The sequence below is a fragment of the Spermophilus citellus genome, assembly GCF_964194105.1.
Source record: "Spermophilus citellus genome assembly, chromosome: 2".
Lineage (NCBI taxonomy): Eukaryota > Metazoa > Chordata > Mammalia > Rodentia > Sciuridae > Spermophilus > Spermophilus citellus.
The window spans coordinates 198,353,720-198,418,535 of NC_138183.1; the positions used below are offsets into that span (position 1 = coordinate 198,353,720).

The window sequence follows — 64,816 nt, forward strand, 5'->3', positions numbered from 1 at the left end:
GAGGAAATGGGTGAAAGAATGATCAGTAGAAGAGAGGAAGGAAAATAAGAGGAGGAAGGTAGTTCTGGGGGAACTAGGGTTGAAATCAATTTCCTTGTATGATGGTTTTGTCAAAATGAACCCCAACTACTATATATGACTATAATGTTCCAATACAGAAAGAAAGGGAAAACTCCTGTCATCTCTGTTCTATTTCATTGAGGTCCCTGCTTATATGAAAAGAATAAACACATATTTTATTCAATTACCATAATATCATGAAATATATTGTCATTAAATAAATGAATTCCTAAATCAATCAAACATTGTTTCCTCTATTAGTCTTTGCATAAAAACTATTCAAGTCTAACAAAAACATCAATTCAGATTAACAAAAAAGGCAGTTCAAATTATTTTCTTTATATCTGAGACCTCAATAGAACCATCCTTTTAATCTAACCAAAAGGAGATTGACAGTACACAAGGTGTGATAGAGTTTCTGGCATTGGTAGACCTGAACACCAAATTATTATTCATATTTCAAGACATATCTTATAAAATATCCCAGCTATGTTATGATATACTCTGAGACTGAATCTAGAAGAAAGCAGCTAAGATTAAAGTATAAGGTAAAGCATCATGGACCAGATTGAAATGAAAGACAAATTATATTGTTCTTTATTTCTTCTCTTGTTTGAAGATTATGTAAAAGAGGTACTGATAATATTCTGAGAATATGATGTGAATCATACCACAGTAGTTTATATCCTAGTCACTTATTTCCTAGGTTGAGTGTGTGAATATATATTTGTGATTGTGTTTATTTTTATTTGTGGAATGAATATGAATAACCACTTAGGGATTTTATTAAATGCATTTGATTGGTTTAGCAGATGGCTCTTCCATATTCTTACATACAATTACCTTTTGTCAATTTTAGAATGATTGTAACAGTTTTCCTTGCCCTTTAGTAAACAATTGTGTTCACAATTATTTAAACAGATAAAAAAGGGATCTGAAAGACATTCATTCACTCCTCCTTTCTCTTTGGAAGTCTAATATACAGTATAGAAGAAGCTAAAGTTTATGTGCACCAAGGAGAAGGTTTCTAGTGTCTTACTTCTTTCTTAAACGTAAGCAAAACACCTTCTGGAAGCCTTCTCTGAGTTCTCTGTTTCTAAGTGCATAAACAACAGGGTTGAGGGAAGGAGGGATGGTGTTGTGCAGCACGTTGAGTAGAACTGGAATCAAAGCATTCTTAGTCTCTGCCAGGTGAGTTACTGAAACCACTACAACAGCTGTGTAGAAGAAGAAGATGAGGATGAGATGGGAGCTGCAAGTGCTCAGAGCCTTGGAGACAGCTTCCGCAGAGTTCAGCCTATGGACGGAGCGCAGAAACAGGGCATAAGACAATACAATAAGACTTAGATCACTCCCCATTCCAAGCCATGCCAGAACCAATTGACAAATACTATTGGGCCTCCTATCATCACAAGCCAGGCTTGTGACCCCAAGATTAGAGCACAGACAATGTTCAATTTCATTCCTGGAACAATAATGACGCTGGGCTGCAAGTACAGGCACTGGAATGACAAACAAGCCATTTCTAAGCAGCATGAACAGGGTAGATTTGGTGATGAAGGAATTGGTGACAATCAATGGGTAGCGAAGAGGATGACAAATAGCTACGTATCTATCAAAAGCCATGCACAGGAAGACACCAGACTCCATTCCAACAAAGCAGTGAATGGCATAAATCTGAGCAAAGCACTCTGGGAGGCTAATGGCCTTGGCATCAAACCAGAAGATGGCCAGGATCTTTGGCATGATGGTGGTGGACAGGCCCATGTCCACCACAGAGAGGATGCCTAAGAAAAGGTACATAGGCTGCTTCAGAGAAGAGTCCTGGTAGATGGTGGTGAGGATGAGGATGTTTGCACCAATTGTAGAGAGATAGAGCAGTGCCAAAGGCAAGGAGAGCCAGTGCTGCCAGCTGTGAATGCCTGGGAATCCCATGAGAATGAACTCGGAGACCTGGAATTTGGAGCTATTGGAGCCCTTGAGAGATGCAGACATATTTTCCTAGGAGAAAAAAAAATAGTGTTGCTATCTCTGGGCATAGTTATTACTAAACATTATTTTTTAACTTTCTTCATACAGATTGGGTTCATAACAAAATTAATTTTGTAGTTCATCTTATTGTAATTTAAGATGAATCACAAGAAAGTTCCAGGATTTTATCCAAAGAAGGAAAGTTTAAAAGTCACAATTGTTTTAACTGAGATGTGGGTAAGTTTCAAAGCTCTTCCCTAGCATGCATGAGGCCCTGGGTTCTGTTCACATTACTGCCCCCGCCCCCAACAATTATAATGTTAAACTATATAGGGAAAATTCAACATGAATCTCAAATCTTCATTTGTATTATACTCAATTACCCCAAGCTGGAACCACCACATAAACAAGATTCTAGCTTTTCTCAAACTTCTTTCCTTTTTTTCAAAAAATTTTGGAAGCAAGTAGATGTGCTCATTCTCTTCATATTTTCCCAATGTTCCTGACTGAAATGATTACCAACTAACAATAACTAGACTTGTTATTATGGAATTATGAGTGATTGAAGTTTTTAGTCACTCTATTCATTCCAAGTTGATATAGATATCCACTGATGTTTTATTATAGCCTACCAAAATTTGTTATAATAAACTTCAAAGGATTTGCAGAAATAAAATGTGTTGCAGAGTGGGGATAGAAATATTTAGTTTTATACTATTTTGTACTTCTTTGTATTTCTGAGGATGTTGCAAAAGAATACCTTGACAGGAAATTAAGTCATGGTAGCTAAATATTTCACCTTAAGAGTCATCTGATGGACCCCTACCTTAGCACTTTTTCCCCTAGTTGAGTCCTAAACAGCTATAAAAGTTAGTATTTGACATTAGAATTACATTTTTTTCTAAACTGTTGTGTTAAGAAAACTGAATATGATATTTACCCTACTAAAATTTTAAGCACATGGTACAGTATTGTGAACAGTAGGAACAAAGTTGTACAGAATGTCTCTAGAACTCATTCTGTATAATGGAAACTTCATGATTACTTTATTGAAACTTTATCCTGTCGAGCAAGCAAGAATGACTTCTCCAGCATATTGAGGAAATGGTTAGAGGATGCTCAGAATCATGCTCCAAATTAGACTCATTATCTTTCCTCAAAATCTCTTGTTTTTCCTTTTTGTTTTATCCTGTATGGTCACAAAACCAGTCAAGTCTGAATCCTGCACACCAGCTGCACTTTCCCCATTCAACTGCCTCTCACCTCGGGGTTTCTTCCTTCATGTCACTCATTTGCACCTTTCTCTACAGGTCTACTGCTTCTGGAACCTGCCTCATCACAATTGCTTCTCATTTCTTCACAGTTCTCCCTGCAATCTGCTCTTTGTTAAACTGATATTTCCCTGCTTAAAATAATTTATACCTATACTCTTTCATTAAAATAAAACCCAAGCACTTTCACTGGGCACTCTCAGGTGTGATTCTAACCCAACTGAGTATTATATCTTGGTTTTCACTTCCTTGTATGCTGACTTCAGAGGCACATAATATCCGAATGTATCCTGAATATTTGATCTTTACAAAGCTATTGATTTTACAGAGCACTTCATTCCCAATATTTTTGTCATGTTGATTGCTATTACATGTTGGTTGCAAAGAAAAAACCTGGAATAATATGTAACAATGTTTCAAAATGCCATCTTTAAAGAAAAATGTTAACTCTTTGATTTTGTGATTCATGGATTTATTTTTGACACAATTAACTTTACATGCAGAATTGTCACCTACAAGAGAACATCACTTACAACTAGATGAAATTCCTTTCAGATATTACACCCAGGGCTGGGGATGTGGCTCAAGCGGTAGCGCGCTCGCCTCGCATGCGTGCGGCCCGGGTTCGATCCTCAGCACCACATACAAACAAAGATGTTGTGTCCGCCGAGAACTAAAAAATAAATATTTAAAAAACTCTCTCTCTCTCTCTCTCTCTCTCTCTCTCTCTCTCTCTCTCTCCTCTCTCACTCTCTCTTAAAAAAAAAAAGATATTACACCCAGCTTCTGTGTTTGGAAAAACAGTTATCCCTTAATGATGGAATAAGCCATCTTTTATTTTATATGACTGCAATTTGATAAGAAATGAAATAATTGAAACATATCCATAGCATAACTTAATGAGCAAGAGGCAAAAACAGGTTGGAAATAAAGCTAAATTTTGATCTCTCAGATCAAAGTTCCAAAAGAGAACTGGCATGGAATCATTTGTGCAAGACCTGGTACTTTTGTGAAATCTTCATTTGTACCTTACAGCCTAATATTGCATAACATTTTACCTTTAATTTATTTTCATTTTCTTTCTTTTGAGGTACTTTTGTTTACTTCTTTTACTACATATTGACAAATTATAGTTGTACATATTTAAGGGGCACAAACTGTGTTATAATATTTAATACAATATGGAATTCTTAAATGAATTAATGTGCCCATCACAAGTATTTAATATTTTCATTAGAATATTATACATTTATTCTCAGTGATATTGAAATGTATTCAATCGTTAGCTATATTCAGGACTCCGAGAGATTAACCTAAGAATCTGAATTACTCCTCCCATCTAACTGAAACTTTATCCTCTTTGACCATCAGCTACCCATTTCTATACCTGGGAGACTCTGGTAACCACCTCTCCAGTCTCTGCTTCTAGGAATTCAATTGTTTTAGATTCCATATGGGAGAGCATGCAATATTTGTCTTTCTATGTTTGGCTTATTTTGCTTAATTCCATTGATGTCTCAAAAGGCAGAATTTCCTAATTTAGGCTGAATAATATTTATATAGATATATCACCTCTCCTTTATTTTATTTACTTCTTCATGGGCACTTATGTTGATTCCATAACTTGGAAAATGTGAATAATATGGCAATGAACATGAGTGTTCAGAACTCTCTCTGACATACTGATTTAAAATCTTTTGTGCACACAACCAGAAGTGGGACTGCTAGATCACAAATCAATTTTATATTTGGCTTTCCAAACTTAATTCTAAATGTTTCATCCTAGTAGATATTTGTGTGGTCCAAATAACAGAAGGAGTGAATCTGAGCTCACAGAAAAATAATTGCTTGCCATTTTTTTAACAATTAGATTCTAACATGACATAAAATGTGATTCTTTATCAAAACAGTTGATACACTATTAATACTGAAAAAAATATGGAAATTCTTTTACAGATAAGTAACTCCTCTCATGCCTCATGATCCTCAATTTTTTTTTCCTCTACTCTTAGCCCATTTTGCAGAGGCTTTACCAGCCTCTGTATCCTGCTAGGGCAGAAAACAAGGTCAATTTGTTTGAAGAACATTACCAAAATAGTGTTCCGTTGAAAGTGAGGCATCAAATTATCTGAGATTTAGCCAATGTGTCCTTGATATGGTTTAGAACTTACTGTGGTTAGGAGAAGAGGTACAGTGTGATGTCTTCACAATGGAAGCAGTTCCTTACTGGACAAACAGATCATTTTGAGAAAAGCTTTATTATGATACCAAGATGTATTCTCAAAAGAGATGACACACAAATTATGAATATCACGAATTTATTGAAAGTAGTAAGCACTTATGTGATTTTAGGGTAATAGGCCTCCTTTAGAGGCATGAGGAGAGAAAGTCCCATAGAGAAAGAGAATTCCTAAGATGTTAAGTCCCAAAAGTGCAACAGGGAGATTAGCTTAGAAATGTTTTCATTAATGCAATATGAGAGCCTATATGAATAAAAAAATTTCAACTCATGAAACCAATGTGTTCCTATGATAGGCAGGAAATTTGAATTGTTCTTATGATAAAAAATTCAGAGTATTACAATTCTGTGGTAAGGATTATTGTTTAAATCTTTCTAAAGAAGAAAGTTTTTATTCATTCAAAAATGGAGGGAGGGCTGGGGTTATGGCTCAGTGGTACAACACTAGCTTAGCATGTGTAAGGCACTGGGTTTGATTCTCAGCACCACATAAAAATGAATAAATAAAGGCCCATTGAAAACTAAAAAACATTTTTAAAAAGTTAGAGGAAGAAGTCTACTGTTGGAGAACATGGTAGAGTTTTTTTTTTTTTTAAAGTAATCGATAAAGTTATTGTCACTGTTCTCCTGGAAATTCTGGTCTAGTATGGGAGAAAGAATAGAATACCAAATAAAAAAGCAAGAAAATGAAGAATCATAGACTAAGATAAGTGCTTTAATCATAAGTGACTCTAATATGAAACATATAATGAAGGGAATTAATCTAATTGTCAGGATTTCCTGAAGTAATACCAACTTTATTGAAGAGCAAGGCTTCAGTAGAATTTCAGTGTCGTTATGTTTGAGGAGTGAGGCATGAAAGTATTCTAGGAACTTAAAAATGCTAAAATGAGAGGTGGTATGGCACAGCCAACGAAATAAAAGATAAGTGTGGCTGGAAATCCCAAGATATGGGGGTAAATGATCATGAGATGATGAGCTTGAGGTAACAGGAGCCTGAGAATTTCAGACAAACCTATGTCCAATAATATGTTGCCACTGGGAGATTTCACAGGTAATTCAGACATAGAAACAATGTGGAAACCCCACTTCATGTGACAAGACTTAGGATAAGTTGGATAGGCAGCTGCCAGAGTAATTAATCCAAGGGAGAGAGGGCTACATCTGGAATGAAGCAGGACAGTGAAAGATGAAAAATAAAGGTGGATGGATTTAGAAGACATATATGGGTGACATCAATAAATCTTATGACCTAAAAATTATCCTAAGATATACAAAGACAAAAAATGGTGTTCTATATGTGTAATAAGAATTGTAATGCATTCCGCTGTCATGTATTTAAAAAATAAAATCAATAAAAAAGAAAAAAAGAGTAGAATGGATTAATAATAATAATAATAATAATAATAATGGGCTGGGGATGTGGCTCAAGCAGTAGCGCGCTCGCCTGGCATGCATGCGGCCACATACAAAACAAAGATGTTGTGTCCGCCGATAACTGAAAAATAAATATTAAAATTATCTCTCTCTCTCCCTCTCTCACTCTCTTTAAATAATAATAATAATAATAATAATAATAATAATAATAATAATAACCCTAAGGTCCTGGAACATGCAGTGGGATGGAATGAGATGTTATTCATATACTTAGGTGTGGTTGGAGAAAACGGGTTGTAGAAGAGAGTAAGTGCAGACTAGGTTATATAATTCTCTTCATTATATGCTTTCATAATAGAGTCACTTTTGATTAAAGCACTTATCTCAGTCTATGATTCTTCATTTTCTTGTATTGAAACATCCAAGTGAACAATGGGGACAAGTGGAAAGGTAGCTCTAGAGAGCCAGGAGCAAACTGACAAAAATGAATTGATTGATATCTGATTTTGAAATCATTGGAGATAATATTATTGGCATAGATTTCCTAGCAAGTGAGGATGGTGAGAAGAAGAAGGGGAAAGAGCACCTAGTGCCTGTGATGTCCTACATTTAAAATATACCTAAATGTTGAGAGAGAAAAGGAAACCCAGATGTAACGGATTCAGAAAGGAAACACAGGAAGGAAATGGATTCATAATGTTACTCTGCTCACAAATCAAATAAGATTGGAAAAAAAAAATTATCGATTACATTTCTTGGAGGTTATGGCTAATTTTTTGGAAAGAATAATTGACTTTTAAGTACATAAGCCAAAGTTATAGTAGGATGACTTAAAGTGTAAGTTAAAAGTTATAAAATAGAAAAATTGGTGCATGTGAAATTTTGGGGAAATTTACCCAACCAAAACAATATAAAACCCAAGCTGCAACATTTCTTAGGGTTTAAACCTGTTTGAAGTGGAAAGTAGAAAAGTTCCCACAGGTTGTGGTAAGAGTGGTGTGAGAAATACACAGATGTTGACAAAAGGGTTCCAAGTGTCAGTTGGACAGTAGAATTTAAGTTTTCCAGGTCTGTTATACAACAATGTGATCATGGTCAATAAGCGTATTTTGTACTTTTTTAAATTATTTGAAAATTACTAACAGAATAGATTTTAAATGGTCTCATTGTTAAAATATAAAATATTGTATGCAAGGTGATGGATATATTAATTATTTGATATGATCATTCTACAATATGCAGATACACAAAAATATCACATTCTGAAATCAACACACATGATCAAGATTCAACAGTTAAAAATAAAAGTGTAAATTTAAATAGTAAAATTAAATTTCAAGAGCATGATTTGTTTTACAATTGAAGAAAATGATGCATACATAGAGACTGATATTAATTACTAGAGAGTAAAGATGAGCAGCAGTGTGGAGAGATTGCATCGACAAGAGCACATGTTTGCTTTAGTAAAGGAGGGGTGATGAGAATGATCTTCCATGGCTCACATACCAAGATCTATGGTAAGAAGAATGGATCCAGTCATCCAACATAAGACAATATTTGCAAATATAAATGGTTTTATATATTTTGACATATCTGGGTAGAAGAAAATAAGAGTTACTATTTGTTTAATGTTTTTAGGGAATTTTTGGGCAAAAAAAAACAGCAAGAAAGTTCGACATTTGTGAGAGAGTAATTTCAGTCATGTAGAAGATGAAAGACTCACAACTCTGAGATACAGACTGCAGTTTGGGAGGTTCAAAAAGGCCTTTTCCTCTATTGCATGAAATTATAATCTGATATTGCACACATGCACACACACTTACCCTCATACACAAAACAAAAACACGCACTCTTCTTAGCACTGTTCTAGTAAATTTCTTTGACATGCTTCTAGAACATCATTTACTTTCACAGATCAATTTGAGAAAGACTTGTGTTATTTCTTCTTCAAAGTATTGGTAGAACTCAGCTGAGAATTCATCATGCCCTAGGCTTTTCTTTGTTGAAAAGCTCTTAATTGCTGTTTCAGTCATTACTTGCTAAGGTCTGTTTAGGTTTTCTATATCTTCCTGGTTCAATATGGGCAGATAATTTGTGTCTAGAAATTTGTCAATGTCTCCTAGATTTTCCAGTTCATTAGAGAATAAATTTTCAAAATCATTCCAAATATCCTCTGCATTTCAGAAGTGTCTGTGGTTATATCACCTTTTCATCTCTAATTGTTTTTAACTTAGATCTTCTCTCTCTTTCTTTTAGTTGTTGACTCTTCTAGTGATCTTTGTCTATTTGGGAGTTTGGGGGTATATTTTGGGGTTCCTCTATGTGTAGTTTATCTTCAAGTATTCTTTGTAGTGCTGGCTTGTTGGTCCTGAATTCTGTTAATTTATCCTTCACATGAAAAGTTTTTGTTTTCCCATCAATTTTGAAAGAGAGCTTCGCTGGATACAGCAATCTTTACTGGCAATTGTTTTCTTTTAGAGCTTGGAATATGTCATTTCAGGCCTTCCTCAATTTTAGAGTCTGAGTTGAGTCAAAAATGAGCTTTACTGGTTTTCTTTAAGTATGACCTGTCATTTTCTATTGTAGCTTTTAATATTTCTTCCTTATTTTCTCTGTTAGGAATTTTGATTATGATGTGTCTTGGAGAGATTCTGTTATGATCTTGTCTATGTGGGGTTCTCTATGTCTCCTGTATTTGGATGTCTATCTCATTAGTGATATGGGGTAGTAACAGAAGTTACTACTCTGAAAATTTTCTTAATCCATTTTGTCTGTAAATTCATCTTCTGTCCTATCACAATCTCTCTTAAGATTGTTCTCTTGATGCTGTCCCAGAGTTCTTGTATATTTTGATCATTATCTTTTGTTTTTGTTTTTGTATTTTTTTCATATTAAATATTCAGTTTCATATACCTTGTCTTCAAGACCTGAAGTTCTACTTTGTATGCAATTTAATCTGTTAGTGAGCCTCTCAAATAAATTTTTAATTTGATTCATTGTGTCTTTCATTTCCAGGAGTTCTGATTTGTTTCTTCTAAATATCTCTATTACTTGAATGAAATGGTTTTTCATCTTCTGTTTTTGTTCTTTTAATTCATTCCATAGATTTTCTTTTAGTTCATTGAAAATTTAGAAATCATTTTGTCATCTTTCTCTGAAATGTCATTCACCTCCATATCTGTGGGATCCTTTGTTGGGGGATTGTGAGTTCAGAAAATGGTTTGCTTATTTCCTCATGGTTTCAGAGGCCTTGGACTGGTGCATCAATTGAGATGGATTCCCTTTCCTCTTTTATGAGCATCTTCTTTTGTGTGTAGTTGTATTTTTTTGTTCTAGGACTTGTCTGTTTTTGATGTATGAGTAGATTTCCAGGAAGGATGTAAGGATGCTTGTTTCTTCTTGTGACCTGTTGATGGTGTGCATTTTTTTCTTCTCCCCAATTTTTTTTGAAGTATTGTTGTGGCTCAGCTGGGACTTGATTGTGCATGAGTTGAAATGTGCTGTTACTTGGCAAAATTGTGACTGTAATTCTATGAAATAGTGGGATTACTATTTCTAAAGTGAAGAGAAAATTGGGAGGAAAGTAAGAGACAGTTTTAAATATTTTAAAAAGTGAATAAAAAAGAGGCAGGAGATAGCAGATGTTGGCAGTAAAGAAGGAGGAATAAAAATTAACTGAATGTAACACAAAATGAAGGAGAAGAAGAAGAAACAGGAAAATTTGGCTATAGTTAGGGAAAGGCATGAAGAAGCGCCAAAAAAAGGGACAAAAACCAAGGTATGAACAACAACAACAAAAATGCAAGATCAAAACAAGTTAATCTACATATAATTATACCCCATCTAACTCAAACCAGGGCTAAATAATAAATAAGTACAGAAGAAAGCAATTAAGATGAAAGATACATATATGAATAAATATATTTTTGAACCTGTCTGTGCAGTAAGAAGACACACACCCACACAATTCACTCACAAAATCTTGCAGAATAGAAAATTGTAAAATATAATAAAATTATATTTAAAAAATAAAAAGATTTAAATATGCAAAAATTCAAAATGGGAGGGAATGTGTAGAAAATGAAAAAGAGAAAAGAAAAAGAGAATTTTTTGTGTGTGTGCTGTTAGAGATTGAACCCAGGGAACAGAAAAAAAAATCTTAATTAGAAATAAGGATTCATTTTAATTGAGCTAGTCAAAATGGTTGGCAAGGATGAATTTTGATACTTCATATTTATTTTTAGACTCTGCAGCTCTTGGTTAAAGGGCTGGTGGGTGAGAAGTCTAACATCTTTGTGTTTCTAACCTAGCTTCCAGTTATAGTGACTAGGAGCCAAAGCTGGTTGTAGTAGTTCTCAGCCTCCTGTCTCCCAGTGTGGGTAGGAGGAACTTCAGGAGTGCTGACAAATTGTGTATTCATGTGGCAGGGATGGTGCATAGTCCTAAATGGAAGTTCTAGTAGTTGGGTTTAGTCTTGGCTGACCTTTGGAACTCTGTTGCTGTGTATTTGAGATTTGATCCATGACCCCTGTTGTTGGGAGGTGTTGATCTCAGCCAGACATCTGGGTCTCAGGGGTCTCCAGTAAAATCTACTTTTAGAGTACAAGGAAGAACTAAACCATCAAGGTTTCTCATTCACTATTATGAATACCAGTACAGGTATCATTACTAGGTATCACCCCTGGAGTGCGGATACTCCCATGTGGCTATTATTGGAATCTTCCCAATATCTCTTATGGGGTACCAGCAGGAAAGGGAGTTCTTTCTCCTTGGTATTCAGAGCCTGTATGCAGTTTCCAGCACAGTTTCCTCTGGTTTGGGTACATTTTGAGGGTCACAGTAGGCAACTCCTGGTTTCACTGGAAAATTCTTTTATGAATTCCTGATCTCCTGTCTCTGCTCACTGCTACACAGCATTATGAATTGTTCCTGAGATGGTGACCCTGGTCCTGGTCAAACTATGTACTGCTGGACTTATGTGCTTTGGTTGGTTTCCATGCAGCCACTTCTCCCACCAACTCTGGATCTATTAAGATGAGCCTCCTTCTCTATTCTATTAGTTTCCCAAGGCCAATTGTTTTTTATTTTTAATTTTTGTGGCCACTGTGCCTTCCTTTCTCTCTGCCTGCATTACCCCTTCTTCTCAGCAGTCGTGACTGGCAATGTCGCTAACATTATTTCTTATGCTCTGTTTGAATTTTCTGACTAGCTGTGTTTCTATGGTTTCTTCTGTTGTCTAACACTAATTTTCAGTGAGTTCCTTAGTTACCCACCACACAGAGGAGCAGTCTTCCTGTTTTCTAAAAATCTGGTGCTAAGAAACTTCTGGGAAGTGTGTCCTTTCTCTAATCTGCTATCTTCACTCTCGCAAGCTTGCCTCATTCATTTTCTCCCATCCTCTTTGGTACTAGGGGTTTGAACCCAGAGGTGCTTTATCACTGACCCACATCCCCAGCCCTTTTCATTTTTTATTTTGAGACAGGGTCTTTCTAAGTTGCTTGGGGCCTTGCTATGTTGCTGAGACTGGCCTTGAACTTGTGCTCCTCTTGCCTCAGCCTCTTAAGTCTCTGGGATTGCAGACCACTGCACTGGCCTGCCTCATTCATTCTTCATGAGATGCCAGAACCAGAGGACAGGCACATGTGGATTTCCTTCCCATTCTGCTTCACACATGTTGTGGCTATGACTGGGAATTGTGGACTCCTCTACATCATTCACTTTGAGAACTCCCTGCACAGGCCCATGTACTACCCTGGGCTATGATCTCTCTAACTGACCTTGTCATATTCTCTAGTACAATTTCTAAAGCCCTCAGTGTATTCTGGTTCCATCTCAAGGAAGTAAGCTTGGATAAATGGTCCAGATGTTCCTTGTCCCCGCCTTCACAGGGATGGATTCTGGTTATGCTTATGGCCCTGGACTGCTGAATAGCCTTCTACTACCCTCTTTGTTACTCAATCATCCTCACCAGTCTAATTATTGCAAAGGCCATGGTCTTAACCTTTCTCAGGGGTTATTGCTTTTAATGCCATTCACATTTCTCATCAAGAACTTGCCCTACTGCAGAAGCAGTATTATTTTTCATACTTAGTGCAACCATATGTCAATAATCAGGTTATCCTGTGGCAATACCAAATTCAATACTACCTACAGTCTCATATTGATCCTCTTGTTTTGAGCCTTTGACATCTTGTTCATCTCAATCTCCGACACCACGATCCTCCCTGCAGCAATCAGCCTCTTTTCAGGACATGCTCAACAGAAGGCCTTCAGCAACTGCACTGCCCATATCTCTGCCATCGTTTCCTTCCACATCCCAGTGTTCTTCTCTTTTTTTTTTTCACCCATCATTTTGACAGCCCCAAGATTCATCCATCTTGCCACATTATTGTGCCCAATGTTTATCTAATTTTGACCCTCACAATGAACATATTGCCTGTGGGGTGAAAATCAAGAGTATATGAGATTGTGTTGTAAGAACACTTTCAGGTATCAAGGACATCAAATTTCATGACATATGGGGAAAATACTTGTATGGGGTGGGATAAAAAATATACTTGTATGGGTTAGGCAGAATCAATTCCAGAAATAGTTACCTGCTTGTGTCAAGTGAATATGATGCATGAGCATTGATACAGAAATCATTGGCATGCCAATCATCCTCAATAGGAATTTTATTAAAAAATATACTTTTTTATAATTCAAGTTTCATCAATATTATTTTCCATGAAAGAAAGAGAAAAGGAGGAATGGAGGGAAGGAGGTGTGAGGATGGCCTTAAGCCTGAGCCTAAGCAACTCCATTTTAAAAACTCCAGTTTGAAACTGGCAGTATCACCAGGCATGCCTAAGGGAGCCCTCTGGTATGGCCCTCAGGCACAAATGAGTCACTTCTTCCCACCCCTGACAAACTCAGAGTGAAGCCTCTGGCAGGCTGTCCTCACTGGATAAGAGGGAAAGGTGCCTGATAAGAGGGAAAGGTGAAAAGATCAGGGTGGGAACCATCAGACCAGATGTTTTAACCCCAGGGTAAATGATGTCAATGAGAAATCCAGTGGTAGCTGATAAAGATTGAAGTGGGGTCAAAAGCTCCAAAATTTAGTATAGATCATAGAGCAAATGAACAGATAATTCAGCCAGCTAATAATGATGCACACAAGCTGGAGAGCCTGATGAGGACCTGGACCGACATCCCATCATTTGTCATCATTTGCCTGATCTTCTGCATGGTCCTCACTACTCTCAAACTCTACAGCCACATCTTAACCCTGGTGAAAGCCACAACTTCTACCTATGACCCACTCCTCAACCAGCCCTCTGATCCACCCCAGGAGAAGCCTGCCTTGGTTCTTGACCTGATCACCATGGTTTGAGTGAGTGTGCATCTGCTGGACTTAAAGCCTAAGGCTTGAGACTTTTGATCTGACACAACTCAGCATGCAGGGGGAATGTCTGTCATTAGCCTGTCGTGATTAAGTGTGTTTTCAGTACTTAGAATTAATTAATCTAGAATTGTTTGCTATAAATTAATTAATCTAGAATTGTTTGCTATGAATGGATTATGTCGATTGCAGAGCCCAGCATTAAGGATTGTAATTTTCTTGATTAAGAACCTATAGAGTAAAATTTTACTGAGTAATTTGAGTAAATAAAGCATTGAAAGGGGCAGAGGCAAGTGGACATTTTTTATTTCTCCCCCTGGACTGCATAACTCACACCTTTTGCCCATCGGGCAGGAGGGAAGGAAGAGAAGAAAGGAAGGATGGAAGGAAGGAAAGAAAAATGAAAACAACAAATTGGATGCTGGAGCAATCATCTGCAAAATTGAATCTTATGAAATTAATGATCTTGGGCCAGATGATCCAAACTGCTATTTTCAAATAGGAAATGGAGTTTCTGGTTTAGTAACTGTGATTTAACTCTAGAAAACATGCACAGTATTTTCTCATTACTCCCCAAATCTTCAGTTTTCCCAACAACTTCTTAAAGATGGAACCAGAAATTGTACTCCAAAATCAGTCCTATAATGAGGTGGATGGAGGTCACTGAACCTCTTATGAGAAACCATGGTGACTGGTATCTGATTAGGTCACTCCCAGCCTGAGCCATGTGCATATTTTTTTTTCCTTCTGAACTAACAGTTTGTCAAATTTCTTTAAGAAGGCTTTAAAAAATGCACATTCTGAAGGAATAAGTAAAACTATTACAAATTTATGAATCATTTTAATACATATATTTTGATGGGTTAAGGCTTGTGAGCATGATAAGTGATGGTTACTTTTTTTACTTTTGAGCTAAAAATGAAATTAAGTGAATTACTTGAATATTTTATGTATACTATTCAAGGTCCTAATAAATTATCATGTAGGTGAGAGACCAAAAGTAATAGTCATCCCATAACAATGTCAACATACCATAGAGAATTAAAGAGCTGATTATTTTTTGTCCAACTTGCAAGAATCCATGTTTCTTTTCTTTTTTGTTTTGTTTTGTTTGCTTTTCTGTTTTGGTATTGGGGATTGAACTCAGGGGGCTTAACCACTGATCCACATTTCCAGCCCCTTTTTAAATATTTTCCTTAGAGACAGGTTCTTGCTGAGTTGCTTAGGGCCTTCTAAATTGCTGAGTGTGACTTTGAATTCACAATTTTTCTGCCTCAGCCTGTAGACTCCCTGGGATTACAGGCAAGGGCCACAGCACAAGGCCATATTCCTCTTCAGATACTATCAGAAAACTCAGTCAGTCCATATTCATGTTTTAAGATGCATGAATATGGACTGACTTTCTAAATACTTGTTTTATAGCTAATATCCATTGTTTGTACAATGATAGGTGGCTCACTTTCAACTCAATTGTTTTCTTAATGCATTTAAGTTCTTATCTGTACTTTACTTCTTGTAATTGGTTATTTCAGAGATTTTCATAATATGTCAGCAGGAATAATTTCTTAACCACTCACAGATTATAAAAAAAACTATGTTTTGTCAGTCTATCACCATTAATGATAAGATGATGAACATCTTGCCCACAGATGCACTTGTGCAGGCACAAACACATTCTATTGTGAAGCTGGAGATATTTTATTTAGAATATATATATATATATATATATATATATATATATATATATATGAGTGGGCTTGCAGGGTCACAATCTATGAATATTATCTCTAGTAGGACAGCCTTTAAGTGGTGGTCAACAATTTTTAACACAAAGTATGGAGCCAGAAAACTAAACTCAATTTTTGAAATGTTGAGGAAAAATTCTGTCAGTTGGCATTATATATCCAAATAAAACATCATTCAAAAAGGAAGATAAAATAAATATTTATCCATATAAACAATAGCTGAGAGGTAATACAATAGTATGTTATTTAGAGTATAGGATGATAATTACTGATTATTGAATCAGAAAGGAGCATTATTAACCTGATAAAGGCTATGCATTTAAAAAAAATCTATAGCTAATTTTGTAATTAAAAATAAAAATAGTAAAATATTTCTCCTTGAGAATAATGGTTAAAATAAAAGCAGTCAACTGATGCCCCATCATTCAACATTATAATAGAAACCCAAGGTAATAGAATAGAACATAACTACTACAGAGATATATGTTTGTGCATTGGAAGAACCAATATTTTTTTAAATCAGTTATATATTTAACATGAAGGGGAAAATACAAAAGCATTAATAATAATAATATATACAATCCTTCATTAAGAAATGTACAATGTAAAAGGATGTACACTGTGACATTAAGAATTCAAAATGTGTGTGTGTGGGTGGATATAGTTAAAATGTAGAGGTCCTATGGTTGTTGTGATATCATCAAATTAGTTTTTTTTTTCTTTTTCAGTGCTAGGGATATAATTTCCATTTAAATTTTTTATCTGTTCTTTTTAGTTATTATACATAACAAAACACGTATTTGACATATCATACATACATGGCATAGAACTTTGTATTTTTGTGGTTTTATATGATATGAAATTACACCGGTTTTGTATCTATGAACATAGAAAAGTCATGTCCAATTTATTCTACTGTCTTTCTCATCCCATTTACCCTCCTATCCCCCTACATCCCCTGTCCAATCTTGTGAACCTTCACTCTCTCCCCACTGCCTATTGTGAGTCAGCATCAGCATATCAGAGTGAACATTTGACCTTTGGTTTTGGGGATTAGTTTATTTTTCTTAGCATGATATTATCCAGTTTCATTCATTTACCTGCAAATTCATTATTTCATTCTTATTTATGGCTGAGTAATATTTCATTGTGTATATGTAGCACAGTTTCTTTATTCATTTTTCTGTTGAAGGACACATAGGTTTGTTCTACAGTTTAGTTATAGTGAATTGAGTTGCTATAATCATTGATGTGGCTGATTTTAAGTCCTATGGGTATAAATCTAAGAAGGGGATAACCAGATCTAATGATGGTTCCATTTCAAGTTTTCCGGAGGAATCTACAAACCGCTTTCTGCCACAGTCTTGGCTGGGCACAAGATCACAAGCCACCACACACCTTGTAGATTCAAACAGCAATTCTTTATTCCCGAACTCACACCGGCCTCTACACACACGTTCTGGGGAAATCCCAGTTCTCCTGCCACCCAATTCACCTACTCCACGAGGCTTTCTTCCCAAAATACTTTCTGAATCTCCGAGAACTCAACGGGAGCTCAGGCAGCAGGAACGCCCTATTTCCAGCAGCAATAATCTTCAACCTCCAACTTCCCTAAAACCCATATTGTCTTAAACCGGGAACACCCTAAACCCAAGGATTGGGCTACTTCCTCAAACCTGATAAGCTCTAAACCCAGATCCTCCCTGGTCCTTGAGCAAGGTCACCTTACATGCAATGTCAACAGCGAAATTCCAAGGCAAGTCCATTTAACATGGGGTACGCTGGCAAGGAAGCTGGCAAGGAAATTTCGATGCATCATTCCTACTTGGCAATGGCCCTCAGTAGCTTTCCATAGTATTTGCACCAATTTGCAGTCCCACAAGCAATGCATGAGTGTACTTTTACCCCCTCATCCTCACCAATATTTATTGTTATTGTAGTCTTGATAATTGCCATACTGACTGGAGTGAGATAAAATCTGTGTAGTTTTGATTTACATTGCTCTGTTAGTGATATTGAACATTTTTAAATATATTTGTTGAACAAACATATTTCTTCTGTAAAGTGTCTGTTTAGTTCCTTTGCCTGTTTATTAATTGGGTTATTTGGTGTTAAGATTTTTGAGTTCTTTGTATATCCTGGAGATTAATGCTGTATCTGAGATACAGGTGGCAAAGATTTTCTCCTTTCTAGGAGAAAGATTTTCTAGGCTTCCTCTTCATAGGAACCAAAATTATTAATATGCCATTTTCTCACAAATATATTTCTAGATTAAATGCCATCTCTAAAAATATTTCAGCAAACTTGGGGTGGTAGACAAAAATACAGTGGTGGAAAATTATTTTAAAAATAGGAAAAAAATACTGAAAGAAAACCTCCCAAATGCCATATTCTGAGATGAAACAGGAGACATCACAATGAATTTTACACATATCAAAACGTTTAACATGGAATATCTTAAGCTTTGTCAACAAATACTTCAAATTAGATTAAGTGGGGAAATTCATTGACAAGCATATACTATAATAACTAATGCAAAAAAGAGAAAATAAATATTTAAATGAAATAGAAATAGAAGGCATAATCAAAAAGGTTTTTAATTATTTCATTGGTCACTCTTTCAAGTTAAGAAATTATTACTACAAATCTCACCAAACTCTCAGAAAATAGAAGATACTTTTCATCACATTTCATGAGACCAATTACACTGAACTAAAATGAACTAAAGCATTAATGTTTCATAAATATGGAAGAAATTATTCTCAATAAAATATTTTATAAGTCACATATAGCAATTCATAAAATGACTTTTCATTTTTGTTCCAAGAACATAAAGCTGATTACAGTTAGAATGTAAACCAATTAACCACATTAATGGAATAATCAGAGCTTAATATGATCATTTCAAAAAAGACAGAAAGATAAGTTAATAAAAATTAAAACACCACTGCTAACTAAAGCAAGAAAACAAGTAGACAAGCAAAAACCTCCTAGAAGTGGCAACAGAATCATTCTTCCACAACCCAATAAATGGCAATTAAAAACCCCACATCTAATATTCACTTTTTGGTAATATAACCAATGCTTTTCTTCTATAGTAAGAAGCAGTTAAGGAAGCCCTTTGTACCACTTTCTGTTCGATGTTGTACTGAATAATCTACACAGTGTAAAAGATAAATTAAAGGCATAAAACTAAAATATATTTATTTGCATATGACATTGTAGAAAATACTCAGAAACTGTTAGAATCAATAAATGATCTTAACAAGTTAACAGTATAGAAGGTCAACAATCAATTGCATTTGTAGTCAATGAGCAAATGATTGGATACATTAAATGTTCTTAATAGCATCATAAGATACTTTTTAATAAATTAATAAAATTTATATTGTGAAATTTTAAAACATTGCTAAGATAAATTATGGCAACTCTAGTAGTGAGAAGTTTCATTTTTACGGATTTAAACTTTCAGCATTCTTCAGACATCTATCTGATCATCAAAGGTTTATCTGTAGATTCAATGCAATTCAAATCAAAATTCTAGGAAGCAGCCTTAGAATGTTACAAGTTGATTGCATAATTCACACAGAGATACAAAGTACCAAAAATAGCACAAATGAACTTAAAAAGTTGAATGAAATTGGAGGATTTAGACTAACATAAAGACCTTGAGGAAGTTACAATAATCAAAAGTGATATATTGGTGTAAAAAAGACAAATACATAAATGTAACTACACAGATGTCCCCAAATAGACCCACATAAATATAGTCAATTGTTTATTGTATTTAAGTGAAGGGGATTCAAGGAACAAAAGAAATCTTTTCAACAGCTATCACTGATAAACTGAGATTCATATGGAAATAAATGAACTTCACTAACTTACACCATATAAAAATTAATTTATCATGCATTTATCAAAGAATAAAATGAAACCAAGTTATAAAAAAATGAAAACAAATATTGAAAAGTATATTGTCATAAAAAAACCTCACAGATTACAACTCAGAACACTGTAACCTAAAAGATAAGAAACTCACATTAAGTTCTTTAGGTAGTGGTAATGAGCAATGGAATGTGAACTAAGAGTATAGCAGGATCACAGGGTTTATTTGTTACTCTTAATCAGCAATCAAGGAATTTGTTGAGCAAGAACAGGTGTGCTAACCTTGAAAATAAACATGTAAAACAAAGGGAATCAATGAAGAAATACATCAAGAAGGAAAGATAAATGAGATAAACTCCTGACAAGGTCTACTGGTATCCTTACAAAGTAAGGATTTATAGCTATTGTTTCTCAGTGTATACTAGAAGGAAATATTCTTTAGTAGCACAAGTATACTAAGATGAGTTTTTTATTCAAGCTCCCACATTAACGTAGAGTTGACTTGTAGATGAAGCCTTCCTGAATAAGATAATCACTATGACAGTTCTGGAGATGTCCACGGAGAGTCAAAAACATCCCTACCCAACATGAAGGAGTTACAGTCTGATTGGCCAAAACTGCACAAGGTGGACTCAGTTCTCAAGGTAAATATCAAACAACAATAAATTTGAAAGTAACATAGTTTCCTTTATCAATCTTTGCTCAGAGACAACCCACTTTCTCTTGGGAGTGCTCTTAGCTTGAGCTTTATTTTCTTTTCACTACACTTTTACTCACAACCAAATTTTCTTTTTGGATTTTCATTTCTGACTTTATTATTATTTATTATTCTTAACATTAATTCTTATTGTCATTTTGTCAGAACACAACAACTGAGGTTTGGAACTTCAATTCCCCTCTCTCCTGTAACAGCAAATGTGGTGCCATGGCTCGGATCAATACCGCCATCTACAGGACAGGCTTTTGAACTTCACCTTCTTCATCCATCTCCCAGCGTTAGTGGAGATGGTATCTAATTTAGCTTTCAATATCTTCTGCTTTGGACTTCTCGATGTAATATTTCCTTTGTACAATTTTTCTCATTCTCTCACCCATATTCTGTCTGCCTTGTGTCAGCTGGTTGCACTTGTTCCACTTTTCCTGCAGTCAATAACTACATAAGCACCATGGATTTTCTGGCTGGCACTCTTAGGCTCTCTTCTTGTGGGTGTGCATGTGTGTGTGTTTGTGGCATCTTTTTCAGCAAGGTTACTAAGGTCACTGCAGTGGCAATGACAACGTCTCTATCATTATGTCTGTTGTCTTATGGAATATACCTGACTCACATCAGGAAGGGCATTAGAACATATCCTTTTAGAGAATCAAGAATTGGGAGGGTAATCAAATCACCAAATTTTTCTACTTATGAATCAACTCACTGGGCACTAGAGAGTTTAAGATACCTCAAAGCTGATAAATCTTTTCTTAGTTTTTTATTCTTCCCTTCACCAAAAGTTTAGTTTTTGTTGTAACTGTATAGCAACCCTACATGGCCACTATGTTCCTTCATGTCTCTCATTTAAAGGAAAAGCTGAACGACACTATAATCCTTGTTCCTTTTTTATGGCATTTATTCCATTGTTATTTTCAGACTTGCTATGTTTCCAACGTAGTGACCCCAAATCCTCTACTCCCCTTCACATTTCAACATCAGGTTTATGCTACTCCTAAAATTCTGTACAAAAATAATTGAGGGTCCCTTTCTCAGGTTATATCAATTTTCTGTTATAAAGATTTTGAAGATGTTTCTTAGTGTAAATAATAAACTTGAATAATAAAAGCTTTCGATAATTAGTCTTAAGTTGTGGAACTTGGACTATTATGATAGAATGAGTTCTCAGGAACCCCGTAGGGATATCTCCTGGTTCTGGGCTGAAAATGGAATAAATGGGAGGAATGCCTTCATACATTCATTATTCTTATTCATAAGTATTACTGAGGGAGCCACTGGGGGCTCAACTCTGACTTAATTTGTTTTATAAATGGGAAATCAACTATTAGATAATATTTAAAAATTGGCAAAAAGCACAGGGACTTCTTGAGATGATCTACTCTAGGTAGTCTCCTGCTGGCTCAGATCCCCCCTGGCCCCCGGGGCTTGGTGCCGGCCCTGGTTTCTTGTTGTGCACGTCAAAGAGGCCAGCTCCCAAGGCCTTGAAAGATTTGTGGTGTCTGTTTTCATATTCAGCCTATAATGGTCATGTGGGAACGTCCTGACCTGCTTGGTCTGATAAGGTTCCTGGTTGAAGGCTTAGTATGAGTCGACAAGGACCACCTGCCCCCCTCCGTCCTTGCTTCCGCCTACCAGTAACTTTCCATTCTGTCTGCAAGAAATATATAAGTATGAGCTGAGATAATAAAGACAGATTCCCCCTGGATGAAGAACCTTGGTGTCCTGTGAATTCTTTTAACCCCGACGTCTCCCGCTGGACTTGGTCCATTTCGCCGCGCGTGGCATTTGGAGGTTCCACCGAGATCGCGGAAGGTAAGCGGGCGGGGCTCCCTCCACGAAGAGGGAGGATTAATAGCCTTCGTAAAGAGAAGGGGAAAAATAGCCTTCGTAAAGAGAAGGGGAAAAATAGCCTTCGTAAAGAGAAGGGGAAAAATAGCCTTCGTAAAGAGAAGGGGAAAAATAGCCTTCGTAAAGAGAAGGGGAAAAATAGCCTTCGTAAAGAGAAGGGGAAAAAAGCCTTCGTAAAGAGAAGGGGGAAAAAAGCCTTCGTAAAGAGAAGGGGGAAAAATTGAAACTTAAACTAGGAACAGGTAGCTACCATGGGTAACTCAGCAGCCAAAGTTCGTCTGGCCAACGAACTCAGAGTGCTGTTGAACACACAGGGAACTGGAATAAAAACAAAAACTGCAACAGAATTCGTTGAAGTTATTGCCCAGGCATGTCCTTGGTTTCTGACAGGGGGATTTCTTAATAACAATGATTTGGATCAGGTCAGATGTGATTTACAAAGATTGTTGAGGGATCAAGGTCCGGAAAGTATCCCAATAGCCACTTTCTCTTTATGGAGACTGGTTAAGGATGCTTTCTTAACAGATAAGATAAAGATTAAAGAACAGCTTGCTGAATGCGAACAGGCCCTTAATCAGGTCCAGGAAGAGCAAATGGCAGAGTCCTTATCCCTTTCCCATTATTCTTTCACATCTCCTTTTTCATTCTTAGATCCACCCTAGCTACTCTCAACCCTGCCTTCTCATCTTCCCCCTCCCTAATAGGCCCACAGAAAAGTCTTAACTGACCTTCTCCAAAATATTCACCATGGCTTATTTTAGGATTTTCAACAAAACAATCTCTACAAAAAGGTTCAATGTGGATAAATTTCCTATTTTCATATTACCCTGTTTTATTTGGCTACTGTCTGAAAAATTAGCACTCTAGGCGCTAAACACTCCCTTACTAGTTTTTCACAAAAATATGTAAACAAGGCCTCTGGCCTTGAGCTGGGCTTCACAGTGCTGAGTACATTTCTAAGATAAGGGAGTTACTAACTGGGCTCCAGGGTAACAGCTGGCAAGAGGAGGAACTGGAGGGTCAAATGAGGAAGCCAAGATTTAAAGCACCTATGGCCCCAATCCCTGTTGCACTCCCTCCTTATAACCCCGATTGGGACGAGGACAACCCCAGAAGGCAGAGTGTACGGGGCGATCCAGAGACAGAACAAGCTGCTACCGCAGTAAGATCTTGGCCAGCCGGGGAAAAATGCAGGCAAAATCAAACAAAATGCAATCGGCTAGGAAAACTTGGGGAACTTTTGCCTCCAAAATGAGCAGCGGACTCCATGTTGTTTGCATCACCATGGTAACCATGGGGTGCCTGGCCCGAAGAGCGGCTTCCTGGTCCCACCTCCCACACTTTTGGGGCTACTGATTGGTTCTTCCACAGTCACTCAGACAGGACTTCTAGTCCCGCCTTCCAGCCACTAACCTGTACTGCTGTGTTTCAGATTTCTACCAGAGCTGCTCAGAGCCTGTATTTTTAAAAGATGCCTACCTGTAAATGCTAACGAAAGATATCTTTTTCAGACAAAATTTAATTCTACAAGTTTCTATGTTACAGTCCTAAATTTAAGCTAGTTCTAAGTTAAATAACCTGACTTTTTCTTTATAGTTGTGTTACTAAATAATGTTCCATTGATGAGAGATATCAAATATGCTTCTTTATATTTTACTTTTAATTTTGGAGGTTATGAGGATGCATTTGCTCGTCACAGGAACAAGCCAGCAAAGTTCCTGTGATGACCAAAAAATCCTTATTCTCATTGCTAACTATAAAAATAAAATGTATACTCAAGGATCTTATTTCAGTTACATCAAGTGACGTCACATAAAAGAGTGCACTCCTAGTTAAAAATAAATTAAAATGGATCCAAATATTTTAAGACCACGTGGTTACATAAAGTTAATACAATTATAAGTTAAGTTCTTATTCTTAATATATATATTTTTTAGATATTTAAATAACCTATATTTGTTAATCCATAAACAAATTAACACATGCCTAATTGATTAGTTAATATATATTTGCCTAATTGTTTTTCTTCAACAGGAAACCCATAATTTATGTTTTATATTTACATTTATCAAGATACTCTGCCTTTGCAGTTACAGATATTTGAGATAAGTGTGTTTACTATAAATTTGCTTTTAAGTGAAAATACAATCAAGTAGTTTCTAATTCTCAAGGTTACTGTTTAAACTTATAAGATGATAAATTATTATAATTATTTCTACAAAATATCTAAAGGTTTTAACTATATTTTCATTGATATTTCTTATTAAAGTATAATAATTTGTTTATAGATTCTAAGGTTTTCAGAAATTGTTCCAAAGTATATATTTTTTTTAAGAAAAAGGTGCTTCAACAAAGAAAAAGCACACATGGATCCTAAAAAGAAGAAAGAAATCATCTTTGGGTAAAACAAGGTCTTTATATTCATTTTCCTAAAAAAAAAAAAAAAAGGAGAGAGAGATTTTTATATTGGTATCTAAACAGATGATGTAAAAAGTTAGAACAATTAAAAAAGAGATTTATATATACTAAACTGACTATAATTAATTTAAGGGTATTTCAGGTTATTTTCCTAATTTAACTATACTAATGTGAGCAAAAATTTTGTCCATATTTTGATATGATAAACACCTATTAAAATGTAAGTTTATTTTTTAAAGAAAGATCCTTATTGCCTAATAATTCTTACTGTTTAAGATAAAGATTAATTTTGGTAAATAAATTCACATTGTTGATTAAATATTAAGTATATTGAACTACTAACTTAAACCCCTGTATGACCTTTTGAGAAAAGACCCCTCACCCACCTCCCTGTGAAAACCTACTCCAAAAGCCTTGAAGGCACTCAGGTTAATAAAAACAGCCCCACAAAAGATACAGGTTACCCAGATAGATTATTCTATACCCCTATCATTTATAATCCTGCCATCAAAATTAACTCCTACTGGAGAGTTTTGGCAAAAAGGTCCCATCTATTGGGTCCATCTACCCGCTTCTAACTCTCGGGTGATAACTCCCTTTTATGAACTAGTGATAAATCTGATCTGGAAAGCCAAATATTTGGGTGATGCACTGTTTGGAAAAACTTTTGACATTCTCATTCAGCCTTATACCCAGGATATGACTTTAAAATTACAACAAGAACATGATCTTTGGTGTCTTTTTCTCTGTAATTTCAAAGGTCAAATTGATAATCACTTTCCCCGACATAAACTTCTAGAAGGCCTTAAAAAATGTCCTATTATTTTTCCTAAAATTATTAAAAGGGAGCCTATCTCAGGAGCTCAGACTGTTTATACAGACGGAGCTAAAGGGGGGTTTGCTGTTGTTTTTGATGGATCTCAAGTAATTCGACACCCTGTTCCTAAACTGTCTGCCCAAAGATCAGAAGTTGAGGCTCTAATTATGGCTCTTAAACTTTACAATTCCACCCCACTTAATGTGTATACTGATAGTCTCTATGTTGCCAATTTAGCCTTAGTTATTGAAACAGCCCCTTATATTGGCAGGCAATCTACTATCATGGAACAATTACAAACGGTTCAGCTTCTTGTTTGGGCTAGACGAGATCCTTTATTCATTGGACATATCCGAGGACATTCAGAGCTTCCTGGACCTCTGGCGGAAGGCAATGCTAAAGCAGATGCCGCCACTCACAATATGGGACCGCTTTTCGGTCTCCTCCTTATAGTTGCTGTAGGCCCCTGCCTTGTCAAGAGAATGACACAATTTATTAAAGATCAAATTAACATTCTGACTTCTAAGCCAATACAGGTTCATTATCAACGCCTACAAACCAAGGATGATCTTGCTGAAGTTTGTCTCCGACCGATTCGAAGATGATTTTTCTACAATGATCCCTGCTTCATGCCTTCCTCCTTTTACCCCCTTTTCCTTCTTTATTTTTGTTATTCCTTCTCCTCTGACTCTATGCCTTGTCGAACCGGAACCAATTAGAGACCCAATAATGACTGGCTGGATCGCTACCACTAAATGCCTTGGTAATAACGAGCTGATCTTGTAGTACCCAGAGACGGGCAACTTTCACGCTTGCACTGCAACCTAAGACATGGGAATGGGGCCTCCCCAGAGACGGGTAAGCACTGTAAGGGCAGTGAACGACCTAAGACAGGGGCTACTTGATTCCCTTTGACGTGCAACAAACAAAAGAGGGGGAACTGCTGGCTCGGATCCCCCCTGGCCCCCGGGGCTTGGTGCCGGCCCTGGTTTCTTGTTGTGCACGTCAAAGAGGCCAGCTCCCAAGGCCTTGAAAGATTTGTGGTGTCTGTTTTCATATTCAGCCTATAATGGTCATGTGGGAACGTCCTGACCTGCTTGGTCTGATAAGGTTCCTGGTTGAAGGCTTAGTATGAGTCGACAAGGACCACCTGCCCCCCTCCGTCCTTGCTTCCGCCTACCAGTAACTTTCCATTCTGTCTGCAAGAAATATATAAGTATGAGCTGAGATAATAAAGACAGATTCCCCCTGGATGAAGAACCTTGGTGTCCTGTGAATTCTTTTAACCCCGACGTCTCCCGCCGGACTCGGTCCATTTCGCCGCGCGTGGCAGTCTCCCAGGTTTTTTATAACTGAGACCTGGAGAAAATTTCAGGTATAAGTGAAAAGAGATAAAGAGGGATAAGACACAGGTGCAATTATTGGCTGTGGCTCTCAAGGTTTACTCCTTTCCTCCTCAGAACCCTGGATCCCCTGAAGACATTTTTTATTGTCCAAACAACCAGGGCATTAGAAGAATGATTGCTCAAATAAGGGAAGGGCCACAATTATTCTTTTTTGATGTAATGTTGCAGAGTGGCCATTGGAGAAATCACTGCCCCAAAGGCCATGGGGGCCTTAGATCAGATGTTTTCTAAATGGTGGCTCAAGAATTAGGAGGACTTCAGAATCATCTGGAGCCCCAAAGAGTCACCATTGGTGGGGCTGAATGGAGGGTAATTCTGGAAGTAGGAAATAGAGCTATTAAATTCCTTATGGGTGCCAACTGTAGTGTTTTGCCACCATTTCCTGGATCGTTTTCTGCTAATTCCTGTTCATTATGGGAGTGAGCAGAATGCCCAAACTAAGGTAATTTTCTCTTCACCTATGTGTAGTTACAAATATATAATGTTCACTCATTTCTTTTGGGGGTGATGGATGAATGTCCAACTCCATTATTGGGTAATGATATCTTAACAAAGACAGGAATTTTTCTAAATTCTCTACTCAAGGCACCTAGTTCTTTCCTTTTAATAGTGGCAGAAGCAGTTGAACAATAAGAACAATTGCTTGGGGCTGGGGATGTGGTTCAAGCAGTAGCATGCTCACCTGGCATGCGTGAAGCCGGATTTGATCTTCATCACCACATACAAACAAAGATGTTGTGTCCGCCAAAAACTAATAAATAAATAAATAAATAAATAAATAAATAAATATTAAAAAATTCTCTCTCTCTCACTCTCTCTTACAAAAAAAAAAAAAAAGAACAATTGATTGATGCTACCTCATTGGGTATTCCCCTGCAAGGGAATGACTGAATAGAATAAAATTACAATGATTAACACTAGAACAAAGGAAGAACAAAGGAAGAGATGTACTCATTACAAATCACCACCCTTGAAGATTCTCACCACATCCTGTGTGGTTGGTGGAATTTGGGTTCCCTTTAACGTGAAGTGGGCTGGTTACACAATAAAGCTAAGAAAAAGAAGGTGACAGAAAAACCACATGACATTTGAAAGCAAGGGCAGGACAGCTCTTCAACCCTAGGAGTTAGCTTCCACACTAAAAAGACAGTGAGAGCCCGGGTTTGCTTTATTTATATGTAGGAAACATCACATGCATTGCTCAATCCATTAAATGGGAAGAGCCACAAGATAGCTTACAATGTCATTGTGAAGTTAATATTTATGGCAAAAAAATTCTCAATATATTTCTGAAGGAAAATCTCATTAATAGTGCAGGCACACTAAGATGCTGTTTGCCTGATCATTGACCCCAGCACCCATATGAATAGAATTGACTTGCAGATGAAGTCTCCCTAATTAAGATGGTCACCATGACAGGTTCAGAGAAAATCTACTCAGGTAAAAAACTTTCCTATCTTATATGAAGGAGGAGTTGAACATCTGATTGGTGAAGACTGAGGAAGGTGGATTCACATTAGAAAGTCAAAAATCAAAAGCAATAACACTGAAAGTATCATGTGTGTATTGTGTCTTCTCTGCTCAAAGATGACCCACGCTCTCTTCTAAGACTATTTGTTGCTTGAAAGTTACTGTCCTTTCACTATATTTTCACTCAAAATAACATTCTCTTGCTTTTCTTTTCATGTATGGCTTTAAATTTTCTTTGTTGGGACAAAAGAACCAAACTTCAGTTCCGCAATCTTCTATAGAAAAAAAATAAATATATCCCCCACAAACAAAAACCACAATACAGTTCAAAAAGAATGAAAGTGGAAGTACATGAACTTTTTAAGTGATTTGCTGTGATGCTTTCACTTTTTATTTCATTTTGCTTGGTAAGACAATCAGCTGTTTAAACTGGTCATTAGCTAGAAGGTTTAATTTCACTATATGTGCTGAGCAGGACTTTAAAGCTTCCATTTTGTGTCTAAGATTAGAGACAGCATTTAGGCATATCTAGATGACTTATATTTTATTTATGTGGTTTGGGGAAGTTGGCCTGAGGGTAAATGCACACCAGGGCTTCCATTTTTATGTCTCTTTAACAATCATTAGTATATAAATAAAGAATAAAACTATAAAGTTTGGAAGCTAATATAGAATAATAATTTGTGGCAGCAATATTACTTAGAGCACATACATAAAAAATATACCATAAACATGACAAGTCAGACTTTAAATACATGTATGTACACTGAAGAGATCTATGAAAATGAAAAGTCCTTCCACAAATGTGGAGAAAGTCACAGAGGTACTGAACATACTTTAGTGTTTTAGAGAAGAGAATGTTATTATCTTTAATTCTTTGTAATGTTTAGTTTTTATAGTGTCCTAAGCCCCAGGAATCCTTTGGGGGAGTGTTGTAGAGATCAATTTCCTAGACCACAACACAATAATTTTGGGTGACTTTAACACACCTCTTTTACCACTAGGTAGATCTTCCCAAAAAAGCTGAACAAAGAAACTATAGAACTCAATAATACAATCAATATATCAAACCATCTATATTTGCAAATATCTTCTCCCTCTTGTCTTATATTGGATGACTGGTTCCATTCTTCTTACCCTAGCCCTGGGCAGTGAACTGTGCAAGGCCATTCTCATCACCCCTCCTTAACTAAAGAAAACATGTGCTCTCATTGATCAAGTTCTTTCCACACTGGTTGCTGTCTTTTCTCTACAGTAGTTAATATCAGCTTCTCTGTATGCAAATTTTTCTTCAAATGTAAAATAAGTCATGCTCTTGAAATTTAATTCTTTTTTATTTTTAAGAGAGAGTGAGAGAGGGGAGAGGGAGAGAGAGAGAGAGAATTTTCAATATTTATTCTTTAGTTCTCGGGGGACACAACATCCCTGTTGGTATGTGGTGCTGAGGATCCAACCCGGGCCGCACACAAGTGAGGCGAGCGCGCTACCGCTTGAGCCACATCCCCAGCCCCTTGAAATTTAATTTTATTCTTTAAATTTACACTTTTATTTTTAACTGTTGAATCTTGATCATGTGTGTTGGTTTTAGAATGTGATGTTTTCATGTATCTTCACGTAGTACAATGATCACATCAAATAATTAACATATCTGTAAGCATATATATATATATATATATATATATATATATATATATAGTTTATTTTTGCTGTGAGAGCATTTAAAACCTATTTTTCCAACTAGTTTTAAAAATACAAAATATGATTATTGACCATGATCACATTGTTGTCCAGAAAACATATTTCTCCTGGCCAACCAAAACACTTTTGTCAACACCTGTGTATTTCTCACACCACTCTTACCCCCATCCTGTGGGAACTATTCTACTTTTCACTTAAAATAGCTTTAAACCCTAAGAATTTTTCCAACTTGGGTTTCATATTCTTTTGCTTGGGTAAATTTCCCCAAAATTTTCACATGCACTAAGTTTTCTACTTTATAACTATTGACTTACTCTTTAATTCATCCTACTATGACTTTGACTTATGTACTAAAAAAGTCAATTATTCTTTCCAAAAAAATTAACTATAACCTCCAAGAAACTTAATCTATAAAAAATTCTTCCCAGATGAAGGAAGATGGCGGCGAAGGGAGTGCATCACCCCAGTGCGCCGCGTCACTGTGCAGGAGAAAGACGAGGTGAAACAGCTGAATGCTATCTTGTTGGGAATTTCCAGTGAAATTGAGGTGCTCCAGAATCTAGTGGACGGATTTCCATTGCGCGAGGTTCGGCTGCGGGGGCTCGGTCGCGGGCGATTTCTCCGCACGGATGGTCGCATTGCCTGATCTGCGGACCGCCCCGCAGCTGGAGTCTGCGGCACGCGCTGGGAAGCGGCGAGGTGCCAGAGCGGGAGTACAGCGATGCGGATTCTGGGGGCTCCTGCCAGTGGTGCAATGGCCGTGATTAGTGCTGAGTTCTGGCTTTGAGACAGAGGAGAGAAGCGGTCCAGTTCGATTCTCGACACCGGTCAGACCACGGAGGAGGACAGCAGCCGCCATCTTGGAGAGCTGATGTAATCATCCCTGTTTTCTACTGATCTCAGCTCATTCAGCTACGGAACAGGTGATTTCAGGCTGGTATTTGCCTGCATCTCCCAGACAGATCGCTCAGGCTTGGGGCTGGAGAACCTGTGGAGAATACTCCTTGGAGCTCGCTCCTGGCAAGGCGTGCGCCGGGCTCTGAGCTGCCGGATTCTGGTTCCCAGGGCTGCTTTGGCCCAGGGCTGGGGAACCTGCGGAGACTGCGTGTTGAGGCCAGCTCCAAGTGGAGCGTGCACTGAGCTCGGGGCGGCTGGGCCCTGACTCCCGGAACAGTTTTGGCCCGGGGCTGGGGAACCCGCGGGGGTCGCTCCTTGGAGCCTGCTCCTAGAAGAGTGTGGCCAGGATTGGAGAGGCCGGGTTCTGGCTCCCGAAGCTGCTTTGGCCCAGGGCTGGGGAACCTGTGGTGACTGCTTCTCGGTCAAGGTCCTGCTGGGTGCTGTGGGGGCCAGGGGGGCAGAGTGGAGCTGCCGCCTGTGCCCAGAGCAGGCCAAGTGACCCGCCGGCGTGGTATCATGTCACCCCAACTGCAGCTGGGGCCGAAGAGAGTAGCCGCCCATGCCTAGAACAGGACCAGCGACCCGATGGCGCGGTAGCCAAGTCACCCCATTTGGAGTAGGGGCTGTGCAGAGCCGCCGTCTGAGGCTGCAAGGTAGGCAGACCTGCGACCCACTGGCAGGACAGGCCCGGTAGCCTGCCAGCGTGGTGGACAAGTAGCACCTAGGCAGTCACGTCACACTGGTTGGAGTGGGGGTGGAGCAGAGCCAACGCCCGTGTCCAGAAAAGGCCCAGCGACCCGTTGGAGAGGCAGTCAGGTACCCCCACTGGGAGTGGGGGCTGAGCAGAACTGCCGCCCAAGCCCGCAAGGTAGGCAGACCTGCGACCCACCGGCGGAACAGGCTTAGAGGCCTGCCAGCGTGGTAGACACGTCACACCAATTGGAGTAGGGGCCGAGCAGAGCCACCGCCCACATCCGGATCAGGACCAACGATCCGAGGGCATGGTAGTTACGTCACCACAATTGGAGTGGGGGCAGAGCAGAGCCACCACCCGCGCCCGCAGGGTGGGCAGACCTGCGACAGACCTGCGACCGACCAGCGTGGTAGACAGATCACCCTAATTAGAGTAGGAGCACAGCCACTACCCGCCTTGCAAGGGAGATTTCCCAACTATACAAGAGCAATATAAATAAATAGGGGGAAAATTTCAAAAACACAACAGTTTCACCAAGCAGAAAGAAACACGAGCAGTATGAAAAGACAAGGAAAGAAAGGACCACAAGCAATGCAGGTCAACTCAACTTTAGAAGAGGTAATAGCTGCAACAGATGGAATGTCAGATAAAGAGTTCAGGATATACATGCTTCAGATGATCTGGAGTCTCAAGGAAGACATGAGACAGCAAAATCAGACAATGAAAGATCACTTTGACAAGGAATTACATAAACAAATCCAGGAAGTAAAAGATCAATTTCACAGGGAGATAGAGGTAATAAAAAACAAACAAATAGAAATCCTAGAAATGCAGGAAGCAATAAACCAACTTAAAAACTCAATTGAGAATACTACCAGTAGAGTAGATCACTTAGAAGATAGAACATCAGACAATGAAGACAAAGTATTTCAACTTGAAAAGAACATAGACAGCTCAGCAAGTCTGCTAAGAAACCATGAGCAGAACATCCAAGAAATATGGGATAACATTAAAAGACCAAACTTAAGAGTCATTGGGATACAGGAAGGCACAGAGCTCCAAACCAAAGGAATAAACAGTCTATTCAATGAAATAATACGAGAAAACTTCCCAGACTTGAAGAGTGAAACAGAATCCCATATCCTGGAAGCCTACAGGACGCTGAAAGTGCAAAATCATAAGAGATCCACACCTAGACACATTATAATGAAGATGCCCAACATACAGAATAAGGAGAGAATTTTAAAAGCTACAAGAGAAAGAAAGCAGATTACATTTAGGGGCAAACCAATCAGGATAACAGCTGATCTCTCAACACAGACTCTGAAAGCTAGAAGATCCTGGAATAACATTTTTCAAACACTGAAAGAAAATGGGTTCCAACCAAGAATCGTGTATCCGGCGAAATTAAGCTTCAGGATGGAAGATGAAATTAAAACCTTTCACGATAAACAAAAGTTAAAAGAATTTGCAGCTAGAAAACCATCTCTTCAAAAAATCCTTGGCAAAACATTACAGGAAGAGGAACCTGAAAATAACATTGAAAACCAACAGTGGGAGGTAGGACAGTAAAGGGGGGAAAGTAATCAAAGAGGAAAACAAATCAGGTTTAGTAACATTAATAAACAAATATGGCTGGAGGAACAAACCATATCTCAATAATAACCCTAAATGTTAATGGCTTAAACTCACCAATTAAGAGACACAGGCTAGTTGAATGGATCACAAAACAAGACCCAACAATATGCTGCCTACAGGAGACGCATTTGATAGGAAAAGATATACATAGACTGACGGTGAAAGGTTGGGAAAAATCATACCACTCATATGGACTTCGGAAACAAGCAGGAGTGTCCATACTCATATCTAATAAAATAGATTTCAAGCCAAAGTTAATCAAAAGGGATAAAGAGGGACACTACATACTGCTCAAGGGAACCATACACCAACAAGACATAACAATCATAAATATATATGCCCCAAACAATGGTGCAGCTATGTTCATCAAGCAAACTCTTCTCAAGTTCAAGAGTCTAATAGACCACCATACAATAATCATGGGAGACTTCAACACACCGCTCTCACCACTGGACAGATCTTCCAAACAAAAGTTAAATAAGGAAACTATAGAACTCAATAACACAATTAACATCCTAGACTTAATTGACATATATAGAATATACCACCCAACATCAAGTAGTTACACTTTTTTTCTCAGCAGCACGGATCCTTCTCAAAAATAGATCATATATTATGTCACAGGGCAACTCTTAGACAATATAAAGGAGTAGAGATAATACCATGCATCTTATCTGATCATAATGGAATGAAACTGAAAATCAACGATAAAAGAAGGAAGAAAAAATCATGCATCACTTGGAGAATGAACAATAGGTTACTGAATGATCAATGGGTTTTAAAAGACATCAAGGAGGAAATTAAAAACTTCTTAGAGTTAAATGAAAACACAGACACAACATATCGGAATCTATGGGACACATTGAAAGCAGTACTAAGAGGAAAATTCATTGCTTGGAGTTCATTCCTTAAAAAAAGAAAAAAACCCACAAATAAATGATCTCATACTTCATTTCAAAATCCTAGAAAAAGAAGAGCAAAACAACAGCAAAAGAAGTAGAAGGCAAGAAATAATTAAAATCAGAGCTGAAATTAATGAAATCGAAACAAAAGAAACAATTGAAAAAATTGACAAAACTAAAAGTTGGTTCTTTGAAAAAATAAATAAAATTGACAGACCCTTAGCCATGCTAATGAAGAGAAGAAGAGAGAGAACCCAAATTACTAGCATACGGGATGAAAAAGGCAATATCACAACAGACACTTCAGAAATACAGAAGATAATCAGAAATTATTTTGAATCCTTATACTCCAATAAAATAGAAGATAGTGAAGGCATAGATAAATTTCTTAAGTCATATGATCTGCCCAGATTGAGTCAGGAGGATATAGACAACCTAAACAGACCAATAACAATAGAGGAAATAGAAGAAACCATCAAAAGACTACCAACTAAGAAAAGCCCAGTATCGGATGGGTATACAGCAGAGTTTTACAAAACATTTAAAGAGGAACTAACACCAATACTTTTCAAGCTATTTCAGGAAATAGAAAAAGAGGGAGAACTTCCAAATACATTCTACGAGGCCAACATCACCCTGATTCCTAAACCAGACAAAGACACTTCAAAGAAAGAAAACTACAGACCAATATCTCTAATGAACCTAGATGCAAAAATCCTCAATAAAATTCTGGCGAATCGGATTCAAAAACATATCAAAAAAATTGTACACCATGATCAAGTAGGATTCATCCCTGGGATGCAAGGCTGGTTCAATATACGGAAATCAATAAATGTTATTCACCACATCAATAGACTTAAAAATAAGAACCATATGATCATCTCGATAGATGCAGAAAAAGCATTCGACAAAGTACAGCATCCCTTTATGTTCAAAACTCTAGAAAAATTAGGGATAACAGGATCATACCTCAACATTGTAAAAGCTATCTATGATAAGCCACAGGCCAGCATCATTCTGAATGGAGAAAAATTGAAGGCATTACCTCTAAGATCTGGTACAAGACAGGGATGCTCTCTCTCACCACTTCTGTTCAACATAGTCATCGAAACACTGGCCAGAGCAATTAGACAGACAAAAGAAATTAAAGGCATAAAAATAGGAAAAGAAGAACTTAAATTATCACTATTTGCAGATGACATGATTCTATACCTAGCAGACCCAAAAGGGTCTACAAAGAAACTATTAGAGCTAATAAATGAATTCAGCAAAGTGGCAGGATATAAAATCAACATGCATAAATCAAATGCATTCCTGTATATCAGCGACAAATCCTCTGAAACGGAAATAAGGACAACCACTCCATTCACAATATCCCCCCCAAAAATAAAATACTTGGGAATCAACGTAACAAAAGAGGTGAAAGATTTATACAATGAAAACTACAGAACCCGAAAGAGAGATATAGAAGAAGACCTCAGAAGATGGAAAAATATACCCTGTTCATGGATAGGCAGAACTAACATCATCAAAATGGCGATATTACCAAAAGTTCTCTGTAAGTTCAATGCAATGCCAATCAAAATCCCAATGGCATTTCTTGTAGAAATAGATAAAACAATCATGAAATTTATATGGAATAATAAAAGACCCAGAATAGCAAAAACAATGCTAAGCAGGAAGTGTGATTCAGGCGGTATAGCGATACCAGACTTCAAACTATACTACAGAGCAATAGTAACAAAAACAGCATGGTACTGGTACCAAAACAGGCAGGTGGACCAATGGTACAGAATAGAGGACACAGTAACCAATCCACAAAACTACATCTATCTTATATTTGATAAAGGGGCTAAAAGCATGCAATGGAGGAAGGATAGCATCTTCAACAAATTGTGCTGGGAAAACTGGAAATCCATTTGCATCAAAATGAAACTGAATCCCTTTCTCTCGCCATGCACAAAAGTTAACTCAAAATGGATCAAGGAGCTTGATATTAAATCAGAGACAAGGCATCTGATAGAAGAAAAAGTTGGCTATGATCTACATACTGTGGGGTCGGGCTCCAAATTCCTCAATAGGACACCCATAGCGCAAGAGTTAATAACTAGAATCAACAAGTGGGACTTACTCAAACTAAAAAGTTTTTTCTCAGCAAAAGAAACAATAGGAGAGATAAACAGGGAGCCTACATCCTGGGAACAAATCTTTACTCCACACACTTCAGATAGAGCCCTAATATCCAGAGTATAGAAAGAACTCAAAAAATTAGACAATAAAATAACAAATAACCCAATCAACAAATAGGCCAAGGACCTGAACAGACACTTCTCAGAGGAGGACATACAATCAATCAATAAGTACATGAAAAAATGCTCACCATCGCTAGCAGTCAGAGAAATGCAAATCAAAAACACCCTAAGATACCATCTCACTCCAGTAAGATTGGCAGCCATTATGAAGTCCAACAACAACAAGTGCTGGAGAGGATGCGGGGAAAAGGGTACACTTGTTCATTGTTGGTGGGACTGCAAATCGGTGCAGCCAATTTGGAAAGCAGTATGGAGATTTCTTGGAAAGCTGGGAATGGAACTACCATTTGACCCAGCTATTCCCCTTCTCGGTCTATTCCCTAAAGACCTAATAAGAGCATGCTACAGGGACACTGCCACATGGATGTTCATAGCAGCACAATTCACAATAGCTAGACTGTGGAACCAACCTAGATGCCCTTCAGTAGATGAATGGATAAAAAAAGTGGTATTTATACACAATGGAGTATTACTCTGCATTAAAAAATGACAAAATCATAGAATTTGGAGGGAAATGGATGGCATTAGAGCAGATTATGCTAAGCTAGCCAATCCTTAAAAAACAAATGCCAAATGACTGCTTTGATATAAGGGGAGTAACCAAGGACAGGGTAGGGACGAAGAGCTTGAGAAGAAGATTAACATTAAACAGGGATGAGAGGTGGGAGGGAAAGGGAGTGAGAAGGGAAATCACATGGAAATGGAAGGTGTTCCTCAGGGTTATTCAAAATTACATATAAGAGGAAAGGAGGGGTAAGAGAAGAATAATACAAGTGGAAGAAATGATTTACATTAGAGGGGGTAGAGAGAGAAGAGGAGAGGGGAGGGGAGGGGAGGGGAAGGGGGATAGTAGAGAATAGGATAGACAGCAGAATACATCAGACACTAGAATGTCAATATGTAAATCAATGGAAGTGTAACTGATGTGATACAGCAATCTGTATACGGGGTAAAAATGGGAGTTCATAACCCACTTGAATCAAACTGTGAAATATGATATATTAAGAACTATGTAATGTTTTGAACGACCAACAATAAAAAAATTCTTCCCATATTATTTGATTTGTGAGAAGAGTAACTTTATGAATCTCTTTACTTGCTGTGTTTTCTTTCTGAATCAGTTACATCTGGGTTTCCTTTTCTCTCAACATCTAGGTAGATTTTAAATGTAGGACATCACAGGCACTAGGTGCTCTTTCCCCTTCTTCTTCTCACCATCCTCACTTGCTAGGAAATCTATGCCAATAGTATTATCTCCAATGATTTCAAAATCAGATACCAATGACTTCATTTACTGTCAGTTTGCTCCTGGCTCTCTGAAGCTACCTTTCCGCTTATCCCCATTGTTCACTTGTTCAAGTCAATACCTCATGGTCAACATAACCTAATCTGTACTTACTCTCTTCTACACCTGATCCTTCTCTAGGTATGAGAATAACATCTCATTCCAATCCACTGAATATTCCAGGACCTTAGGATTATTTTTATGTCATAAATATTATCAATTTCACCCATAAATGTGTTCTAAATCCATCCACCTTTAGTTTTCATCTTTCACTGTCCTTTTGTTTCAATCCAGATGTAGCCCTCTCTCCCTTGATTAATTACTCTTGCAGCTCCCTATCCAGTTTATCCTTAGTTTTGTCACAATAAGTGTGTTTCCCATATTGTTGCTATGCCTAAATTATGTGTGAAATCTCCCAGTGGCACCATATTATTTCACATAGATTTGTTTAAAATTCTCAGGCTCCTGTTATCTCAAGAACATCATCTCACCACCATAGCCCATTTCTCCCCATATCTTGGGGGTTTCAGCCAACCTTGTTATCTTTTATTGCATCAACTATGCCATGCCACCTCTCATGTTAGCATTTTTAAGTTCTCAGAATACTTTCATTTCTCCCCACTCAAACAAAATGATACCTAAATCCTACTCAAGCCTTTGGCCTCCAATAAGATGGTATTACTTCAGGAAATCCTGACAGTAAGATTATTTTCCTTCATTATAAGCTTTCACATCAGAGGCACTTTTGTTTAAAGCACTTATCTCACTCTAAAATTCTGTCTGCTTGATTTTAATATTAGTAGAGAATAAAATACTCTTTTGATAAAGAATAATACTCTCTTTCTCCCCTGCTAGATCATAATTTCCAGGAGATCAGCAACGATGACTTTATCAATTACTTTAAAAAAAACTCTACCATGTTATTCTACAGTAGAAGCTCTCCTTCCAATTTCTTCTCTAGAAAGATTTAAACAGTCACTCTAACCACAGGATTTTAAATACTATGATTTTTTATCCATAGCAACAATTCAAAATTTCTCACCTATAATAGGAATACCTTGGTTTCATGAGTGGAACTATTCTATTTATGTAGGTTCTCAGGTCATTTTAATAAAAACACATCTCTGAGCTAAACTCCTGTTGCACCTTTGGGATTTAACATCTTAGGAATTCTCTTTCTCTGTGGGCCTTTCTCTCCTCATACTTCCAAAGGAGGCCTATTACCCTAAGATCACTCAACTGTTTACTTCTTGCCATAAATTCTGGACATAATGTGTGCATCATATCTCTTTTGAGAATACATCTCAATCTCACAATATAAAGCTTTTATCAAAATGTGCTGTTTGTCCAGTAAGAAACTGCTTCCATTGTGAAGGCATCAGAGCATCAGTAGAGACTCTGTCTCTACTCATAACCACAGTAAGTTCTAATCTGTAGCAAGGGCACATTGGCTAAACCTCATATCATTTAATTCCTCATTTGAAAGAGAACGCTGTTTTGGTAACATCCTGCAAAAGAATTGACCTTGCACTTTGTAAGATACAGAGTCTTCTAAAGCCTCTGCAAAAGTGGTTAAGGGTAGATTGAGAAACTATGAGGATCATAAAGTATAAGAGAAGTTACTTTGTAAAAGAACTGCTGTATTGTCTTCAGTATTAATAGTACATTAATCTGCTTTTATAATAGAATCACATTTTATGTAATGTCAGAATCCAATTGTTTAAAAATGGTGAGCAATTATTTTTCATCTGAAAGATCAAAGTAATATTTAGCTTTATATCCAACCTGTTTTTGCCTCTTGCTCATGAAATCATGCTATGGATATATTTCAATTATTTCATTTCTTATCAAATTGCATTCATATAAAATAAAGGATGACTTATCCCATCATTAAGGAATAACTGTTTTTCCAAATATGGAAGCTGGGTGAGATATCTGAAAGGAATTTCATCTAGTTGTGAGTAATGTTCTCTTGTGGGTGACACTTCTGCATGTAAAGTTAATTGTGTCAAAAATGAATCTATGAATCATATAATCAAAGAGTTAACATAATGATGGCATTTTGAAACATTGTTACATGATACCCGAGGCTTTTTCTTTGCAACCAACATGTAACAGCACTCATCATGGAACAATATTGGTAATGAAGTGCTCTGTAAAATCAATAATTTTGTAAAGAGCAAATATTCAGAAATCATTCAGATGTCATGTGCCTCTGAAGTCAGCATACAAGGAAGGGGAAAACCAAGATATAATGCTCAGTTGGGTTAGAATCACACCTGAGAGTGCCCTCTACACAATGAAAGTGCTTGGGTTTTATTTGAATGAAAGAGTATAAGCATGGATAATATTAAGCAAAGGAATATCAGTTTTAAAAAGAGCAGATTGCAGGGAGAACTGTGAAGATATGAGAATCAATTGTGATGAGGCAAGTTACAGAAGCAGTAGACCTGTAGAGGAGGGGTGCAAATGAGTGAAGTGAAGGAAGAAATCCCCCGGATGAGGAAGCAATTCAATGTGGAAAATGCAGCTGGTTTGCAGGATTCAGTCTGGATTTGTTCCGTGACCATACAGGATAAAACAAAAAGGAAAAACAAAGATTTTGAGGACATATAATGAGTCTAATTTGGAACATGATTCTGAGCATCCCCTGACACTTCCCTCAATATTCTGGAGGAGTCATTCTTGCTTGCTAGGCAGGACAAAATTCCAATTAAGTGGTTATGAAGTTTCAGTTATACAGAATAACTTCTAGAGACCTTCTGTAAAACATTGTACCTGTTGTTAACAATACTGTATTATGTGCTTAAAATTTTAGGAGGGTAAATATATTCAGTCTCCTGAACACAATGACTTATAAAAAAATGTAATGCTAGTGCCAAATACTGTCTTTTTGTAGCTATTTAGGACTCAACTAGGGAAAAAAGTGCTAAGGTAGGGGTCCATCATATGACTCTTAAGTTGAAATATTTAGCTACCATGACTTAATTTTCTGTCAAGGCATTCTTTTGCAACCACCTTAGAAATACAGACAAATAATTACAAAATAGGATAAAAGGAAATATTTCTATCCCCACTCTGTACCATATTTTATTTCTGCCAATCTTTTGAATTTTATTATAACAAATTTTGGTAGGCTATAATAAAACATCAGTGGATATCTATATCAACTTGGAATTAATGGAGTGGCTAAAAAATTCAATCTTTCATAATTCCACACTAACAAATCTAGTTATTGTTAGTTGGTAATCATTTCAGTAAGAAACATTGGGAAAATATGAAGAGAACAAGCACATCCACTTGCTTCCAAATTTTTTTGAAAAAAAGGAAAGAAGTTTGAGAAAAGCTAGAATCTTGTTTATGTGATGGTTCCAGCTTGGGGTAATTGAGTATAATACAAATGAAGATTTGAGATTCATGTTGAATTTTCCCTATATAGTTAAACATTGTAATTGTCTTATTATTTTTTTTGGGGGGGCAGTAATGTGAACAGAATCCAGGGTCTCATGCATTCTAGGGGAGAGCTTTGAAACTTACCCACATCTCAGTTAAAACAATTGTGACTTTTAAGCTTCCCTTCTTTGGATAAAATCCTGGAACTTTCTTGTTATTCATCTTAAATTACAATAAGATGAACTACAAAATTAATTTTGTTATGAACCCAATCTGTATGAAGAAAGTTCAAAAATAATGTTTAATAATAATTGTGCCCAGAGATAGCAACACTATTTTTTTTTCTCCTAGGAAAATATGTCTGCATCTTTCAAGGGCTCTAATAGCTCCAAATTCCAGGTCTCTGAGTTCATTCTGATGGGATTCCCAGGCATTCACAGCTGGCAGCACTGGCTCTCCTTGCCTTTGGCTCTGCTCTATCTCTCCACAATTGGTGCAAACATACTTATCCTCACCACCATCTACCAGGACCCTTCTCTGAAGCAGCCTATGTACCTTTTCTTGGGCATCCTCTCTGTGGTGGACATCGGCCTGTCCACCACCATCGTGCCTAAGATCCTGGCCATCTTCTGGTTTGATGCCAAGGCCATTAGCCTCCCAGAGTGCTTTGCTCAGATTTATGCCATTCACTGCTTTCTAGGCATGGAGTCTGGTGTCTTCCTGTGCATGGCTTTTGATAGATACGTAGCTATTTGTCATCCTCTTCGCTACCCATTGATTGTCACCAATTCCTTCATCACCAAATCTACCCTGTTCATGGTGCTTAGAAATGGCTTGTTTGTCATTCCAGTGCCTGTACTTGCAGCCCAGCGTCATTATTGTTCCAGGAATGAAATTGAACATTGTCTGTGCTCTAATCTTGGGGTTACAAGCCTGGCTTGTGATGATAGGAGGCCCAATAGTATTTGTCAATTGTTTGTGGCATGGCTTATAATGGGTGGTGATCTAATTCTTATTATACTGTCCTATGCCCTGATTCTGCGCTCCATCTTTAGGCTGAACTCTGCTGAAGCTGTCTCCAAGGCTCTGAGCACTTGCAGCTCCCATCTCATCCTCATCTTCTTCTTCTACACAGTTGTTGTAGTGGTTTCACTAACTCACCTGGCAGAGACTAAGATTGCTTTGATTCCAGTTCTACTCAACGTGCTGCACAACACCATCCCTCCTTCCCTCAACCCTGTTGTTTATGCACTTAGAAACAGAGAACTCAGAGAAGGCTTCCAGAAGGTGTTTTGCTTAGGTTTACAAAAGAAGTAAGACACTAGAAATCTTCTCCTTGGTGTACATGAACTTTAGCTTCTTCTATACTGTATATTAGACTTCCAAAGAGAAAGAAGGAGTGAATGAATGTCTTTCAGATCCCCTTTCATCTGTTTACCTAAATAATTGTAAACACAATTATTTACCAAAGGGTAAGAGAAACGGTTATCATCATTCTAAAATTGACAAAAGCTAATTGTATATAAGAATATGGAAGAGCTGTCTGCTAAACCAATCAAATGGATTTAATAAAATCCCTAATTAGTTATTCATATTCATTCCACAAAATAAAAATAAATACAATCACAAATATATATTCACACACTCAACCTAGGAAATAAGTGACTAGGATATAAACTAATGGGGTATGATTCACATTATATTCTCAGAATATTATCAGTACCTCTTTTTCATAATCTTCAAACAAGTGAAGAGAAGAAATAAAGAACAATATAATTTGTCTTTCATTTCAATCTGGTCCATGATGCTTTGCCTTATACTATAATCTTAGCTGCTTTCTTCTAGGTCCAGGCTCAGAATATATCATAAAATAGCTGGTATGTTTTCAATCAATCAACAAGTACATGAAAAAATGCTCACCATCTCTAGCAGTCAGAGAAATGCAAATCAAAACCACCCTAAGATACCATCTCACTCCAGTAAGATTGGCAGCCACTATGAAGTCAAACAACAACAAGTGCTGGCGAGGATGTGGAGAAAAGGGTAGACTTGTACAATGCTGGTGGGACTGCAAATTGGTGCGGCCAATTTGGAAAGCAGTTTGGAGATTCCTGGGAAAGCTGGGAATGGAACCACCATTTGACCCTGCTATTGCCCTTCTTGGACTATTCCCTGAAGACCTTAAAAGAGCATGCTACAGGGATACTGCCACATCGATGTTCATAGCAGCACAATTCACAATAGCTAGACTGTGGAACCAACCCAGATGCCCTTCAATAGATGAATGGATTAAAAAAAATGTGGCATCTATACACAATGGAGTACTATGCAGCAATTAAAAGTGACAAAATCATAGAATTTGCAGGGAAATGGATGGCACTAGAGCAGATTATGCTTAGTGAAGCTAGCCAATCCCTAAAAAACAAATACCAAATGTCTTCTTTGATATAATGAGAGCAACTATGAACAGAGCAGGGAGGAAGAGTAGGAAGAAAAGATTAACATTAAACAGAGACATGAGATGGGAGGGAAAGGGAGAGAAAAGGGAAATTGCATGGAAATGAAGGGAGACCCTCATTGCTATACAAAATTACATATAAGAGGTTGTGAGGGGAATGGGAAAATAAACAAGGAGAGAAATGAATTACAGTAGATGGGGTAGAGAGAGAAGATGGGAGGGGAGGGGAGGGGGGATAGTAGGGGATAGGAAAGGTAGCAGAATACAACAATTACTAATAGGGCATTATGTAAAATTGTGGATGTGTAACCGATGTGATTCTGCAATCTGCATTTGGGGTAAAATTGGGGGTTCATAACCCACTTCAATCTAATGTATGAAATATGATATGTCAAGAGCTTTGTAATGTTGTGAACAACCAATAAAAAAAATAGAAAAAAAATAGCTGGTATGTTTTATAGGATAAATCTTGAAAGATGAATAGTAATTGGTGTTCAGGTCTACCAGTACTAGAATTCTATCACACAATGTGTACTGTGACTCTCCTTCAGTTAGATTAAAAAAAGGTATTTCTACTGGAGTCTTAGGTATAAATAAAATAATTTGAACTGCCTTTTCTATTAGTTTGACTGGTAGATTTGTTTGACTTGAATTGGATTTATGCAAAGACAATGAAGAGAAAACATACAATGTTTTATGGATTCATGAAACCATTTATTTTAATGGCAATATATTTCCTGACATTAAGATAATTGAAAAAATGTGTATAATTATATAAACAGGGACTTCAGTAAAATTGAACAGAGATGACAGGTTTTTTTCTGTATTTTTTGATTGAAACATTTTGGTCAGACATAGTAGTTGAGTTCATTTTGACAAAACCCTTTGTACAAGGAAATTGATTTCAACCTCGGTTCCCCCACTAAATACCTTCCTTCCCTATTTTTCTTCCTCTCCTTTACTGATCTTCTTTTTACTCATTTATTCAGTTTTGATTGGTACTTTTTTTTAACTTGGTACTTTCTGCATATACATAAAGGTGAAATCCCTTTGGTACATATGTGCAAATACAGTTATTTTGTTAAATTCACCCAAATTTCCTCCCATTTCCAATCCTTTCTTCTTTTCTCTCATGCTCCACCTTCTTTTCCACAGATCTTCCCTCTATCCTACTGATCTTCCTTCTATTTATATACAGTATTTATTTTTAAATTGGTGATTTATACATGCACATCAATGTGAAATTCACTGTAATGTTTTTAGATGTTCACTAAATGTGTTTTGGTCAATTTCATTCCACCATGTGCTTTCTTCTAGCAGTTGCAAGTTTTCTGGTCTAATTTCTAAGTCTTTGGCCCATTTTGATTTGACTTTTGTGCTGCATGATAGGTATCTAATTTTATTCTTCTACCTATGAATTTATTGTTTTCTCAGCTCCATTTTTTAAAAAAAGAGATTTTTTCTCCAACATACATTTTTGCACCTTTGTCAAATATCAGATGTCTGTAAGTATGTGGGTTTGTTTCTTTTTCTTCTATTCTATTTCATTGGTCTTAGAACAGTTTTGATGCTAATACTATGCCATTTTGTTATAGTAGCTCTGCAGTATAATTTGAAGTCAGGTGTTGTGATGTCTCATGCTTCACTTTTCTTCTTCAGAATTGTCTTGACCCTTTTGGGTTCCTTACTATCCCAAATAAATTTCAGGACTGCTTTTTTTCCTAGTTCTGTGAAGAATTTCACTAGTATTTTGATTGGGATTGCACTGAATCTGTGGGTTTCTTTTTGCAGTATAGCCATTTTGACAATATTAATTCTGCCTATCCAAGAGCATGGGAGGTCTTTCCATGTTCTGAGGTCTTCTTTCATTTCTTTCTTTATGTTCTACAGTTTTCATTGTAAAGCCGTGTTATCTTCTTTCTTAGATTAATTCCAGTTTTGTTTTTTTAGTTTATTTTAAATAAATATTTCTTCTGTTTTCTCTCAGCCTTGTTACACTGTAGAAATGCCATTGATTTATGATGCTGATCTTGTATCCTGTTACTGATGAATTCATTTATCAATCTAGAAGTCTCCTGGTGGAATTTTTGGGTGTATTCTAGATACAAGATCTTATCATCAGCAAATGGAAATACTTTGACTTCTTCTTTTTAAATTTATGTTCCTTTAATTTTCTTCTCTTGCTTAATTGCTTTGGCTAGAATTATGATAAATATATTGAATAGAAATGGTGATAGTAGAAATAATTTTTTTGTTCCTTATTTTAGGAAAAAAAAGCTTTCAGTTTTTCTCCATTCAGTATGATATTGGCCTTGGCCTGTCTTATATAGCCTTTATGATGTTGAGATAAATTCCTTCTATCCCCTTTTTCTGTAGTATGTTTTTAACATGAATAGGTAATGGATTTTATCCAAGGCCTTTTATGCATCTATTGAGATGATTATATGATTCTCATTCTTAATTATATTTATTGATTTGCAAATGTTTAAACCACCTTGCTTTCCTGAGATGAAGCCCACTTGATCATGGTTTACTATCTTAATATGTTTTTGAGTGTGGTTTGATACCATATTAAAAAGATTTCTGTGTCTATGTTCATCAGGGATATTGTTCTGTAGTTTTCTTTCCTAGATGTGTTTTGTCTTATTTCAGTATCAGATGGGCTCCTTTAGTATCAGACTGGTTTCCTAGACTGTGTTTGGGAATTTTCCCTCCCTTTTCACTTCATGGAATAATTTGAGAAAGACTGGCATGATTTCTTCTTAAAAGGTCTGGTAGAACTTGGTTGAGAACCCATCAGATACTGGGATTTTATTTGTTGGAAAACTTTTAGTTGCTATTTCAATTTAATTGCTATTTAATATTAGTCTGTTTGGATTTTCTGTATCTTCCTGGTTCAACTTGGTCAGGTCCTATACATTTAGAAATTTGTCAATGTGTTCTAGATTTTCCAGGTTTTTGCTATAAATTTTTAAAATACTTTCTAACAATCCTCTAAATTTTAGAAGTATCTGTGATGATATCTACTTTTTCATCTCTAATTTTATTGAATTGGGTCTTCTCTCTCTTCCTTTTTGTTTATTTTGCTAAGGGTATATTATTCTTATTTAAATTTTTTAAAACCAACTCTGTTATATTGATCCTGATGGCTCTATTTTCAGTTTTATTAACTTTTATTCTGATTTTGATTATTCCCATCCTCTATTAATGTTTGAATTAATTTTCTCTTCCTTCCCATGGCATTAAAGGAAGGCATATATTGATTTATTTGGGTTCTCTGTAATATTTAACATTGGTACTAAATGCTATAAAGTTTTTCTTAGAACTGACTTCATACAGTCCCAGAGATTTTGAAATGTTCTATCACTGTTTTTATTTATTCTAGGACTTTCTTGATTTCTTTTCTCATTTCTCCTACGGTCAATTCTTCATTTGGAAGCATATTGTTCAATTTCCATGAGTTTGTATGATTTCTCTCATTTCTGTTTTTTTCCCTGTTGATTATTAGTTTGATTCCATCATGTTCTAATAAAATCAAGAGAATTATATCATATTTTTTTTTGTATTTGCTGAGACTTAGATTTTGACCCAGAACATGGTCTGTTTTAGAAAAGGTTCTATGAAGTCATGAAGGTAAAGTCAATTGTTTTGGGGTGAAATATCCTGTAGATATCTATTAGGTCCATTTTATTATAGTATTATCTAGGTTGTATATATCGAATTGTGTGCTTTGTTGACCTATTTATTGGTGATAAGGGTGTGTTGAAATCACTATTAATGTATTAGAGTCTATCTGGGATTTAATGTCAAAGAGTATTTTTTAAATATAACTGGATACATTAACTTTTGGGACATATATATTTACTAACATTGTATCTTCTTGTTGTATTGTTTTCTTTACCAGTATGTAATGCTCTTTGTCTCTTCTGAAAAATTTTGGTTTATTTCATCTTTGTCATATATGAGAATAGCTACGGTAGCTTGTTTTTAGACTCTATTAATGTGGACATTTTCCCTATCTTTTTCCCTTCAGCCTGTGTCTTTACATATAAGATGAGTCTCTTTCAAACAGGATGGATTTAGAAAATGGTTTTGACTCATTCTCCTAATTTGTATCTTTTAATTGGTGAGTGCAGTCTAGTTATGTTCAGTGTTAACATGGATATGTGTTTGTGGTTTGCTGCTATTTCAATTTTTTATATTAATTCTGTCTTGAATCTCAGTTAGATGATTAGTCTTCTAATCCATTAAGCCATTTCCACTACTGACTCTTCAATTAAAGTCAGTCTTCCTTCCTAAACTATAGGGTTCCCCAACTCATTTCTTCTTTTATTTTTTAATTTCTTTATATACCAGTAGTGTTCTCCTGCTTTGTTTGTTTGTTTGTTTGTTTTTGTCTATGCCGCCCTTCCTCTTTGCTACTGCCACATACAGCAAGCTGGCATAGAAGCTGGCACTTCTCTAATTATTATTTGTGTTTGAGTTTCTGACTTTCTCCCTCCCACCCTGTCTCTACACACACACACACACACACACACACACACACACACACGTATATTACACTTCAATATTAAGTTTAAATGAGTTTCCTTAGTTATCCACATCATTAAGAATCAGTCCTCCCACTTTGTAAGTCTGACAATGAGGTAGCAATGATTCTGTCATAGATTTTCAAATATTTAACCAGAAATAACTTTTTAACCATCACTGAATTATGAGTATTTATGTTTTTCAGTCTGTTCAAATAAATAATCTGTGATGGTCATCTTTGCCCACAGGTGTGCTCATGCACAGACACAGATGCTTTTCATAGTGGAGCTGCAGATATTTTATTTATACTATACACATAGGAGTTGGGATGGTGGGTCATAATCTATGAACATCACTGCTAGTGGGGCAGCATTTTAGCTGGTGGTCAACTTTTCAATAAACTGTGGAACCAAAAGACTATAAAATCATATTTTGAAGTGCTGAGAAAAAATTCTATCAACTACAATGAGATATCCAATTAAAATATCTTTCAAAAAAAAGATAAACAGATACCTATTCAAATAAACAAAAACTGAGAGGTAATACAAAAGTATGATATACAGAATAAGGAATAATAATTAGTGATATAAACATAGAATGGCAGAAAAAGTACACTAAATAGGAAAAATATTTGATTAATTATGAATGAATTTTATAAAATGGCAAAAATGATATATAAATTCTAACTTATGTACACATAAATTATATAACAATTATCACAAAAAGGGCAGGGAATGAGTCAATGGAGCTAAAATGTTGTGAGGTTCTCACATTGTTAAAGTGATAAGCATACTATTTTAAATAGACTTTAGTGAGTAAAAAGTGTATGTTGCAACATCTACTTTAGCTTCTGCAACATGATGAAAGGCTGAAGAACAAAAAGCTACATAGGGGAAAATGCAATAATAATAGTGATTATATCTATTATATTAGTAAAAAAATATAATAAAAAAGGCTATGATTAAATTAAACAAATAGGAACAAAAAGAACTTGGAAAAAAGTTTCTTCAGTAATTAGATCAATATAAGATGACTAAAGAGCTAATTGAAATAAAATAATTTCCCTCAATTATAAAAATTGAAAAGACAAATATTTAGAAATACAAGAAAGAGTTGGTGTGGTTATTGCAGACAAGAGAAATTTTTTTACATGCTCCAAGTTTATTCATTTTTTTCATAACTCATTATCTTCTAATTCGTCAGAGGTTCACCACATATACAAAAGTCCCAGTAATACCTTGCTGATATTCCTTATACAACGTCATAAGGAGAAAAATAAACCTCATTACTTCTCCCTCTTTTTGTTACTGAAGAATTATTTTAACAAAGATGCAACATTTTCCTTTATCTTTCTCAAATGCTGATATGATAGACAAACTGATACTTAGCAAAATTTTAAGGAAATAAGCAAGGCATGAAGTAGTTTCCATCACAATTAAAGTTGATTCAACTTCTTCTCTATTTAGCATTCATTTTTCTCCTTTGGGTCCAGAGTCCATGCAGCTCATCTATGAAATAAGAGAGTGTTTTTAAAGTTTTTTTGTTTGCTGTTTAAAAAAAATAATTCTTTTTGTTATACATGACAGTAGAATGTATTTTGACATATTATATACATATGAAGTATAACTTCTCATTCTCATGGTTGTACATCATGTGGAGTTACACTGTTGTGTATTCTTATATGAACATAGGAAAGTAACAGACACTACAAGTTTTAATACAAAAAAATAGGAGAAATAAAAAGCAACAGTTTGTATATGACACTAGCAATTACACACAAATATAAAATACCTAAACTTATCAGTGTCTAATATTACAAACTCACATATTCTTGGGCAAAGAAGAAAATGATGAGACTAGAAGGGAAAAATTGACAAGTTGGTAGTCAAATCATAGATGGATATTTTAGTATATCTTCTCAGTAACTGACAAATAAGGGGTTAAAAAATCAAATTAATATAGAAGATCTGATGTAGCAGTATCCCTATAGTATGCTCTTTTAAGGTCTTCAAGTCCGAGAAGGGGAATAGCTGGGTCAAATGGTGGTTCCATTCCCAGCTTTCCCAGGAATCTCCATACTGCTTTCCAAATTGTCTGCACCAATTTGCAGTCCCACCAGCAATGTACAAGTGTACTTTTTTCCCAACATCCTCGCCAGCACTTGTTGTTGTTTGACTTCATAATGGCTGCCAATCTTACTGGAGTGAGATGGTGTCTTAGGGTGGTTTTGATTTGCATTTCTCTGACTGCTAGAGATGGTGAGCAGTACTATAGGGATACTGCTACATCGATGTTCATAGCAGCACAATTCACAATAGCTAAACTGTGGAACCAACCTAGATGCCCTTCAGTAGATGAATGGATAAAAAAAATGTGGCATTTATACACAATGGAGTATTACTCAGCACTAAAAATGACAAAATCATGGCATTTGCAGGGAAATGTATGGCATTAGAGCAGATTATGCTAAGTGAAGCTAGCCAATCCCTAAAAAACAAATGCCAAATGTCTTCTTTGATATAAGGAGAGCAACTAAAGAACAGAGCAGGGAGGAAGAGCATGAGAAAATGATTAACATTAAATAGGGACGAGAGGTGGGAGGGAAAGGGAGAGAGAAGGGAAATTGCATGGAAATGGAAGAAGACCTTCATTGTTATACAAAATTACATATAAGAGGAAGTGAGGGGAGAGGGAAAAAAAAACAAGGGAGAGAAATGAATTACAGTAGATGGGGTAGAGAGAGAAGATGGGAGGGGAGGGGAGAGGAGGGGGGATAGAGGATAGGAAAGGCAGCAGAATACAATAGTCACTAGTATGGCAATATGTAAAAACGTAGATGTGTAACCGATGTGATTGTGCAATCTGTATTTGGGGTAAAAATGGGAGTTCATAACCCACTTGAATCAAATGTATGAAATGTGATATGTCAAGAGCTTTGTAATGTTTTGAACAACCAATAATAAAAAAATACAAGATTTGAGAAGATAAGCAACTAAATCTAATTGACATTCACAGAAAACAACACCCAACCGCTTTATGTAGTTTGTATTATTTTTCAAATAATGTAAAATGTTTACAAAATAAACAAAAGGAGAGTATTAGGAACCACATTTTGCCAATGAATATGAAAACTCAGAATGTAAATTAGATGAGATCCATGTTACATGTACTACAACTGATGTAAGAAATGCAAGGTGATAGTAGCTTTGCACTTATATTGAAATTGTGTTAACTACTTGATACAATAACCTCCATGAACTTGTATGCATACTTGTGTGCAAAGTTATCCAGGGACAATAAACTGTTGCCACACAAGGCTATCTCAGTAATTCAAAGTTGGTTAACAAGATTATCAATTTAAGATACTACAAAGTAAAATTATAGAGAAAAATATCATGACAATTAACTAGATCAAGATAAGTATTTGTCCCAATTCAAGAATGGTTCAGGATAAAAACACACAGAATGCTAAGATTATAAAGGGGTATCTTTAACTCATAAACCCTATGTACTATAGCAAATTTCATTATTAGAGAAAATATTAAAATCTTTCTCCCTGAGAATAAAAATAAAACAAAGGTGCCAACTGATGTCTCTTCATCCAACTTCATAACACAGGTCTGAGAATAAAAGATACATATTAGAGAGATATGACATGATCATTCTTTGGGCGAGCCAATATTTTTTTTTTTGAGAGAGAAGATAGTTTTTAATATTTATTTTTTAGTTTTTGGTGAACACAGCATCTTTATTTTATTTTTATGTGGTGCTGAGGATTGAACCCAGCACCCTGCCCATGCCAGGCTTGAGCCACATCCCCAGCCCAAACCAATATTTTTGATATGCCATTTTCTCACAAATTTATTGGTAGATTAAGTGTCACCACTATGAAAATTTCAGCAGACTTAAAGGGGAGATGATTAACAATAATAGCAACAAATGATGCAAAAAAATTTTTTTAAATGGAAAAAAAATAGAAGAAGAAAAACATTTCCAAATGATAAGCTAGGATGAAAGGGAAGACCTCAAATATCAAATGTTTAATATAGAATATTTCAAGCTTTGCCAAACAATAGTTCAAATTAGATATAATGAAGAAATTCATTGAAAACAACTTATCATAAATAATGCAAAAATAAATTAGAAAAGAAGTATTTAAAATGGAATAGAAATTGAAAGCATAATCAAAAGTTTTCTAATGATTTCACTGGTAACTCTGTGAAATTTCAAAAATAACTACTATAAATTTCATCAAACTCTCAGAAAAAAAAAGTAGTGGAGGAGAGAACACAAGACCAAACTATTGTGGATACATAGAACTTATAATTACATGAAAACAAAAAATTAAATAACAAATGTGTCATAAATGCAGAAGAAATTTTTTGCAAGAAACTATTTTAAAAATAAGATAAAAATGACACTGTCAACTTTATTTCAAGAACATGAAGCTGGTAAAAATTTGGAAAATCAGCTAATCTATTTATCACATTAAATGAATAAGGTAAGTTTAATATGATCATTTCAATAAAGACAGAAAGTTAATTAAAATAACTGCTAATTCCATCAAGCAAGTAAGCAAGCCAATGATCAAAAACCCCTTAAAACTGGGAACAGAAATGTTTTCCCATAACTTTATTAATGGCAATTTAAAACCCCACATCTGGCACATATTTATTGGTAATATAACCAATGCTTTCCTTCTACCTTCATGGATTGTCAAGGAAGCCCTTACACCACTTTCTGTTTGATGCTCTACCGAAGTTTCTACCAGGGTAAAAGATAAATTAAAGGCATAATGATCATGAAGTATCTAAAAATATCTTTATTTGCATATGACATGATTATATATATATATATATATATATATATATATATATATATATATATAATACTGAGAAACTCTTAGAATCAATAAATGATCTTAGCAAGTTAACAATACAGAAGGTCTACATTTAGCAATTACATTTTGAGTCAATGAGTGAATGATTGGATATATAAAAGTATTCTTCTTAATAGTATTATAAAATGTAAAATATGTTGTAATAAATTAACAAAATTTATATTGTGAAACTTCAAAGCACTGCTGAGATGAATTATGAAAATTTATGTAGTGATAAATATCTTTATAGATTTAAACTTTCAATATTCTTCAGACATTTCATCATCAAAGTTTATTTGCAGATTCAGTGCAACTCAAAATAAAATCCTAGGAAGCATCTTTAGAATGTTACAAGTTGATCACACAGAAATGCAAAGTACTGAAAATAGCACAAATGAACTTGAAAAGGCTGAATAAAATTGGAAGATCTAGACTACCATAAATAAAGACCTTTTTAAAGGAACAATAATGAAAAGTACAATATTGGTGTAAAAAAGATACATGTATCAAAGTAGTCACACAAATGTCCTCAAATAGACCCATATAAATTCAGTCAATTATTTATTGCATTTAGGTGAAGACCATTCAATGAAACAAAGAAAATCTTTTCAACAAATATCATTGATAATTTGATGTTCACATGGAAAAACATGTAAACTTCACTATCTTACGTCATGCAAAAAATCAATATTACATCCATCTATCATGGAATGAAATTAAATCAGGTTAGACATATATGAAAACAAATGTTAAAATGTTTATTGTTATTTTAAAAAAAAATCACAGATCGAGACTTGGAAAACTTCAATCTGAATGTAAGAAACTCACATTAAAATGTACAGTAGTAGTTATTAATAAGCAATGGACTGTGAACTAATAACATAGGGGTTTATTTAAATTCCCTTTAATGAAGTAACTTGTCGAACAAGTAACTTGTAATCAAGTAACTTGTAGAACAAGAACAGATATGCTAAGTCTGAATAAATGTATAAAAACAAGGGAGTCATCTAAGAAATTCATGAAGAAGGAAAGATCAATGGCCCTAACTCCTGACAGGGTCTTCTTATGTCATTATAAAGTTAGGATCTACGACCATAGCTTTCTCAGCATATCATAGAAGGAAATTTTCTTTAGTTACACAGGTGCATTAAACTTAAGTCTGTGTTGTCATTGAACCCAGCACCAGCATTAACGAAGAATTGACCTGTAGATGAAGCCTTCTTGAATAGGATGGTCACCAAGATAATTCAGGGGAAGATCATGTAGGGTCAAAAACTGCCCCCCACCAAATGTGAAGGTGTTTAACACCTGATTGGTGAAGACTGCAGAAGGTGGACCACTGTTTTTATTTTATTTTACTTTTTTTTTTACTTACTTATGACAGCGGAATGCATTACAACTCTTATTTTGTATAGAGCACAATTTTTCATATTTTTGGTTGCTACCTGTCATTATTATCCATCATGCCCATCTCAAGTCAAAGAGGCCAGGATCTCTGCATGTAGTTATAGCCCCACTTTCTGCAGAGAAAAGATACAGGTTGAGGCTAATGTGCCGATGACCAAGTGCACCAGGCTTGTCTATTTATAATTTGCCACTCATTTCTCTGCCCTTGATTTTCTTCTTGATGACACTTATCTCTCATCAAAGCCATCTATAGGATCTATCTGTAGGCAGAACATATATTATTATATCAGGATTTAGAAGCTGGTTTTCTGAGTCCTACTTCTCTTGAGCTTTTCACAGTTTTTGGATTGTTTTGTTTTGTCTTGTGTATTTTTCAGTGGTCATGGAAAATTGATTTTTTTTAAACAAGATTTTTAAAAATATGTTTCTTTTTATTTACTTATATGTGGTGCTGAGGATCAAACCCAGGGCCGCACACATGCTAGGCAAGCACTCTACCGCTGAGCCACAATGCCAGCCTGCCGCAGTCTTGGCTGGGCACAGAATCACGAGCCACTCAAGCAGGAACAAAACTTTATTTTGAAAAAGCCGCCAATACTCTGTAGGCGCTGGCAAGCCAAACCCGGTCCTCCCACGCGGGCCTCCACCGGAACCGCGCGTTCCCCGGAACCGGGGGTCCCCCGGACCTCCCCCGGAATTCCCTCCTACTATCCTTCCCCAACCAATGGGAACTCTCCATGAGTCCCGTAACATGAATCCGGTAGCAGGCCAAGGTGAACAGCGGGAGTCCAATTTCCATATGAATGTAAATCTTAACATAATTATCTCAGTGGCTAGCTGGCGTCACTTTACAACCAAAGGTGCCATACATCGTATATTTGCTTGTGGCTCCTAGCATCTGCCCCCTTCTGTTTAATTAAGCAACAAGCAATGTGGCTAGGGACCGTGCCTGGTAGGTTGTCCAATTTAACATATGGTTCTTACCCGTCATGGGAGAACTGACATTTAGGCGTCAGCTTCCTGTCTTAGGTTGAATCCACTGTAATCAGATCAACCCGTCACTGACTACCGGTCCAGCATTCAGCCATGCTTGTGGATAGGCCTATGCACCAGTGGGGGGGTGAGGTTCTTGCCTCACCTCTGTTGGCCCCCAAATTTAGCCTTGGTGCCAGTGGGGGGGTGAGGTTCTTTGCCTCACCTCTGTTGGCCCCCAAATTTTAGACCATCACTAGTAGAAGGGAGGAGGATACAGAAATGCCACGACACCAAGCCAATTGATGGCTCCTTTGGAAAAATTGTGTCACCGGTGACACCATCAGCAAAGATATGCCAGTATTACCACAATAAACATGGGGTGAGCTGGCAAGGAAATTGCATCACTGGTGACACCATCAGCAAAGATATGCCAGCAGTACCACAATTCGGTGCACCAGATGATATTTCACAATGTATGCAACTGATATCTAGTCCAGGCAAGTTCTGCAAGCAGTTCAAATTGGAGGAGTCTATCAATATGTCCATTTCCTCCCAAAGTAAATCAAGTCCTTGATTGAGCATTACTTGTTGAGTTATATTCATTGATGCATCATTTTATACAGTTTACTGTGATAGCTATCATAGAAGCTGTAGTTTGGTTTTATCTCAGTCTTCACCGGAATTGGGATGGAGATGGAAATTCTGGCAATGATGCTAAAGAGACATTATCCTGAACAGAATTATTAAATATAATGAAAAGGAAAGGTGAAAGTAAACAAACAGATCTGTTAAACTCCTTTAAAAACAATCCTTAACAGCTGTTTACCTAATTTAAATTAAACCATATAAATCACGTGAATAAAGAAAAAATTCGGATCTATTTTTTCATGAGTGCTCCTCATATAAGAAATATGGACATACACACATACAGACATACAACACAAAACAGAAGTGTGCACACAACATACAACACATAAGACAATAGTAAATAAAGGCCTTGTAACTATACCTAGGTGAAATCTCCATTGCAATGTTTAAAAACTCCACAGTCAAAAAAATAAAACACAGTCAAAAAATAAAACTGATCAGAAAAACATTAACCTAGGTTTGTATGAGCTCAAAATTAAAATAGAACTTTATGATGTGGAAAAAATGCAATAATAAAATAGATATTGAAAAAAAAAAACACCTTGGTTAATCACTGTCGCAGATGTAAGAATAGCCAAGCTGGAGCTCTGGATGTCAGATGTTATGGATTTGAGTCAAATCATCTTCTTTTTCTGTAGAAATTGTTTTAGTTAATCTCTCTGGAATCCAAATCGGTTGCTGTTCATCCTGTGGGAAAACACAGATAGCGCCCCGATTCGAGACTATCACTGGATCCGGGCCTTTCCATTGTCCTGTTAGAATATCTTTCCAAAGTACCTTAGGCTTATGTACATTTTTTGGGTACAAATGTCTTTCTGCAGCACTAAGTCCCGATGAATCCAAATTTAAAAAGTTTAGAGTAAAAAGGGTTATTTTAAGTTTATCTTTGGGGGATATATACCCCTTTCCAATTCCCTCCTTTTGTTTTAATAAGTACATTTTAATAGTTTGATGAGCTCTTTCAACTATGCCTTGTCCTTGTGGATTGTATGGAATTCCTGTTATGTGAGTAATGCCAAATGATGAGCAAAATTGTTTAAAAGAGGTGGAAGTATAACCAGGACCATTGTCCGTTTTTAACTGTTTTGGAACGCCCACAGTGGCAAAATTTTGTAAGCAATGAGCTATAACATCTTTAGTTTTTTTCTCCGGCATGAAGGGAGCCCATCAAAAATCCGGAAGAGGTATCAACTGTAACATGTAAATATTTTAATTTTCCAAATTCTGGCAAGTGTGTGACGTCCATCTGCCAAATATGGTTAGGTATCAGTCCTCTAGGATTGACTCCAAGATTAACTTGAGGTAAAAATGTCACACAATTTTGACATTGTTTTATTATATGTCTGGCTTGTTCTTTAGTTATTTTAAAACGTTTTTGTAAAGTATTAGCATTGACATGGAACCTTTTATGAAAATTTATAGCTTCTTCCATTGTGGAGAAAATATGTATGTCATGTGTAGATTTATCTGCTAGTTCATTGCCCATACTAAGGGCTCCAGGCAATCCTGTATGTGCCCTGATATGACCTATAAAGAATGGATCTTTTCGGTCCCAGATTAGACTTTGTATAGCGGAAAACAAAGAGAAAACAGTAGAAGAAGGTGAAATCCTACCAGCATCTTCAAGGGATACTATAGCATTAACTACATATTGACTATCAGAAAATAAATTAAATACAGAATCTTTAAACATCATAAAAGCTTGTAATACTGCATTAAGCTCTACCTTTTGAGCTGATTGCTTGGGTACTAAAAATGTAAAAGTTTGATCAGGAGTAACTACTGCTGCTGTACCATTGTTTGACCCATCAGTGAATATATTTGGAGCATTTATGATAGGGGTTTTTCTTGTCAATTTTGGAAAAACTACAGGATGCTTAGACCAAAAAGACAACAAAGGATTAGATGGTAAGTGATTATCAAATTAAACACTAGTTTTACACATGATTATTGCCCAAGTATTTAACTCATTAGCTAACTCATCAATTTGATCCATAGTATATGGAGTAATAATTTTATTGGGAGAAATCCCAAATACTCCCTTAGCTGCTTTTATTCCTTTGAGTATCAATTGTCCTACAGCCTCAGGATATCTAGTAAGAATAGTGTTAGGAGAATAAGATAAATGTATCCACAATAATGGACCTTCCTGCCAAAATACTCCTGTAGGAATATTTTTTGTTGGTAGTACAATAAATAATAAAGGCAAACTTATATCAATTCTATCCAAATGCATATTTTCCATATATGTTTCAATGATTTTTAATGTTTTTCTTGCTTCAGGCGTTAACATGCGGGGTGAATTTGGATCTGATGGACCTTTTAGAATATCAAATAAAGGTCCTAACTCTCCTGTTGGTATGCCTAGATAAGGCCTTATCCAATTTATGTCTCCCAATAACTTTTGAAAGTCATTAAGTGATCTGAGTTGATCTACTCGTATTTGAATTTTTGGTGGACGGACCATGGTTGAGGATAATAGAACTCCTAAATAATTAATTGGAAGATTTAATTGTACTTTATCTATTGCTATCTCTAGATTATAATTTTTCAATAAGTTTGTAAGTGTGGCATAACATTCTAGTAAGGTGTTTTTATCTTTATGTGCCAATAACACATCATCCATATAGTGAAATATTTGTAGTTCAGGATTTTGATTTCTAAGTGGCGGGATTGCTTTATTAACATAAATTTGACACATAGTTGGGCTGTTAGCCATCCCTTGAGGGAGTACTTTCCATTCATATCTCTGATCAGGACCTTCATGATTCAGTGCAGGGATAGTAAATGCAAAATGTGGACTATCCTCGGGATGAATTGGAATTGAAAAGAAACAATCTTTAATATCTATAGCTAAAACATGCCAGGTTTTTGGTAAAGCAGACAATTGAGGAATCCCTGATTGAGCAGGTCCCATAATAACCATCTCATTATTAATGGCTCTTAAATCTTGTAATAATCTCCATTTACCAGATTTCTTTTTAATGACAAAAATGGGAGTATTATGGGGGGATACGGAAGGTTGTATATGTCCTTCCGCTAATTGTTGTCTGACCAAGTCATGGGCTACTTGTATCTTTTCTTTAGTCAGGGGCCACTGAGGAACCCACACTGGTCTTTCTGATTTCCAAGTAATTTTGATTGTCTCAGTGGCCCTTTCTGAAAACCCAATTCATGTCTATTTATTTCTTGATCTGTTTGAATAGGTGCTGTCATACCTTGTTCTTGTTCTCTTAATCTTTTTTCTTTCCTAAAGCCTTGTTTAGTCCTAGTAGTGGGCGCGTTAGGATTGATGTTATTTATTAATGTCAATCCTAATTGATCTAGGACATCTCGTCCCCATAAATTTACGGGAAGATGATCTAATACATAGGGCTGTATAGTTCCTTCACATCCTTCAGGATCCCTCCAATCTAATACCATAGCACTTCTATGGGGATTTGTTGCCACTCCTAGGCCTTGAAGCGTTTGAGTGGCTTGTTGTAATGGCCAATGTTTTGGCCATTCTTGACGAGAGATGACGCTAAGGTCTGCACCTGTGTCGAGCAGCCCATTAAAGTCATGTCCTTGAATATTTAATTTTAGCATTGGGCGAGAATCTAAATTTAAAGACAGCATAGCCCAATCTACACCTGTGGAGCCTAATCCCTTGGAACCTCTTTCTACATTACAACTGGAAAATTTATCATGTAGGCTGGGTATTATTAATAACTGTGCTATTCTATCTCCTGGTGAAATTACTGATATACCTCTTGGAGAACTAGCTATAATTTTTATTTCATCCTCATAATCGGGATCAATTACCCCAGGACTTATCATAAGTCCTTTTAGTGTAGAAGAACTGCGTCCCAATAATAAGCCTACTGTTCCCTGGGGAAGAGGTCCTTTTACTCCTGTGGGAATGATTTGAACTCCCATCTCTGGAGTTAGTACTGCTCTGGCAGAGGCGCAGATGTCCAGCCCTGCGCTCCCTCTAGTTTGTCTGATGAGGGATTTAATGGATAATGCGTCCTGGGCACTACCTTGATGGTGCTGTTGGGTTCCTCCATTGCCCCATATATTTGTGGTTTTGGGCCCCGGGGCATTGGGCCCTCTAGTCCGTTTTTTGGCAATGGAGCCTGATACCTTTCTCCACGATATCGTGGGTAAACACTTGGTCCTTGTCCGTTTTTTGATAATGGAATACCCTCTATGGTGGTTTGAGAATGGCATTCATTAGCCCAATGTTTCCCTCTATGGCATCGTGGGCAAATACCCGGTATTCTATTCCTTTGATACCCAGCTTTGTTAAACCCTCCTCTTATGGGGCAACTCCTTTTAAAATGTCCTGTTTGATTACAATTATAGCATGTTTTTGGCCTGGCATCTAAAGCCTGTTGTACTGCTGCTAAGACTTGCCCTTGTTCATTAATGTCTCTACATAATTTAATATATGTGTTTAAATCTTCATGTCTCCATGGTCTAATGACCTCTCTGCAGCAACGATTTGCTTGGTCATAAGCCAGTTGTTTTATAAATGGCATTACCTGTTCTGTATTACCAAATATCCTAGAGGCTGACTGAATAAGTCTATCTACAAATTCAGCGTAAGGTTCATTAGTTCCTTGTATTACCTTAGATAATTGACCTTGTAAGTCTCCATGCCCCTGTAAAGTTTTCCATGCCCTAACTGCATCTACAGCAATTTGTGCGTATACGCCAGGGTCATATTCAATTTGCTGTCTTTGACCCTCATAAGGTCCTTTTCCCAATAGCATCTCTATATTTCTTTGAGGGTAACCAGCTTCTGCATTTCGCCTAGCTGTCTCCATGCAAAATTCCTCATTGGCAACCTTCCATAACAAATATTGTCCTCCGTTTAGCACAGATCGACACATGTTAGCCCAATCTGCTGGTGTCATGTCCAAGTTGGTAACAGATTCGACCATGCTTATTGTGAAGGGAGCTTGCGGCCCATAGGTTGTTACAGCCTCCTTTAATTGCTTTATTGTTTTGAAATCTAAAGTACGGTGAATTCGTTGCCCTCCTGCCTGCTCAAGTACAGGGCATGCTAATCTTTGGGGTTCTGTCTCAGAATTCCGTCCATCAACTACGGGAGTTGAGGGCCGCTCAGCGGTAGATGGAGCTGTTGGTTGAATTATGCCCTCTGGTGATAGAACGGAGTTAGTAGCAACCTCCTGTTGTAATTCTCCACCTGATGGCTGCTTTTCCTCTAAGCTTGCTTTCTTTAAATTTTCCTCTGTCTGACTAGCTTGAGAGACCTTCTTTTTTGCTTGACCTAGCGTTTTTTCTACCATAGTCTGGACCTCTCTACCACGCGGCCTGCGCAGTGGTTTCATTAATGAGGTTCTGGCATTCAGTTAGCTAGAAGAGATCAAAACAAAACACACAGACAGTACCTTATTTTAATGCTAGGTCCAAGACGGCTCGCCTCCGTTTCCCTGCCTCCAGCCGCCCAGCAGGGCAGCGAGGATTACTCTGGGCTAGCAGGGGAGAGAGAGAGCGAACACGCCGGGGATCAGCCTTTTATTTGGGGGAAACAAGAGATTCAGGGGAGAATTCCATCCAATGAAGGTTGAGGGGGGGCTGCACTCCAAGGTCAGGGTCAGTAATTGGGTCTCCAGGGTCAGTGGTTACGCACACCCCCACACGGATGGGCTCTCTCATCAGGAAAGGGTCGGGATAACTCCGACACAGCCAGAGTGCCTCAGGCCCTTAACGGGAGTCACCCAATCACGTGTCAGAATGGCTCCCCACATATTCCCCCTTTCTATTCTTAACAATGAGGCGGCGGTTCACTCTCTGGAGTCCCCGGATTCTTGATTGGAGGACTCGCCATCCTATAGTTACAATACAAAAGAGAATTAACAGCAAAGAGAATAATCCAATAATGTACCAAGCGGAGTGTTTAAGAATATTTCTAGGGTTGAATCCATTTAATTCCTTCAATATTTGGTTAGCCAAAGAAGAAGGATCTGAAAAATCAGCTCTATTATTTTGAATGTCTTGGATATGGTGATGAAGTTCCAGAATATCCAAGCTATTATTACTATTTTGCCAAATACCTAATAAATGGTTTTTAACCTTCTCCCAATCCCAGAGAGAAGCATTGTACTTGGCAGCTGTAACACATACATACTTATAATTAGCATGGCATTTAAGCCTTTCCTTAAATTTTAAGGCTGAAAGTTCATTACCAATGTTAATAACAGTCGCCTCTAAGGCGTTTAATTTAGTTTCAATCCTTTCATCAATATTTACTTGATTACGCAGAGCCTTGGAAGTATTTTGAGCTAAATTATTAAGAAATTTTGCATGCTGAATATTCTGAGACAATGTCAGAGATGCAGAGACGGTTGAGGCAATAAATGAGACCAGTGCTAAGACACCAACAATTATGACTCCAATAGCACGTTTAGGTCTTGTTAGCTGGGCATGAATTTGCTGCAGGACTTGTAAACCAGCATCAGCATACCATGGCTCTGAAATATTAGCAGGTAATAAAACAAAAGAGGGCTGATGAAGTATCAGCACTCCTTTTCCTCCATTATACCTAGAAATACAATTGGTTAGGTTGCACTTATTACAAGTAACAAAATACCTATCATCTATCCATCTAACTTTTACATTTCCAATAATTAAAACATAAGGAGATTGGACACAGGCTCTTAGGCCATAGCAAGATCCCTCTTTACAGTTCTTGCCGACAAATTTTGGTAAAGGTTTATCTGTAAAATGTAAATATTCTGAGGCAGCAATTAAACGCCAAATATCTCTTTGAATGCCTCCTTCACTATAAGTCAAAATATTACTAACAAATCCTGCAGGTGTCATAGCAGAATTTCTTCGTAATTGTCTCTTATCAATTTTTGGAGACCAGTCTAAAATATACCCACTAGCTTTAGACACCTTATGTTGTACAGGAAAGGTATTTACACAATCCATCCATTTAGGAAAGGTGCCAATTTCAATTATAGAACTATTTGGACAGTGGGGTACTGGTGGAGGTTTTGCAGAAATGACTGGCTTGTTATGGGAAAGTCCCATCTTAATTATTGATCTAGTATTAGGTTTTAAGTCTCCATAAATAGAATTATTTGTCAGTCTAGGTTTACCAATCGCTGTCTTTTCTTCAAATGATACTTTCAGACAGCCAGCATGTTTATCACGTGACCAACATAAAGGTAATTGGGCACTGTAGCCAGAATAATTAAATCTAGTCACATGATTGGGAGTAATATGAGCATCTGTAAATCCTCCCATCATGAATGAGTCATTAGTAAATACTGGAATAGATTCTCCAGTCCACACAGCTGGGTGTACCAGGGGTGGATCTGGGAAATATGTCCAATAAGTGTCTACTTGATTCCCTTTTACCTGACAGCCCAGTAGGGCAATTACTGTCGCTACCATCAAGACTGGTGTCCTGTTCTTTCCTAGGCATCGAAGTATTTGGGAAGCCTGGGTTGTCAATTTCTTCACATCTTTCCACGAAATCAGCTTCTCGGCTGGTTCAATCTGGTCTTTCTTCATCTTTTTCCGATATCTCCTCCTTCTGGGTTGTGGCTCCTCCGTGTCTATCCTCAGTCGCTTGAGTCTGGGTTCTATCTCCTCCATGTCTGATAGCACGTTCAGGCACCCAGATAGGACAAAAAGCACCTTCTGGAAAAATACAAGCATGCCCTCGGCCCCATGATATTACCGGATCTGGGCCCTTCCACTGACCAGTCTGTAAATCTTTCCACAGAACTCTGCCTAAAGGGCCTGTCACCGAGGGAGACATTTGCCTCTCAGCAGCAGTGTGACCTTCTGTGTCACAGTTTAAAAAATTTAAAACAAATAAGGCATGATTAAGGCTATTTTGGGGAGTCATTATCTTATTCCCCCTTTTTAATTTTTGTAATTGAAGTTTAATAGATAAATGAGCTCGTTCTACAATGGCTTGACCTTGGGGGTTATAAGGAATTCCTGTTTTATGATTAATTTGAAACTCTTGGCAAAATTGTTGAAAAGCAGAGCTTACATAAGCTGGAGCATTATCTGTTTTAATCTGCATAGGACACCCTAAAACGGAAAAAGCTGCTAAGCAATGAGAAATTACATGTTGAGTATTTTCCTTAGTACGTGCTGTGGCAAAAATAAATCTAGAATAAGTGTCCACTATGACATGCACATAACATTGCTTACCAAATTGAGGAATATGAGTTACATCCATTTGCCATATTTGATTTGGTTTTAATCCACGGGGATTTACCCCTGATGGCAGAGATGGAGTGTAAATAACACACTTAGGGCATTGGCTTACAATCTGACGAGCCTGTTCTCTGGTAATACTAAATTTTTTACGTAAGCTAGAAGCATTTTGATGATGCAAGGAATGGGAAGCTAGGGCACAGTCATATGAAGACATCTGTTGACAAAAAGCTACTAATTTATCAATATTATTATTACCTGCAACCAAAGGTCCAGGGAGGTCAGCATGTGCACGGATGTGTGTAAT

General features: G+C 36.7%; 2 protein-coding genes and 1 pseudogene across 3 annotated transcripts; 2 read left to right on the forward strand and 1 right to left on the reverse strand.

Moving 5' to 3' along the window:
• Positions 1 to 1,095: 1,095 nt before the first annotated feature.
• On the reverse strand, positions 1,096 to 2,055 carry LOC308642047 (olfactory receptor 56B1-like; the record flags this gene model as incomplete). The annotated part of the gene is made up of 1 exon (XM_081280650.1): positions 1,096 to 2,055. The coding sequence occupies one exon, from the start codon at positions 2,053 to 2,055 to the stop codon at positions 1,096 to 1,098; it is 960 nt and encodes a 319-aa protein (XP_081136776.1).
• A 10,479-nt stretch (positions 2,056 to 12,534) lies between these two features.
• LOC308634662 (olfactory receptor 52N4-like) lies at positions 12,535 to 13,466 on the forward strand (annotated as a pseudogene). The gene has a single exon. The product of its transcript is annotated as an olfactory receptor 52N4-like (transcript).
• A 28,310-nt stretch (positions 13,467 to 41,776) lies between these two features.
• Positions 41,777 to 42,736, forward strand: LOC308642048 (olfactory receptor 56B1-like; the record flags this gene model as incomplete). The annotated part of the gene is made up of 1 exon (XM_081280651.1): positions 41,777 to 42,736. The coding sequence occupies one exon, from the start codon at positions 41,777 to 41,779 to the stop codon at positions 42,734 to 42,736; it is 960 nt and encodes a 319-aa protein (XP_081136777.1).
• Between the last annotated feature and the right edge of the window lie 22,080 nt (positions 42,737 to 64,816).